General features: G+C 43.3%; 1 protein-coding gene and 1 long non-coding RNA gene across 2 annotated transcripts; both read right to left on the bottom strand.

Annotated features, from left to right (window-relative positions):
* Positions 1-26,553: 26,553 nt before the first annotated feature.
* LOC132892504 (uncharacterized) lies at positions 26,554-39,501 on the bottom strand. The gene is made up of 2 exons (XR_009655442.1): positions 38,981-39,501; positions 26,554-27,371 (listed from the first exon to the last, which is right to left on the bottom strand). It is a non-coding gene; the product is annotated as an uncharacterized LOC132892504 (long non-coding RNA).
* LOC132892503 (uncharacterized) lies at positions 29,931-32,797 on the bottom strand. Its single transcript, XM_060930789.1, has 3 exons — positions 32,611-32,797; positions 32,166-32,356; positions 29,931-31,638 (listed from the first exon to the last, which is right to left on the bottom strand). Exons 1-3 carry the CDS (start codon positions 32,703-32,705, stop codon positions 29,969-29,971), a joined length of 1,956 nt encoding a protein of 651 aa, XP_060786772.1. The 5' UTR covers positions 32,706-32,797; the 3' UTR covers positions 29,931-29,968.
* Positions 39,502-72,089: the final 32,588 nt, after the last annotated feature.

Consider the following 72,089-nt stretch of genomic DNA (forward strand, 5'->3'; position numbering starts at 1 on the left):
ACACATGTGCTTTCTTCGTTTGTTGACACAGGGGCAGAGGGGAACTTCAGTGACAGCTCAGTCGTCCAGAAATTCAGTCTGCTCACTATCTCCCTGCAGAGACCATTCAACATCAGAACCATTGATGGAGGTCCAATAGGGAACTGACTTGTCACCACTCGCACTTCTCTATTGCACATTCAGGTGGGAGCTCTCCATTTCGAGCACATCATGACATCATTCTGGGCTATCCATGGCTGAAACTACATGACCCATTGATCTCCTGGCAAAGTAAGGACATTTTCCAGTGGTCACCCACGTGTTTTCAGAACTGCCTCTTTCTTCCCCAACTGACTCTCTCCTCCACATCTGTGGAGAGTCCCCTGCCTGACCCATTAAATAATGTTCCTGAATGCTACAGTACATGGATTTGAAGGAGGTCTTCAGTAAGGATAAGGCTTGTGACCTACCTCTAGATCACATGTATGACTGTGCTATTGATCTTCTCCCAGGCAGTTCTCTGCCATGCAACCGCATTTATCCTCTGTTCCAGAACGAACAAGCAGCTATGGAGGCATATGTTCAGGAGGCTTTGAAGTTGGGTTACATCTGCCCTTCCACCTCACCAGCCTCAGCTGGCTTCCTCTTCGTAGAGAAGAAAGGGGGTGGTCTCCAACCTTGCATTGATTACAAGGGCCTCAACCAAATCTCAGTGAAATATCCCTATCCTCTTCCACTGGTGCCCTCAGCCCTCAAACAACTATGTACGGCCAAGATATTCTCCAAGCTGGACCTATGTAGTGCCTACAACCTGATCTGAATTCGAGAAGGGAACAATGCTGGCCATTTTGAGTACCAGCTAATGTCATATGGCCTCTTTTCGGCATCAAGTGTGTTTCAATGCCTGATTAATGACGTGTTCCGAGACCTTTTGGGAATATATGTCATGGCTTACATAGATGACATCTTGATATATTCTCCAGATGAAGAAAGCCATCTCAGACACGTCAGATCGGTGCTCACCCGTCTCCTTAAGAATAACCTGTATGTCAAGGCTGAGAAATGCAAATTCCATACACATCGGATCTCCTTTTTGGGGTATATCATCAGTGCAGAGGGAGTCAACATGGATCATTCCAAAGTATCTGCCATCACATCCAAGCCAGTACCTGTCTCAGTCAAGGAACTTCAGTGTTTTCTGGGCTTCACCAACTTCTATCATCGCTTTATTAGGAACTTTAGCATGATTGCTGCACCACTGACTTCCCTCTTAAAGAAAGCACCCCGATGCCTCCAGTGGACTCCCACAGCTGAAGAGGCCTTTGAGAAGCTCAAGACAGCATTTACCATGGCCCCCGTATGTCAATATGATCCAGCCAGATCATTCATTGTCGACGTAGACACCTCCAAGACCAGTGTGGGAGGTGTCCTCTCTCAGCATTTCAGGGAGAAGCCCAAGCTCCACCCAGCGGCATTCTTTTCTAAGAAGCTCACACCTGCAGAGATGAACTACAATATTGGCAACAGAGAATGACTAGCCACTAAGTTAGCCCTGGAGGAGTGAAGACACTGGCTGGAGGGGGCCACACACCCTTTTGTCATCCTCACGGATCATAAAAACCTCAAATATCTCAAGAAAGCGAAATGCCTTAACCCACGCCAAGCCAGATGGGTATTATTCTTCACGCATTCCTGCTTCACGATATCCTATTGTCCTGGCACTAAAAACACCAAGGCTGACACCTTGTCCAGGATTCACAGCTCCTCTCCTCACAACCCCAAACCACATCCTATCCTAGCGCCCAAATGCTTTGTTCAGGCCATCACTTGGGCCAAGTATGCACAGAATTCTCTCAAGCACTCAGAAAACAGAGATTCTCAAGCTCAGACACTTCTGGAGAACTGCCCCTCCAGTCTCTTGTAAGTCCCTTAACCACCTCAGAGGCAGACTCATCACATGGGCATATGCATCTCCCACCATTGGTCACCTGAGCAGCCATCACACACACCAGCTGCTCAAGAGCAAGTACTGGTAGAATAACATGGTGACAGAGATCAACCACTTCATTTCCTCATGTGCTGAGTGTGCCCAGGCCAAGGTACTATGAACCCCACCCACTGGAAAATTGTGGCCCCTCCTGGTACCCCAAAGACCCTGGTCCCACCTGCCCATTAACTTCATCACCGACCTGCCATTGTTCCAAGGTAACACAACCATCCTGGTCATTATAGACAGATTTTCCAAAGCTCTTAGGCTTATCCCACTACCTGGTATCCCCACAGCTTTCCAAACCACAGAGCTAATCTTTCAGCATGCATTCAGATACTTTGGCATCCTGGAGAACATTGTCAGTGATTGTGGTCCTCAGTTCATTTCTTGACTCTGGTCCTGTTTCATGGAACAATTAGGAATCTTGGTAAGCCTCATGTCTGGGTACCACCCACAGTCTAACAGCCAGGTAGAATGAGCCAATCAGGAAGTGGGGTGGTTTCTGCAGATTTTCTGCATGAGGAACCAGGGGGACTGGGCATGATTCCTCCCGTGGTCTCCATAGTGCCCCCATATGTCATTGAGACTGCTGCCGTGCATATAGTTTCACTTATCCATGTCAAATTTGGTAGCTGTGTGGAGTGGCCCTAGATGTACAAAACTGCATTATAGATTTCAAAAGCACTTCTTTGTGCATTAAGCACACAATTGTTCTTTTTTTTAAGTCTTTCTTTCTTTCTTTCTTTTATTTATTTATTTATTTATTTATTTATTTATTTATTTTTATTAGTGTGCTTGCTGCACAACAGCGCTTCACCCTGCTTTGTGCAGCAAGCACACTATTGTTCTTCTTAAGTTTGTTTTCTTTTTTCTTTTTATTTCTTCCTGTCCACCCATTTTTTTGGAGCCGCTACCCCTCCTACAGCTTTTGAGATAGTGGCACCGTTCCAACTCAGTAACATCCGTCCTGAACTGCTGTACTGTGTTTGTATACAGCTTTTGGATCAATGCACCTGTTCTCTTGTTCTTGTCATTTTTCTGTTGGTTTCTTCCCTTAGAGAATGAATAGGGCTCACAAATCGAATCATCCTGCTCGGACATGCTGCATCGGAGATGCACCAAACCTCATGTGATACTTCAGGCCAACTCCTCCAACACATACATGCAATTGGGTCTGACCTGCACTCGTCTTTTCCTTTCTTTTTGCACATCCCTTTTTCCTCCAAAGGCTTCCAATGATTTTTGCCCCCATTCAAATTAATGGAGTTTTGCTCAGTAACACTTCACTACACATCGACTAAACTTCATATGGCACCTCAGGCCAACTCACCCATCACACAAATGATGTCAGTTCTGACCCAGATTTGTCTTTGTCTTGCCTTTCATCTGTCCCTTTTCCCTCCAAATTGCTGCTAATTATTGGAAGCTTGACGGTCATCCCTTCATTCCACCAAAGGTGATAATGGCAAGGATCTGCTCAACTGAGACTTTGACAAATCAGCTTCAACTCAGTGGCCACTTAATTAGGAATACTTGCCTGCATGCACACAGACATATATGCTAGTAGTTAGAATATAAGCATTAGTGTGTTAGCATGCTAGCTATTAGCATGTTACCATCTCATCTCATCTCATTATCTCTAGCCGCTTTATCCTGTTCTACAGGGTTGCAGGCAAGCTGGAGCCTATCCCAGCTGACTACGGGCGAAAGGCGGGGTACACCCTGGACAAGTCACCAGGTCATCACAGGGCTGACACATATACACAGATAACCATTCACACTCACACCTACGGTCAATTTAGAGTCACCAGCTAACCTAACCTGCATGTCTTTGGACTGTGGGGGAAACCGGAGCACCCGGAGGAAACCCATGCGGACACGGGGAGAACATGCAAACTCCGCACAGAAAGGCCCTCGCCAGCCACGGGGCTCGAACCCGGACCTTCTTGCTGTGAGGCGACAGCGCTAACCACTACACCACCGTGCTGCCCAGCATGTTACCAATTAGCATATTATCATACTAGCTGTTATCTAGCAAGTTGTTAGTATGTTAGCCTTTGCCTGTTACCATTCTAACTTTTAGTACGTTCACCAAAGTATGTTAGCATGTTAGCCTTAGGATGTTAGCATGTTAAAAGTTAGCACATTAGCAATGGTATGTTAGTGTGTTCACCTGAGCATGTTAGCATGCTAACTGTTAGCATGTTATCTGTTAGCGTGTTTGCCTCAGTGTATAGAGATCTTGCAGTCACATGACCAGAAAGTACACAGCCGCCATCTTGTTGGTAAAAAACACCACTGAATACTGCTGCACTCGTGCACAAAATGGATACATTTCAACTGATGGACTACACGGCTCATTTTTCTAATGAACAGATAACTAGATATATGTCTAAAATAAATAACCTACAGATTAGTGACCCTTATGGCTTACCAGACGTAGTTTTCACAACTGTGTCAGTGGATATTGAACTGCCAGAGGTGGAATACCCAGATGTGTATAATTACCTCATTAACTTTCCCTCGCTGTTCAGTGGTGAAGCACTGCGTGCTTATAAATCTCTGGACAGTTATCTTGACAGAAATTCAGAATTTGTCAGCCGCCCTCAGATGTGGCATCTTGTAAACAAGAAAATAACAATCCTCACTGGACGGGTAAGTCACTTAAGTATTACTAGTACTGATACTAGATATATCAGTAGTATCTAGTATAGCACTGACCAGCCGATTATAGAATAAGGTAATTCTAGCTGTAAGATAACAATCCACGGAGACCCTGCTGGTCTCGCTATCTCGTCCGGAATGTTGTGCATGCGATGGAAATCGCTACAAACCGTCATTTTCTGCTGGAAACCAATGTCCAGTAAGTCCATATGGTTGTAGTGGATATTGAAGTCCGGTACAGATGAACAACACGCAAAAATACACACAAAAAACATAAATGTGCACAGGTAGGGAGAGCTTGTAGTCGCAGCCTTTGTAGTAGAATTGTATATAGCAGGGTTTTCCAGAAGAAAAGGTAGAAGCAGAAGTAGAACCAGTAGTAGAAGGCGGAAATGGCGTTTGACCGACAAGATGGAGTCTGTTACAATCTGGATTGGCTGTGACGTCACATGCAAGATCTCTATTAGTATGCTAACAGTTAACATGTTAGCATTAGCATTTTAACATGTTAGCTGTTAACATGCTAGCTGTTACCATATTAGCATTAGTGTTAGTATGCTAGCAATTAGCATGTTATCCATTAGTATGTTAGCATGCTAGGCATAACATGTATGGATGCTAACTGTTAGTATCTCAGTTGTTAGCTGTCAGCATGTTAGCATGTAAGCATAAGCATGTTAGCATTAGCATGTGAGCAGGCCAGCTATTAGCATGTTAGCATTGACATGTTAGCATTGGAACTGTGAACATGTTAGCATTACCATATTAGCATGTTAACAGTTAGCATTTTAGCATTAGCATGTTAACAATTAGCATGCTAGCATTAGCATGCTAACATGCTAGTTGTTTGCCTGTTAGCGTTAGCCTTTTAGCATGCTAACATTTGCCTGTTAGCATGCTAACTGTTAGCTTTGAGCATTTTAGCATGTTATCCAGAGAGTGTTAGCATGTTAAACTTGGTATGTTTGTATGTTACTTGCTAGCATATTAGGCTCAACATGTTAGAATACTCACAATTAACATGTCAGCTATTAGCATGATAGTATGTTCACTGTTGGCATGTTAACAGTTAGCATGCTAACATGGTTGCTATTAAATTATTGACATGATTAGCCTCAGCATTTTTACTTGTTAACAGTTAGCATGTTAGCATTAGGTTGTTAGCATGCTCCCTATTTCCATGTTTTCCATTAGCATATAAGCATGCTCGCTCTTAGCATTTTAGCCTTAACATGTTAGCATGTTTGCATGCTAACTGTTTTGCTACAGCTCAGGAGGAACACTTTGAATTTTGTCTGCGGAAATGCAGTCTAGTTTTAATTTATTATTTTTATTATTATAGCACAATTTTTGGAGCTGCTACTCCTCCTACATTTTTTGAGATAGCCAACATCATTGCAACTCAAACATCTTTCCTGAACCAGTGTAGTGTGCTTGTTTACAGCTTTTGAATCGACACACCCATTCTCTCATTCTTGTTGTTTTTCTGTCATTTTTCCCCATAGAGAATGAATAGGGCTCATGAATCGACATCCTGCTTGGACACGTTTCATCACAACTGCACTAAACCTCATGGGATACTTAAGGCCAACTCTCTGACACAGACATGCAGTCAGTTCTGACCCACACTCATTTTTTCGTTTCTTTATGCTCACCCCTTTTTTCTTCCATTCACTTCCATTCATTTTGGCCCCACCAAAAATCAGTTGAGTTTCAGGAGAAAAGCTTTCATTGTCCATCATTTTTTTGAACTGAGTGACCAAACTTCATGAAACTTCATAGGATGCCTCAGGCCAAGTCCCTGCACATATCCATCCCCTCATCTGAGACCTGCACTCATATTTTCCTTGATTTTTACATATCCCTTTTTCCCTCCCAAGGCTTCCACTGACTTTTGGCCCCATTCAAATGAATGGAGTTTTGCTCAGTAACACTTCACCACACATCCACCAAACTTCATATGGCACCTCAGGCCAACCCATCCATCACACAAATGATATCAGGTCTGACCCACACTCATCTTTCATCCATCCCTTTTTCCTCCACATTGCAGCTAATTATTGGAAGCTTGACTGAGTCATGCTTCCATTACCCATAGGTGATGAAGCATTTGGCCAGGATCTGCTCATGTGAGACCTTGACAAAAAATCAACTTCAACTCAATGGCCACTTAATTAGGAATACTTGCTTGCATGCACACACAATCACATATTAGTCATTAGCATATAAACATGGTGGCTGTTAGCATATAAGCCTTACCATGTTAGCAGGGCTGCCAACTTTTCAAAATTCCTTGGAGTGAGAATTTTTTTTTGGGGGGGGGGGGGGTCGACGGCAAAATTTTTCCGCACGCCACGCAGTAAGTGGGGAATTTTGTATTCAGTTTGATATTCACTTGTCCCCCTGCATTCTGGTGTTTTGTTTGTGGGTCGTCCAGCTGGAGATGGACAATGAGGGAGGGGGGGTGAGATTTTGGATTTAGTAGATGTTCCTGCATTCTGGTGGATTTTTGGAGTGGCCTGCTGTGCCATACCTACATTCTTACACACCCTGACTTGCCAGGCCTTCAGCTTGTGACCAATAAAAGCACCAAGTTTTGGCTTAAAAGCCCCCACACTAGAAAAATACAGATGACTGCCAATGTTCCTGTAGCCCTATAGACCTGTGTTTCAGATTTAAAGGCAAGTTCATGTTTGAAATATTACATCAGCTAAGCCTAAACACCTTCTGAATTGAAACTAAATGTTAAGTTTTTAATAACTGTTGCAAAAATAAGATTGTCCCTCACTGACTATTCATTATGCATTTAAGGGCTTTCCCCACCACTGAGTTCAGCAGAAGATTGGCATGGGGAAAAATATCAACAGCAAAAGAACAAATAAAATGCTTAAACAGTAAACAAAATGTGCATGTGCTACAAGAAACATTAAAATGATTAAGTTTGAACAGTATTGAAACACAAAAAGCTGAACCTTGGCCATAGGTGGGAATGTGCACACAAAGTTGGGCTTAAAAATTTTGGTCATACTTAAATAAGCTCATCTCATCTCATTATCTCTAGCCGCTTTATCCTTCTACAGGGTCGCAGGCAAGCTGGAGCCTATCCCAGCTGACTACGGGCGAAAGGCAGGGTACACCCTGGACAAGTCACTTAAATAAGCTATATTAATATATTTCTTATTAATTTATTTCTTATCTATGTTTCTTATTAGTAATAGAGCATTCATCAGGGCCTGTTATCTGACAAATATTCTCTACCTGTCTTGCCCTCTTTGAAACCCTGTCTCCTCAGTATATTGTTCTCTGTCTTTTTTTTTTTTAATTATTCACAAGTTCAAGTTCTTTGATATTACAGGTGACCATGCTTTATTTACTTTAACTGAACAGTTACATACATCATAAATAATTAAAAATAAATACCCTGTAAATAAACAATAGGTATGGTGGCTAATGGCTCTTCTTGCATTTGTAATATTATCTCTTACTTGCTTTATTTTACAACATTTCCAGTATGGGTTCAAATAAAGTCATAAAGTATAACATACAGTAAACAAACTAAAAATGGGCCTTAATAAACGTGTGCTAAGGAGGTGCTTTCCCGTGCTGCTTGTTGGGGAAGATAGAGGCTGCGGCACGGCAGTAGGCCTATAATGATTTAGCATGCCTAGTACACAGCTCTCGAAATGGCATTAAATATTCTCACAACACTTATAGGCTAAAACGATTAAGAAACTTTATATAAGTTCATAATTATGCCAGTAATGCCACACATCGGCGTACATATGTACAAACCTGTCTGAGACACCCGTCTTCAACTCGGATACCTTCTTCTCCCTCCTCTTCCTCTAAATTGATGGTAGGCAATTATCCAACTTCCGGCGAGTGCTGCATCATTAGATGCGCCACCTACGTACCATAGGGGAGTGTGTACAGAAGGGAACACCTCTCTGTCTGTTTAGCCGTGCGTAAGGCGTAATTGATCGATCGCAAGTGGTTGGTGCGACGCAATAGGTAGCCTAGATCAGATAGATAAACTAGGTTTTTTTTTCTAGCGTGAGAAATCGGAGGTATGGTGTGTGAGCATGTGAAGACAGTCAAATGCGTGTGTCTCACGCTCATTGCGTGAGAGTTGGCAGCCCAGTGTTAGCATGCTAGCTGATAGCATGTTAGCTGTTGCATGTTAGCCTGCACATTAGCATTTTCATTACTAGCATGTTAGCATGTGAGCTGTTAGCATATTGACCATAGTATGTTAGCATGTTAACCTTAGCATGTCAGCATGCTGGCTGTTTGCATGTTAGCATTAGTGTTAGCATGCTGTCAACATGCTAGCAGATACATGTTAACCTTAGCATGTCAGCATGCTGGCTGTTTGCATGTTAGCATTAGTGTTGGCATGCTGTCAACATGCTAGCAGATGCATGTTAGTTGTTAGCATTAACATGTTAGCATACTAATAGTTAGCATGTTAGCATTATCATGTGAACATACTAATTGATAGCATGTTAGCATAAGCATGTTAGCATTAGCATATTAGCTGTTAGCATAACATGTTAACTTGTTAGCATGCTAGCTGTTAGCATGTTACCATTAGCATTTTAGCATTAGCATGTTAACTTGTTGGCATGCTAGCTGTTAGCATTAACATATTACCAGGCTAGCTTTTAACATGTTAGCATTAACATGATCCCATGCTGGCTGTTAGCATCTTAGCACTAGCATGTTAGCATGCTAATAGTTAACATGTTATCCATAATACATGAGCATTTTAGCTTGAGCATATTAGTGTGTTATCTGGTAGTATATTGACTTTAGCATGTTAGAATGCTAACAGTTAACTTGTGTTTGTTTGTTAGCTGTTAGCAAGTTAGCATTAGCTTGTTAACATGCTAACAGCTAGCATGTTAGCCATTGTATGTTAGCATATTAGCCATTAGCATTTTAACATGCTAGCTGTTAGCATGTGAACTGTTAACATGCTTGCCTTTCCCTGTAGCCATTGCTTTTCCCCCATTCACAGCCATTCATTTTTGCCACATTCAAATGAAGGGAGTTTCAGGAGGAAACCTTTCACTTTCCGTCAAATTTCTGAACCAAAGGACCAAATTTCATCAAACTTCACATGATTCATCATGCCAAGTCCCCCCACATATCCATCCCCTGATTTGAGACCTGCACTCATCTTTTCCTTGTGTAACAGTTCTCTCACTTGTGGGAAACAGAGGAATGGGAAGCAGCCTTTAGAACAGCTGAGATTTTTTTTTCACTTTTCAGTGACAACTCAAAATGCATAAACAGAGGGTGATGCTATTCTCTCTCTCTCTCTCCCTCATTCCTGGCTATCTGAAAGACACACAGAGGCACAGGTTAATAGACAGCCAGTAATTTGACAGAGGTGCACCTCATTACATGTTCCCTACTGGTTCAACTTGCCTCCTTGCCTTTCACAGTCAATGCTTGATCATGCCCCCATGGCCACATACCCCCACGACCAGGCTCAGGCTGGAGAGCCATCTGGTCTGCAGCCAACTTGCCCCTCTGATGGGAGAGGTAATCTGCCACCACCGATTGTGCCCCTGGACTGTGGATCACCTCGAATCTAAAGGGCTGACAGGCCAGATACCACCGAGTGATCTGAGCATTAGCATCCTTCACATAGTGGAGCCACTGGAGTGGGGCATATTTAGAACAGAGGGTGAATGGGTGACCTAGCAGATAGTACCGGTGAGTGAGGACCACCCACTTGACAGCCAGACACTCTTTCTCCATTGTGCTGTACTTTGACCCTTGCATGGAGAGATTGCAGCTGATGTACAGCACTGGACGCTCCTCCCCCTCCACCACCTGGGACAAAACGGCCTCTGTCTGACACATCAGTCTGTAAAACAAAAGGGAGAGAAAAGTCAGGAGAATGCAACAGCGGACCCCCAAATAAAACTGCCTTCATTTGAGCAAAAGCCCATTTGTATGGCTCTGTCCACTGGACTGGATCTGGCACCCCCTTTTTAGTGAGGTCAGTCAGTGATGTCTGAAAAGTTAGGCACAACCTGCATCTCATAGGAATGAGGATGAGGTGGTTCTCCAGGAACCACCTCACCCCCTTTTTGGACTTAGGTTGCAGGCAGGCTGCAATCGCTGCCATCTTATCAATTTGGGGACACACCTGTCATGACGGCCAGTCAGACTGCCTCCTCCAGCGATGTTGATCGGTGACACTGGATCCAAGTTGATGTCCCACTTGGCAGCTGGGCAACAAACTGCTCCAGTGTCACTCACTTGATTTGACGTCGCCCTCACTGGCCAACAATTACTGCCAGCAGGCATCCTGAAGCTGTTGTGTGAATGCGAATGGCCAGCCCACTTCACCGTAAGCTAGTGAGCGGAAGCACTGGTGCTGGTCTTCTGGGCTGCAGCTGATCCACTGTAAGATGGCTTGCTTCAGGTGGTGGTACTCCAGCATGTTGGTGGCTGGGATCTGTCGAGCTGTGAGCTGGGCTTCCCCCAACAGGAGTGGCGGTAGGCAAGCTGCCCACTGAGAGGTTGGCCATGAGCTCACCTCCGCAACATGCTTGAACAAGGTGTCAGGGTCATCCTTTGGCCCCCTCTTCACCAGCTGGATGGGCACGCTGGCCACAGGAATGATGGCTGGAGCCCACACAGACTGGATCCAGCTCCATACCACCTGCTGGTCCTTTGCCTGGGCAAAGAGTAATATTGAGAGTAACCACAGGTGCCCCTAAAATCACTGAATCATTGAAATTGAAAAGGATACCTCCACCCCTGCACAGGCACTCTCAGGTGATCATGTCAGGGCAAAATTGGCCTTTGGTTATTTAGTCTTTACATTAATGCTATAGAAAACATATTGCTCTCAATGGTGCATTTTGCCCATGTTCAGGGTGGAAAATAAAGAGAGAGATTCGAGTAAGACAAGCCAAATTGGTGTTTTTAAAAAGAAGGGATCATGGAGAATAAAGAGAATTTTTTTTTAATCTGTGCACATTCCCACAAGGTGTTACGGTGCTCTGAAAATGACATCCAAAATGATTTGTCAGACTTGTGAGGTCTTCTGTTCAAACACTGATAGAGTTTGCTTTCTGTTTATTGCTTTTTTTGAGTGTTTCTACTTATCTCAATAAAGGAAAAAAATCAAGAGCCTATGTTGGGTAAAAATATGTCTTCTGAAGGCCTAAACAGAGCACAGCCAAAAACTCCAATAAAATTTTGATCATCTTTGAGGGAGTGCTATGACCATGCAGGATCATCCAGACCCAAAATGACAGTTTTGCTACATACTATTCCTATTTATGTACTAGCATGCAAAATTTGAGCCTCCTACATGGTTTAGTTCTTGAGCTATGGGCTTGTGAACTTTGACAAAAAAAGAGTCTGAACAAAATTGACACCCCCCTCCCCCAGTAAAACTGGCTGTAACATTGAAAGTATACATCTTACATTCAAATAAATTTACAGTGTTTCTCCTAGGTAACATGGGTACATCTGGTGATTTTTTTTTTTCAGAATTTTTTGAGACCTAAGTGCATGGGCCCCGGTTGAATTGATGTGGAATGACCCTTTTGTTAATAGCTTTTTATTCAGTAAAGGAGTAGATCTGGAGGGTCCTAAGGCATAGAGTGTTTTGGTGAACTGCAATGTATGGCTGCTGTCACACACACACCCTCCCCTCCTTCTCACACATTTGCTGGGGTTTGTTGATGGTGGAGTGGCTGGCTGCTTTATGTCCCAGGGCTCCCTCATGTCTGTGTTATGTTCTGGCTGTCCTTTTTAGTTTTGCTGTCATAGTTAGTCTTGCTGGACTCCCTGCTTGCACTCAGTGCAAAATGTATAACTACTGTTCTTAAGCATTAGGTGATACTGGGGATACCAGCAACCTGTGTTCTCTCTCTCGCCCCCCCCCCCCCCCCCCCCCCCCCCCTTCTCGCCATCTCTCTGTCTTGCTCTGTCTGTCTCTGTCAAGTTAAGCTCCCACCAGACTACAGCTTGTGAAGCTTTGCCATAGGCTATTGATGAAAATGAGGCATTTTGGTGATGATGCATGGTGACCTATTGGTGAGCTATACCGGTAAGTTGTGTTCATGCAACAGGAGAACACTTGACGGTCCTGCCTTCGCACGCTCAAGCGGCCATGCTTAGACACAGGACCCAGTTGTTATGGAAAACACCTGATGCTGATTTGAGTGCAATCAGTACACACACAGGCTCACACAGGATTTGCAATGTATTATCATAATCACTGTCACATTTGTTTCTAGCCATGTTTATGACTCTGGTCAAATACTCTGACACTGCTTTCAGTTTGTTTTTGGTTTCATTTGTGTTTTGTTACTCTGACCTTCCTTCCTGTTTTGTTTTTGTAAATCTCACACCTGCTTTTATACTGTTCCTGCACTTAGATCTGTCTACTGCCACATACCTGACAGAATACTTGCAAAGTCTTTCTGAAAACAATGTCTTTATATACATGTGCTGATTGCACTCAAATCAGCATCAGGTGTTTTCCATAACGACCGGGTCCCAAGAGTGCACACAATGCACTCCGAAGGATCCCCAAATGTAAATGCACATTTTAAACCTTGGTGAAGGTTGGGCTATGCCAAGCCGCTGTGTTGATGAGGCTCCCCCGCACATCGTAATACAAATACATCTCAAGAGACTTGATGAAGGTTCCAAGAGCTTTGGGAAATATTCCCAAAACCATTGCTGCTTATTTTGCAGATAAAAACATTGCCACCAAATTTCAATGCATGCACCACAATGTTTCCCGAAGTTTTGGGACAGTTACAAGGTGGAGACACACACACACAAAAAAAAAAAAAAACACTCGCGAGACTTGAACATTCACTATGGATCGATCGCATGATTGGTGATACTGCTACCAGTTTGTGGCAGTGGGGGCGTGGTCAAGCACCGGTCTGTGACAGGAGGGCGGAATCAGGGAAGGTAAGTAGCAGAATCATGACACCTGAGGTCAATTAACCTGTGTTTGTGTGTGACCGCGCCCAGTGACCGCGCCCTATTTAAGGAGGGAGAGCGTAGAGCAGAGGAGCTCATCCCCGAACCAGACGCCAGTCATGTGTGTGTCTGTTTAAGTTAAGAGTTGTTCACTGAAAAGTGTGGCAATAAAACCCCTATTCCAGAACCTGATCTCTGTGCGCCACCCACGCATACGAACCGTTACACAGATTTTTTCACCAGTATTCACAAACCCATCACGAGCTGTATTGCCAAGGTCTTACATGTCAATACCAAGACACCAGTGATGCTGAACTCTTCTGCTCTTCAGACCTGCCTGACCCATCCTGACACCTTTCATCTGGCTGGAGTTTCATCACATTGCTCCTGTGGAGGACTGCCCCATATGGGCAGTCGAAAGACACACTTGGGAGATGGCTCTGGACACTTACAGTTTTGTTATGACGGCTGAGGACTACAATTGCCATGATAACTTTAGGATTGCAGTTCTCATGAACAGTCTTGCAGTCAAGTCTCCATCAATGAAGAGTTGATAACTTCAACAAACTCAACTTCATTTAAAAACTATACTGAATTTCCTGGTTGCACTATCATACTTTGTGACTATATAGGACACAGTTAAAGATGCAAATTATTTATAATCACGCTCATAAGGGAACCCATCCTCATTTGGGTGATAACCAATCACCCAAATGAGGATGGGTTCCCTTATGAGTCTGGTTCTGCTCTTCCTCATGTCATCTGAGAGAGAGTTTCCTTGCCACTATCACCTTGCTCAAAAGGGATAAATAGTTATTTGGGATAAAATTAACTCATATATTTTAAAGTATTTATTTTTCTTTAAAGCTCATTTGCGACAGTGTCTGTTGATGAAAGCACTCGACATATAAACTGACTTGACATCAATAGAATTAGTTTAAAAAAGGAAATTACCCTATTTTGCCCTCTAATTGGTTAACCAAGCTAACCTCTACCACTATGCTATTTGAATAAGATTCATATGTAATCAATAATTTTATCTTTTTTCAACATATTGAGTGTATTCCTGCATCTCTATAAATTAGAATATTGTGAAAAAGTTCATTTTTTTCATTTTAATTCAAAAAGATCAACTTTTAGATATTCAATATTCATTACATGCCAGGTGAAATAGTTCAAATATCTTTTTGTTTTAGTTTTGATGATTATGGCTTATAGCTCATGAAAATCAGAAATCCAGTATCCCAAATTATTAGAATATTTCCTAAGATCAATTAAAAAAGGATTTACAATCCAGAAATGTCCAACTTCTGAAAAGTATGGTCATTTATACACTCAGTATTTGGTTGGGGCTCATTTAATATAAATTACTGCATCAGTGTGGTGTGGCAGGGAGGTGATCAGCCTATGGCACTGCTGAGGTGTTATTGAAGCCCAGGTTACTTTGAAAGCAGCCTTCAGCTCATATGTATATTTGGTTTGAGTGTTTCTCATCTTCCTCTTGACAATACCCAATAGATTCTCTATGGTGTTCAGGTCAGGTGAGTTGGCTGGCCAATCAAGCATTTAATATACACAACATGCCTACCACTTTAAAGGTGCAAATTGTTGTTTTATTATGACACAAACAATAATTAAGATGGAAAAAAAACCAGAACTCTGGAGTGTGCATACCGGTAGGTATTCACCCCCTTTTGTATGAAACCTGTAAATAAGAGGTGGTCCAACCAGTTCACTTCATAAGTCACATAATTAGTTGATTAAGATCCACCTGTGTACAATCAAAGTGTCACATGATCTATCACATGATGTCTGTATAAAGCAACCTGTTCTGGAAGGACCCTGACTCTACTACACTACTAAGAAAGCAACATGAAAACCAAGGAGCACTCCAAACAGGTCAGAGAAAAATTTGTGGGGAAGTATAGATCAGAATTGGGTTATAAAATATATCCCAAACTTTGAATATCCCATAGAGCTCCATTAAATCCATTATAGCAAAATGGAAAGAATATGGCACCACTACAAACCTGACAAGAAAAGGCCGCCCACCAAAAGTAATAGACCAGACAAGAAGGGCATTAATCAGAGATGCAACAAAGATAGCACTGAAGGAGCTGCGAAGATCCACTGCTGAAATGGGAGTATCTGTCCATAGGACCACTTTAAGCTGTACACTCCACAGAGTGGGGCTTTATGGAAGAGTGGCCAGAAAAAGCCATTGCTTAAGAACACACATTTGGAGTTTGCCCAACAACATGTGGCAGACTTCCCAAACACATGGAAGAGATTCTTTGGTCAAATGAGACTAAAATTGATCTTTTTGGCCATAATGGGAAATGCCATGTGTGGCACAAACCCAAACACCCTGAGAACACCATTCCTACAGTGGAGCATGTTGGTAGCAGCATCATGCTGTGAGGATATTTTTCATCTGCAGGGACAGGAAAGCTGGTCAGGATTGAAGGAAAGATGGATGGCACTAAATACAGAGCAATTCTAGAGGAACACCTTTTTGAGTCAACCAGAGGTTTTAGATTGGGATGAAGGTTCACATTCCAGCAGGACAATGACCCAAAACAAACTGCTAAAACTACACTGGAGTGGTTTAAAGGGAAACATTTAACTGTCTTGGGATGGCTTAGTCAAAGCTCAGACCTCAATCCAATTGAGAATCTGTGGCATAAATTGAAGATTGCAGTACACCAATGAACCCCATATAACTTGAAGGAGTTGGAGCAGTTGTGCCTTGAAGAATGGGCAAAAATCCCAGTGGCTAGATGTGCTAAGCTAATCGAGACATACCCCAAGAGGCTTGCAGCTATAATTACAGCAAAAGGTGGCTCTACAAAGTATTGACTTTTGGTGGGGGGTACCTATGCACTCTCCAGATTTTCTGTTTTTTTTTCTCATCTTAATTATTGTTTGTGTCACAATAAAAAAACAAAAACATTTTGCAAATTTAAAGTGGTAGGCATGTTGTGTAAATCAAATGGCGCTAACCCTCCCAAAAATCCATTTTAATTCCAGTTTGTAATGTGACAAAACAGGACAAACACAAAGGGGGATTAATACTTTTGCAAGACACTGTATGACCATGCTAATGAGAGAAACATCTCCAAAGATATTCTTTGTTTATAAAAGTGACATGCTGTTGGCCTAGGCCTTTTATAAAATGTAACAGTGGTGTATTGTAATTGTTCTAGAAAATTCATGAAGAATGTTTGTTAAAGTGTGTTTTTTACAATAAAACTGAATTGTTTATCAAGTGAAGTCATAGTAATCAGCAAACATGTAAAATTTGTGAGTATGAGAATATCTTGCAGTACTCTTTATCTCTTGGAGCGTGCATGTTGTCAGTAACAGCACAGAGAACACAATGTCAGAGTGGCATCCAAATATGGCCACTCTGAACTACAACACCCAACAACCACAGTGCCCTCTGTCACCTGACTATTAATTACACCACCTGCAGGTCATGTCACAATCAGCCACTCTACCTATATAAGCCCCACTCTCCAACCAGCCCATTGCAAAGTATCATTTGTTTTCTCCCACTCATACAGAGTTTTCAGATAGCCTTTCCAGTTTATTGAACTCATTTCCATTTTGTCTCGATGTCGTCTTTTCGCTAGTTCTAAGCTTCCTGTTTGTTGATTGCCCAACCCACACTAGTTTAGTGACATCACTTCCTGAACACCGATTTGGATACCTGACAGTTTGCATGACCTCAGTTTCCCCTGTGCCTGCATCTGTAAATGCCTGCATTCTGACAGGATACTTCACTGCAGCATGGATGGAGGAGTATGTCCAGGAGGCCCTGAGACAGGATTATAATTAGACCTTCCACATCCCCTACATCTGCCAGACTCCTCTTTGTTGAGAAGAAAGGAGGGGGCCTCAGGCCATGTATTGATTACAGAGGACTCAACCAGATCACTGTAAAATATCCTGACCCATTGCTACTCGTACTATCTGCCCTAGAACAGCTAAGATCCGCAAATGTCTCTTCTAAATTAGACCACCACAGTGCATACAACCTGGTCCACATCAGGGAGGTGGATAAGTAGAAAATGGTGTTCAGCACCACAATGGGTCACTTTGAGTATCTGGTAATGCCTTCTGGACTTTCTTCAGCACCAAGTGTTTTTCAGTGTCTGATTAATGATGTATTGAGAGACATGCTGGGGAGATTCGTCATAGCCTACATAGACGATATCCTGATCTACTCCCCAGATATGGACAGTCAAACCCATGTTAGGTCCGTGCTTACCCACCTGCTTGAGAATCACCTCTTTGTCAAAACTAAAAAAATGTGAATTCCAAGTTAATCAAATCTCATTCTTGGGCTATGTAATCAACTCTAAAGGAGTAAGCATGGACCAATCCAAAGTCATTGCAGTCATGTCATGGCCAAACCCCACTTCAGTCAAAGAACTACAATGCTTCCTCGGCTTTGCCAATTTCTATAGATGCTTCATCAGAGGTTTCAGCACCATTGCCAGCCCACTGACCTCCCTGCTAAAAAATAGACCATGTTGGCTCAGTTGGAGTCCAGCAGCAGATGAGGCTTTCAATAAGCTCAAGTCAGCTTTTACCTCCGCCCTCATTCTACAACATCCAGACCCCACCAAACCATTCATAGTGGAGGTTGATGCTTCTGTTGATGCTTCTGAGACTAGCATGGGAGGGGTTTTGTCACAGTGTCATGGGGAAAAGAACAAGCTACACCAAGTGGCCTTCTTTTCTAAAAAGTTCACACCAGCTGAAAGAAATTACGACATTGGGAACCATGAGCTCTTAGCTATCAAACTGGCACTGGAGTAGTGGAGACACTGGCTGGAGGGTGCCACACAGCCTTTTACAATTCTCACAGACCACAAGAACTTAGAATATCTGAAGACTGCCAAATGACTGAACTCACACCAAGCCAGGTGGGCCCTATTCTTTACATGATTCCAGTTTACTATATCTTACCACCCCCGGCTCCAAGAATACCAATGCAGACACCCTCTCTCATATCCACAGTGCCTCACTCCACAGCTCAGAACCCACGTCCATCCTCACTGCTGAGTGCTTTGTACAGGCTATCTCCTGGGACATCAATAAGGCCATTCAACAATCTCAGACACAGATTCCACCCAAAAACTGCCCCACTGGACTCCTCTATGTCCCCACCAGAGATTGGGGTAGACTCATCACCTGGGCCCATTCCTCACCCACCACAGGTCACCCTGGCAGTCACCACACTTATCAGTTAATAAAGAACAGGTACTGGTGGGAAAACATGTCTGACACAAATCATTTCATGTCCTTGAGTTCAGAGTGTGTTCAAACCAAGGTACCATGTGCTCCACCTGCAGGATAACTATGGCCCTCTCCCAGTGCCTCAGAGAGCCTGGTCACACATAGCAATAGACTTCATCGCAGATTTACCACCTCTCAAAGCAACACTGTCATCATGGTAGTCATAGACCATTTTTCCAAAGCACTCTGACTCACCCCTTTACCAGGTCTACTGACAGCCTTCCAAACATCCGAACTGTTGTTCAACCATGTATTCCACTATTTTGGTATTCATGAAAATGTTGTAAGTGGGTCCCCAATTCATCTCCCGATTATGGGCCAATTTTATGGACAGACTCAGCATATCTGAAAGTCTTACAACTGGATACCATCCACAATCTAATAGGCAAGTGGAGCATGCAAACCAAGAAAAAGGATGTTTCCTACATATCTTCTGCATGAGAAATCAAACGAATTGGACACACTTTCTCCCATGGGCCAAATATGCATGGAACTCTCTCAAGCACTCTGCCACACAATTAACACCATTCCAGTGCATGCTTGGCTACCAACTCCCCCTGGTCCTTTGGGACGACACCACCTTCTCAATTACCAGCAGTTGATACATGGTTAAAGAGAAGTCAACAAGTGTGGAGGAAGTACATCAGAGATTGGAACAAATAAGTACCAAGTACAAACTATGCAGACAAACATAAAGGCAAGAACCCAGAATACTCCCCAGGAGATAGGGTATGGGTCTCCACAAAGGACATCAGAGAACTGAGCACTCACAAGAAATTACAAGCACGATACATCGGCCCTTACAAGGTGAAATGCAGAATCAATGAAGTCTCATATAAACTGGAACTCCCACCACACAACAGAATGGCACCAACATTTCATGTATCCTGCCTGAAGCCTGTCCTACAGGGTCCCCTAACCATAGAAACATCCCCCCCAAGACCCCACCACAGACTCTGAAAAAGAACCCTTCTACCAGGTAAAGAAGATTCTAAACTCTGGCCACAGGCAAAGTCAGCTGGAATACCTGGTGGATTGGGAGGGCTATGGCCCAGAAAAGCATAGCTTGTGTGACCCACTACTCACACAAGCATTCCACAGCCTACACCCAGGCAAGCCAGCACCCAGAGGAAGAAGATGGCCCAGAAAATCAATAGCTCCCAGAGGGAGCTCCTTGGGGGGTTCTGTCAGTAACAGCACAGAGAACACAAAGTTAAATAAGCATCCAACCATGGCTGCTCTGAACTACAACACCCAAGAACCACAGTGCCTTCTGTCACCTGACTATTAATCACACTACTTGCAGGTCATGTCACAATCAACCACTCTACCTATATAAGCCCCACTCTCCAACCAGCCCATTGTGAAGTATTGTTTGGTGTTATCTCCCCACTCATACTGAGCCATTTGTTTTCCGATAGCCGTTCCAGTTTATTGACCTAATTTCCATTTCATCTTGGCCTTGTCTTTCACTAGTTCTACCCTGCCCTGTTTGCTGATCGCCCAACCCACCGTAGTTTAGTGACATCACTTCCTGAACACCGATTTGGATGCCTCTGACAGTTTGCATGACCCAGTCTCCCCTGTGCCTGCATCTGTAAGTGCCTGCACTTTGACACATGTCTAATTGGTGATCCTTTTAATTTTTGCAGTAAAGTGGAACATTGTACTTGGAGGGTTGTTTTTTTTTAATGTGTGTAACACTCAAAAAGAGAGATTTTTCACAGATAATAATAATAATAATAATAATAATAATTAATATTATTATTATCCATCCATTATCTGTAGCCTCTTATCCTGTGTAGGGTCTCAGGCAAGCTGGAGCCTATCCCAGCTGACTATGAGTGAGAGGCAGGGTAAACCCTGAATGAGTCACCAGGTCATCGCAGGGCTGACACATAGAGACAAACAACCATCCACACCTATGGTCAATTTAGAGCCACCAATTAGCCTAATCAGCATGTCTTTGGACTGTGGGGGAAACCGGAGCACCTGGACAAAACCCACGCAGACACAGGGAGAACATGCAAACTCCACACAGAAAGGCCCTCATTGGCTGCTGGGCTCGAACCCAGGGCCTTCTTGCTGTGAGGCGACAGTGTTAACCACTACACCACCATGCTACCTATTATTATTATTATTATTATTATTATTATTCTCATCTCATTATCTCTCGCCGCTTTATCCTGTTCTACAGGGTCGCAGGCAAGCTGGAGCCTATTCAAGCTGACTACGGGCGAAAGGCGGAGTACACCCTGGACAAGTTGCCAGGTCATCACAGGGCTGACACATAGACACAGACAACCATTCACACTCACATCTATGATCAATGTAGAGTCACCAGTTAACCTAACCTGCATGTCTTTGGACTGTGGGGGAAACCGGAGCACCTGGAGGAAACCCACGTGGACACGGGGAGAACACGCAAACTCCACTCAGAAAGGCCCTCGCCGGCCATGGGGCTCAAACCCGGACCTTCTTGCTGTGAGGCGACAGCGCTAACCACTACACCACTGTGCCACCCTATTATTATTATTATTATATAATCCTCATAAGCCAACTAATAATAGTTGTAAATAAGAAAAAAAAATGGAAGAATTTCTCTTTTAAAATTGTTTTTGTTCTGTGTTGGTTTATAGTGTGTCGTCCCCCCATTATTCATGACTTGGGAGAACAATTTTCAGAAGCCCCAAACCTTGTTCATTATTGTACTTTGTGTAATTTGTGTAAAGTTCTGTGAGATTCAATTTCAATTTTTATTTTTTCTTTTGTGTTTTTTGTTATATGCCTATGTATACAATCATGTGACATCACTGCAGAATACATATTCTGATCGCCCATGTTGTCCTGGAAAAAAAATGTATATAACTTGATTAGACATTACAGGGTTGAGGTTATACAAGCATTATTACACAAGGAGACCAAGTGAAGAAGAAAAAAAATAGGAAAAGATGGCTTAGACCCCAGAGAGTTAATTTGTCATGAAATAACAAGGTAACAGGCCACATCTGGCCATGACACTGCTTATCAGTCAACTGTCCAATAACTTCTGAGTCTGTGAAAATGGAGGGACTCTGTAAAAATGGCTGCAATTCCTAAACAGCTCATGCAGTATTTTTTAATAAGCCCCTTGAATTAAAGCTACACTTTATCTACACTTCTATCACTGCCCAAATTCTTATAATAGACCCAATTGGAAATACATTTTTATTTTATAAGGGTACACTTACTATACTAATGTTAAATGGTCATATTCTTAAATAAGATGCCTTATCACATTAATACACTGATTCCTTCAGAGGGATAGAGCAACTATAGATATAGTGAATGTGTTAGCTTAATGAAAACATTTGTATTTAAGACTAGTCTTGCAATAAGAATAGCATGTGGGGATTCAAACCCTTTAGGGGAAGTTCATTTAAATCATTCAAATCATTGGGGACAAAGAAAAACATTAACTAAATGCTATTTTCCCCATATTTACCAGTACAAAAGTTTAGCACTTATAGAGATCTGAAGTCATTTGACACTTTCCTGTCAGTGAGGATTCAGGGGCAATATCAGATAAAGCAATTAGCCTACTCCCAATGTGTTTATGTTCCACAATGACTGCCAAAAACTGCTCCCCCTTCAGCAGTTATTTCAAGTTCTGTTAGCTATTAGAGATTTCAGTGGACTAATTTAGAGCAACAAATAAGCAAATAGGAATATGTGCCTTCACCTTTCTATCCAATTAGGATACTGTGTGTGTATTTGTTACATTTTTAAAGTGTTACATATGCTTACATGTTCCATAACTGCTCGTTAGAGAGGGGCACAGACCCATTTTGGATGATTTGTAGCACAGATTGTCCAAGTCTTTGTGTGGGAGAGAAGCACTGATTCAGTGAATCAGAGGTGAGAATGGGGCACCCCACAGTTTTAGCAAGTCTGCTGAATCTCTAATGAAAAGAGAAGGGGAGGATGATACTAATGAGGGGAGTGAGAAGAATGAAAATGAAAGTCAGGGGGGCAAGGCAGACAGAACAATACACATCATGTCATCTGAATCATTTAAACCAGATCTAATTATAAATGAGAACTGTGAGGGAAGTAAGTCATTTTTAAAGGTAATGCTAATCAATGAGTGAGCTGACTGTAATCTGTCAGACAGACATGCCTTGGTTTGAGGGTCATTACATCTCTGCTCCCCAGTGTATTACCACAAAAAGGCACAGAGAAAACAAAGGCATCTGGGCCATCTGTACAAGTCTACAGCCACTCATTTGTTAGCTCTATTGCAACATAGTGTATCAATTTTCAAGCTAATAAACATTACCTCTCATCTCAAATTCTTATGTTGGCTCTCTAACAACATACCTTGACTTGTGTCAGACACTGATATTAATGGAATCTTCATAATTCCTTTATTTTCCTGCAATAGAAAATGTGTGCACCTAAATTTACTCCGGAATCATTTTTGAAATTGTACATGTTTTGTACATGATCTTTTATGCAGAGAAACTGAATATTACAGAATGTTCACTTATTTGTAGTGTGTGAACGCTGTATGTCTTTTTTATTGTTTGTGTTTTATTGTTATTTGTTTGCTGCGCTCCTAGAAAGGTCACTCTTGAAAAAGATTTTTAATCTCAGTGAGACTTAATTTGGTTAAATAAAGGATAGGATGATAATCACTTGCAGGAGTCTTTGAGCACTGTCCAAGCCCATACACCATGTCAACAACTGCTTTGAGATAGAACTGGGCAGTAGGCTATCCATTCCCAATGATTTACACATGTAAAAGAGATAATTTGTAATGTAGCCTACTACAACACTCAAAGCTGCCAAAAACAGTAATCATTGTCAAAATTATTAACCTAGAGTTAGCAGTAGTTCTAAACCTTGCTCAATTGGAAACTAATGGCTGCATATAAAAGCCATTCTGTACTGGTCTCGTCCTGAAATTAGGACAGTTTAGGGACCTTTCCATGCCACATCCAGGGAGATTGTGATGTGTGTGGCAGGGGTCAGTGTGGCAGCAGTGGCTTGGCTGACCATGGCTGGTTGCATAAAACCCAAGTGTTCTCCCTCCATTCCTGCTTGCCATCTGTCATGATGTTGGTGTGAGCCAGAGTTTGAAGAGCAATGCTGGCTCTTCTGGCTGCATGTATGGCAGCTGGAGTCATCACACAGCATGTGTCAATAGGGGAATACATTGATTTCCTGTCAGCACATTTTTACATCTTATAACATGGGCCATATTTACACCTGGCTATTTGAGCCATTCTGTATTGTGATAATCTATCCATGTATGTTACTTGAGAAGGATCATTGGAAGAGATTGGTTGTAATTATACAATCAAGGATGGCATTGCATGGGGAGGAGAGTTCAAAGCCATTTTCAATGAGATTTCAGCAAGATTTCAAAGCCATATGGGCCATTCTGTATTGTAATCATCTATCCATGTATCTTAGCTGAGAAGGATCCATGGAAGAGATTGGTTGTGATTATACAATCAGTTTTAAGGATGGCATTGCATGGAGAGGAGATTTCAAAACCCTTGGGGCCTAATTAAAAAGAATTTTAAAAAGGCAGCCATAACACTGTTTATATTCACAGCCTCTGACTGCTTTTAGTAATATGTAAGAACATGTCCAACTATGACCTGCTATAATCCTCATTAGAAAAACATAATGCATGTAACATAAAGGTAATGATAATTCTATCTAGATATACATGTAATTATACATAGAGTGGATATAAAAAGTCCACACACCCTTGTGAAAATGGCAGGGTTTTTTTGTAATTTAAAAAACAAAACAAAATAAATCTTATCATAATGTATTCCACCTTTATTGCAAAACTGCAATCTATACAAAGAAGGTGAAAACAAATCAGAAACTGTTTAGCAAAAAAAGAAAATAATCAAAAACCTGGTTGCATTTGTGTGCACACCCTTTAATTGTATAATCCATTAGCGTAGGAAAAAGAGAAACAAACACTATGTGTACACTATTTGGGCACTTGAATATTTTAGAAATAATATCAAAAGATTTGTCATCTCACACAGCAGATTTTATCCATCATTAATACATTTCCAAACCTACACTGAATTTCCACGACATCAAGGTCCATTTTTTCTTGGCATGTAGGACAGCGCATTTATGATGTATGATACATTATTAGAAACAGGTGAAATAGATGGAGGTACAAATTTAACTGAGAGACTATATTGAAATGCATTTAAAAATACCTATATTTTCCATAGTCTTTCCAAAATTACATGTAGTCTTCAACTAATACTGGTGGGTGAGAATGTACTCATGAAAGCATAAAAAAGAGACCATATTCTTCTTCTTAGGGCCTGAGCACCATAGGTGCAAAGCCCTATTGTTTTTGGCATGTTTTTTTTCTACTTCTTCTTCTTCTTCTTATTATTATTATTATTAGGGCCTGAGCACCGAGGTGCACCGTATGTGCACAGCCCTATTGTTTTTGCCATGTTTTTTTCTTATGCATGTAACAAAAAGGTAATGATAAAAACCCTGCATTATTATTAATTATTATTATTAATATATAAATTTAGGTACTGCCTAAAAGCGGAGCTCCCATCTGTTTCTGGGTTGTAGAATTTTCTTATATCATAGCCAGTCTCTTTTTTGTTTTATTTCTTTACTGGCTAGCACTGGCCACTAGGCAGTGTGTATCACTGGTAATTACTAACACTGGCCACAAGGCGGTGTGTATGACTGGTAATTACTAACACTGGCCACTAGGCGGTGTGTATGACTGGTAAGTACTAATACTGGCCACTAGGCAGTGTGTATGACTGGTAATTACTAACACTGGCCACTAGGCGGTGTGTATGACTGGTAATTACTAACACTGACCACTAGGTTGTGTGTATGACTGGTGGTACACGTACACGGACAAACCACAAAAAAATCAACTCGATGGGTTTACCATTTTTTCTTAGGTATGGTGCTCCGCTGGAGCTCCGCTATTATTATTATTATTATTAAGGCCCGAGCACTGAAGTGCAGGCCTATGGCCTGCACCATAGGTGCAAAAGCCCTATCGTTTCTGAAATTATTATTATTATTAATTATTATTATGGCCTAAGTACCGAGATAGGTGCAAAGCCCTATTGTTTTCAGCATGTTTTTCTTCCTCTTCTTTTTTTTCTCTGTGGAAAAACCCATTTTTGAGGCACTTGCGATGCTCAAAAACTCATGAATTTTGGCACACTGATCAAATGTGCGTAAAATCATAAAATTACACTGAGCATAGGACTGGGCATGGTCCTGGAGCTCTGTAGCACCCCTGAGAACAAGCTATGGTTGAGATCAAGTTGCTCGGATTGGCATGAAATTTGGTATGATCAATACACTTGTGATACAGGACAAAGTTCACTTAGTTGGATTTTTCTCTGCCCAACAGGAAATCAGCCATGTTGGATGGAATGGAGGATTTTGAAGTTTTCCCACGCTGTTTTGAGGGGCTTACGATGGCTAGAAACTCATTAAATTTTGCACATACATTTATCCTATCATAGAATTTGAGGTGGTATGGGTCAAGATGGGTCATTAACTCCATAGCACCAACTAGTTCAAAAATACAGATTCGACACCTTGTATATATTCAAAAACTCATTAAATCAAATCAAATCAAGTTTATTTGTATAGCGCTTTTAACAATAAACATTGTCGCAAAGCAGCTTTACAGAATTTGAATGACTTAAAACATGAGCTAATTTTATCCCTAATCTATCCCCAATGAGCAAGCCTGTGGCGACGGTGGCAAGGAAAAACTCTCTCAGACGACATGAGGAAGAAACCTCGAGAGGAACCAGACTCAAAAGGGAACCCATCCTCATTTGGGCAACAACAGACAGCCTGACTATAATATTAACAGTTTTAACAGGTATAACCCTCAACTGTCCTCATGGGGCCGTCCTTCACAGGAGCGGTGCGATAAAACTCCGACCAGACACAGGGCACCAGGATGGATCAAGCAGGTCCGAGGGGCAGAAGAGGCCAGCATCTCAATCCCAGGATCAACATGTAACTCAGAGGGACAGATTGGGGGGGGGGAGAGGGAGAAAGAAAACATGTTGTTAGGTATGCCCTAAAAATGACAAGTATTAAATCTGTGTGGTAGGCTCACAGAGACGAGAGTCTTTACATCAGGCATAACACACAACAATGGCATGTTAATATGGTAAAATATATCATGACCTGCTCTGGCTGGATGCTTGATTGGGTGATGGGAGCACACTCCTCAGCAATGATGAGATGCAGATGGGACCCTTAGGGCTGGCCAAGACAATTCAGTTACATTTCACCGGGTCTGGGACATGCGACAGAATGTCTGACGGCCGATTCCCTGCAGGCTACGATAGCCAGTCGAGGTCTCCACCCTCTCCACCAAAAGATTTCCTGTTGACTCCATGTAACTCAGAGGGACAGATTTGGGCTGGGGGGAGGGAAAGAAAACACAGGTGGTTAGGTATGCCCAATGTCACCTGAATAAGTAGGAACAGTATACATATTGCACCGAGTACAAGCAGGGACTCCGGCAACTAACTATGACAGCATAACTAAAAGGAGAGAGCCAGAAGGTAACACAGGCATGAGGGAGCCCCGGGACATAAAGCAGCCAGCCACTACACCGTCAACAAACTCGAGTGAGCAAGCGAGTGGGGACTGACAGCATCCATACATCCCAGTTTACCAAAACACACAATGTCTGAGGACCCTCCAGATCTACTCCTTTACCTCATAAACACCATTAACAAAAGGCTTGACTAAACAGATATGTTTTCAGCCTAGACTTAAATGCTGAGACTGTGTCTGATTCCCGAACATTACTTGGAAGGCTGTTCCATAACTGTGGGGCTTTGTAAGAAAAGGCTCTGCCCCCTGATGTAGCCTTCACTATACGAGGTACCAGCAGATAGCCTGCACCTTTTGATCTAAGTAGGCGTGGCGGGTCATAGAGGAGCAGAAGTTCACTCAGGTACTGTGGTGCGAGACCATTTAGTGCTTTAAAAGGTCAATAGTAGTATTTTATAATCAATACGAAATTTGATTGGGAGCCAATGCAGTGTGGATAAGACAGGCGTGATGTGGTCATATTTTCTAGTTCTAGTAAGGACTCTTGCTGCTGCATTTTGAACTAACTGGAGCTTGTTTATGCACTTATTGGAACATCCAGACAGTAAGGCATTACAATAATCCAACATGGAGGTAACGAAAGCATGGACTAGTTTTTCTGCATCATGCAATGACATTACATTTCTTATCTTTGCAATATTTCTGAGATGAAAGAAAGCTATCTGGGTGATGTTATCAATATGAGTTTCGAATGAAAGACTGGGGTCAATAATCACTCCGAGGTCTTTTACTGCTGCACGTGAAGAAACAGAAAGGCCATCCAGAGTTACTGTGTAATCAGAAAACTTACTTCTAGCTGTATGTGGTCCTAGTACAAGTACTTCAGTCTTGTCAGTGTTAAGCAGAAGGAAATTAATAAGCATCCAGTGTCTAATGTCCTTAACACATTCCTCAATTCTATTAAGCTGGTGTCTCTCATCAGGTTTTGCAGAGACATACAACTGTGCGTCATCAGCATAACAGTGGAAACTAATACAATGTTTACGAATAATATCGCCCAGAGGTAACATGTATAGAGAAAAAAAAAGCAGTGGACCCAAGACAGAACCTTGTGGAACACCAAACTTTACCTCGGTACATCTAGAAATATCACCATTTATATCAACATACTGATAACGATCAGTTAGATAAGACCTGAGCCATGAGAGGGCTATTCCCTTAACTCCCACAACATTTTCTAGTCTATCCAGAAGAATGGAATGATCAATGGTATCAAATGCTGCACTAAGGTCAAGCAACACAAGTAGCGAGACACAGCCCTGATCAGACGCCAACAGTAGGTCGTTTACTCAGGGTTGATAGTGGAAAAAATTCCTGAGCCTGAACTTTTTTCCTTGCCCCAGAGGTGAATAGGGGTGGGGGTCCTATATGCGCGACACACTTTGAACACTTAACTTGTTGGCCCAGGTATATAAACAGCCTGTGTATAATCCTTATCCATCATTATTGCCAAGTGGCTCTTTTTAGATATTTTCATATGGTATGCATTATGACCCCAGTACTATTCAAGAAAACACGTACCATTTTCGTTTCAATGTGTTCAGCGTTTAGATTGACATTAGTCCATCTTAGCACAATCTCTGGAGGTAAATGCTATACAGATTCTACAGCAATACCAAGATAGGTCAGTAAGTGGCTATAATACTACATCAAAGGGAATTATACACTAGGAATTGATTGGTAGCCATTAACTAAAGGACATGAAAAGGACAGATGTTCATTTTTCTTTAACAAATTTAATTGCAAAATATGCACCACTGAACTGAAAAGTCACAATAATAAATATGATGTACAACACAGTATGGGATGAACAAAAACATTTCACCCACCCTTTACTGCTTCTTTTCTGAACATAGTTTTTTGTCCAAAATATGCAGCATTGAACTGAGAACCATAATAAATAAATATACTGTAAAAGACAGTATGGGATTAACAAAAACATTTCACCCACCCTTTACTGCTTCTTTTCTGAACATATTTTTGTCCAAAATAAGAACATGGTGCAAAATATGCAGCATTGAATTGAAAACCATAATAAATAAATATACTGTAAAAGAAAGTATAGGACTTACAAAAAACATTTCACCCACCCTTTACTGCTTCCTTTTCTGAACATATTTTTGTCCAAAATAGGCAAATGGTGCAAAATATGCAAAATATGCAGCATTGAACTGAAAACCATAATAAATAAATATACTGTAAAAGACAGTATGGGATTAACAAAAACATTTCACCCACCCTTTACTGCTTCTTTTCTGAACATATTTTTGTCAAAAATAAGAACATGGTGCAAAATATGCAGCATTGAACTGAAAAACCACAATAAATAAATATACTGTAAACCAAAAAATTCTCCCACCCTTTACTTCTTTTTTTGTTGAACATTGTTTTTGGTCCTCAGAAGCTTTCCTTTTGCTTGATGAAGCCTTGGATTGATAAAAAAGAGGAAAAAAATATGTTGGTGCAGATGATGGGGAGACTGGCATAGAGGAAGGTTGGGGGGGTCTGTTTTCCAGGGCCTGTTGACCAGAGGAGGAGGAGGCTTGAGTAGAGGAGGTGGTGGTTTGTGCAGAGGAGGCTTGTGCAGAAGAGGCTTGAGCAGAGGAGGTGGAGCCTTGAGCAGAGGACACAGAGGAGGGCTGGGGTGGCCTGTTTTTCAGGAGGACCTGTTGAGCAGAGGAGGTGGAGGCTTGTGCAGGCTGGGGTGGTGGTCTCTTTTTTAGGAGGGCCTGTTGAGGAGAGGAGGTGGTTGCTTGAGCAGAGGAGGTGACTGCCACAGAGGAGGGCTGGGGTGGCCTGTTTTTCAGGAGGGCCTGTAGAGCACAGGAGGTGGTGGCTTGTGCAGGCTGGGGTGGTCTTTTCTTTTTCAGGAGGGCCTTGTGAGCAGAGGAGGTGGAGGCTTGTGCAGGCTGGGGTGGTGTTCTCTTTTTTAGGAGGGCCTTGTGAGCAGAGGAGGTGGTTGCTTGAGTAGAGGAGGTGACTGCCACAGAGGAGGGCTGGGGTGGTCTTTTTCAGGAGGGCCTTGTGAGCAGAGGAGGTGGAGGCTTGAGCACTTGAGATGGAGGCTTGAGCAGAGGAGGATTTTGCTGGCCTTTTGATTTTTCGGGCCTGTTGAGCCAGTTTGTTTGCCTCCTTTGAGGACAGCATCCTTGCTGCCTCATTAAGCCTTTTCTGCTTTAGTGCCTGTGTAGTTTCTTTCTTTTTCTTTAAATGTAATTGGTAGTTTAGGAATGATGAAAGGCAGGATCGCCTCAAAGGCTGGTCAATGTTCATAGTTGAGGCTGTCCAGTCCCTGGCCTTAAGTGTGGACTTGATCACTGTGAGGCTCTCATATGTTTCCACATTCATGGAACACCTGTCAGACTCTAGGAGATCATCCATTAAATTGAATGATCCCTCTACCAAGGGGCCAGTAAAAATGGACAGAACTGCTTTCACAAGTTTGCCCAAGGTGGGATACCTCACATCTCTCTCCGCATTTCTCAAGGACACAACATGGCTCCACCAGTCCACATCAACTCGACAGTCCCCTTCGATGTAGCTTGGTAAATGAAGAAGCATATCTGCATCCATTTGGTAGGCCCTGCATTCCTCCACCAGTTGACCGATCTCCTCAGGCGGGACAACATTTGGCAGGGCTTCTCCTATTGTAGTGAATGCTCCAACAACAGCATCGGACTGAATTAGAGCCGGAGTTAGAGCCGAGAGTGATGTTAGTATGCTATTATCCAAGGGAAGGTTTTTCTGCAGAAACTCTGCTGACTTCATATACCCTTCTCTGAGAGAGTCATAAATATGTTTCACCCATACCTTCCTCTCCACACGGGCTTTGTTCAATGCACTGTAGCAGAACTGTCCAACAGAGAGCCTCTTGTTTGACAGTTGCAAATCCCTGTTCCGAACATCGACCTTCAGAAGCTCCTTGTGGCTCAATGGAATGGTCTTTGGTGTCATAAATTTGCTCAGGAGCTCTCTTACAAGGGCCACCATTTCCACATGCAGCAAATGCACCATTGGTTTTTCATGTTGAAGCTCTTTGACAAATCTCTGAAATGTCAGAAGGACCCCTACAAATATAAAAAAAACAATATAATTTAATTTGAGCAATTAAAACTCATGATCAGTGTGGTAAAAAAATGAACACAAGTATGATCATACATTTAAAATGCAATACTGTAGCTAAATAATACAACTGAATTTTGTTCCAGCTAAACAATGGAAAACTCTATCATCTGTACCCTATGAGGGGACATCATGTGTTTGTAGGTATCAAGTCTGCTGTAGGTTTTGCATCCTCTGATAAATAACAACTATACTCTGTAATAAGACTACAGAGATGGCTTTTGGATATGTTACTCACTTGCATGAACGGGAGTAAATTATAGGAAACTGTTACGCTATTTCTTCACAATATCACGTGGTACTTAAAAGTTGATAATAATCTCATTAATTTGATTAGCCTATTATTGCTGTAGAAAAGACCTGACTGCCATTTGCATCATGACTTAGGTCATTTGTTCATGTGCCAGTGGACTACAAACACAATTTATAACAGTTTAAGTTGCAGTGAGTTTGCCTATCATACAAAAGATACCTCTGTACAAGTCGATCATGACCTTTACTCGTTCGAACTCTGTAATGACCACAGAGATCCGCCCTTTTCGGTCTTGGTTTACTTGTGTTCCCGTTCGGGAAGCTGCTGCCTGTTCTCTCTGGAGAACAACTATTCTGGCCCTTTCCTCATCTGTGAGGTCATGTCGATCAAACACCTGATTAAGAAGTCTTCTGTAGTATACACACACACACACACACACACACACACACACACACACACACACACACACGTCTATATAGCCTATTACCTTAATATGCTGCTAATTTGTTACTTCCTACTAAAACCTAACCATTTAAAAAACATCTTAAAAGATGCTGCATCATTAGGCCTGTACATCCCCTATGAGCTAAAACAAACTAAACTAAACAAAATAACAGACAGTAATTATATACACATGTTATAATTAAAAAGGTTGCAGGCCTACCTGTATTCATGTTCCTCATTTGAGTCCAGAGCATGATAGTAGTGTACCACTACTACATCCAAGAGCTCATTCATTCTTGTGCACACTTCCAGCATCTGAATGAAGCGGTTGCTGATAGGTCTTATCAAGCTCTTGGGGGGGGGGGGGGGGGGAGATGGAGTAAACTCTGGAACTGTGAGAAAATCTCCCTCTGTTTCGGAGACTTCTCGATGTCATAATAAACATCAGAGCACAAATTTTCGACTTCTAAATGAAATGGGCTCATGAGGGCCTTTGCTGCATTAGACACCATATGGACCGCATCACCCGAGATGTCTAGCAGATTGGGGTTCTCCTTTCTAGCCAGTGTCTCGAGCCCAGACTTCTTCCCCCTCATCACAGCGCAATTGTCGAGTAGAACACTGGTGACATTTCTCCACTCCTCATCACAGCGCAATTGTCGAGTAGAACACTGGTGACATTTCTCCACTCCAGCCCATATGAGTGCAGGATGTCATTTAGTTCCATCATCAAAGCTGATGCATTGGCAATGTTGACTTTTTTGCTGGCAAGATGCTGTGTTTTCACACTGCCTGCATCCTCATCATAAAATCGGACCAGTACATTAAGAATTTTGTCCATACTTTTGTCCGTGGCCTCATCAATGTTGACTGAAAACATGCCATTCTTTAACTTCTCAGACAGACGTTTTTTAAACTCTGGTGAGATGCCGTGGGCAGCGCTCGAAACTAACGGTGTCCCGATGTCCCGGGGACCATAAAAAATGTCATCGGGACACAAAATTATCATATCTGGGACAATCCCGGGACAATGGAAAAAAATAGATCTAGAAAAAAAGTTCTACATTAATATTATTTACAAAGCCGTAACACATACGTAGACATTCACCTAATTTGTCAATTTTAATTTTAAAACGTTAACAGCGAAAAATACATAGTAGCTACACTTTCGATGCACCTGCATCCGTAGGCTACAGAGCAGCGCATTCTGTTCTAGAATCTTCGGCCGGAGTCCGCATTATATGGACTTGGAATGGAATTGCTAGCGCACACGCTGCGCCGACTCTTGCCAGAACAAAAATGCTGAAGTGGTTGAAGCGGACCGACCGCGGGGAAGAAACTGAAAGCCCAGACATAACGTCTCCGGGACCTTCAGGATCCAAAGTGTCATCGCCTGGTCTGCAGGCAACGCTAGCAACTGAATGAACTTAATGAACACTGTTAGACACGTTATAAAATACAACAGGAATGATGTGGATGATATTGACGGAAGATACCGTTCAACAGAATAAGTGAGTTTTCTTGGTGTCTTTCTAGTTCAGAAAGTTTAGTCAGTCAGCAGCACAACTAGGCTCGGACCTGCTGGCACTATGCTGATGTTGCTAACATTTGCACCCGGCAGCGAAAGTTCATAAAATGGATAACGGAAAGTTCATAAAAATGGATAACGGTAATGGTGAAAATTATAAGTTGGCCTTATAAGTGCCAACAGATATTCAAGGTATAAGTAGATGAAATGAACATAAAAGGGGTCTTATTTTCAACTAAAGTGTACTGCAGATGTAGGGAGTTGAAACATTTTCTGAATGAGCTAGTTGGCCCCTTTAAATAAACGGGTATCTATTCATACAGTGAGATCGCCAAAGTTTAATAAACTGAAAATGCAATAACTGTAATTTTGAAGTAGATGATGTATAGGACATGTGTCGCTTGTGTCTTGTGACTTATTGTAAAAATGATATAAAGGGTTCAAAATCGCATAGTTACAAATATAATAGTAACTTCATATGATGGGCGGCACAGTGGTGTAGTGGTTAGCGCTGTCGCCTCACAGCAAGAAGGTCCTGGGTTCAAGCCCCGTGGCCAGCAAGGGCCCTTCTGTGTGGAGTTTGCATGTTCTCCCCGTGTCCGCGTGGGTTTCCTCCGGGTGCTCCGGTTTCCCCCACAGTCCAAAGACATGCAGGTTAGGTTAACTGGTGACTCTAAATTGAGCGTAGGTGTGAATGTGAGTGTGAATGGTTGTCTGTGTTTATGTGTCAGCCCTGTGATAACCTGGCGACTTGTCCAGGGTGTACCCCGCCTTTCACCCGTAGTCAGCTGGGATAGGCTCCAGCTTGCCTGCGACCCTGTAGGGCAGGATAAAGCGGCTAGAGATGATGAGATGAGATGAGATGAGACTTCATATGATAATATTAACCACTGGTTATTTCAGAGAGGAAAAAATGGGGACACTATTGCTTCCATTCGGGACAATACAACACAGAATTCGGGACCACTGGGGGACACAAAGAAAAAAAGTTAATTTCGAGCCCTGGCCGTGGGTAAGAAGGTAGCTTGCATGCTGCCTCGAGACGGACAGATGCGCTAGTGCGGGTCTGTCCTCCGCTAATTTCTTACATAAAGTGACGAGTGGTTGAGCGATAGTAAATGACAGGTCAAGCTCGGCAATGAATGAGCACAAGCGAATTTTTAAATCAGTTACTTGATCGGTCATTGAGGGTGGAACATCTGCCGTGGCCGTTGCCCCTGGCAAACGTGAGGTGTGTTGCAGTGCTCTGACTGTTGCTTTATGAACAGGGTCTGCTTCGTGCCGTGGCAGCACTTTTTTTCCTCTACTTCCATACATCAGTTTCCTTGCACACACAGTGCAGTAGCATGCTCCTGGTTGCCGGAGCTTTTGACACCAGCTTCCATAGGGCTTTCCGTCAATACCCACATCCTCAATCCAAGCCCAGCGCCATTTATTCTTTATGCCTTTATCGATATCTTTAATATCTTCCCCTGGCTTCATAAACATAGCCATTACTTACGGTTTGCATTTGCTAGCATGGGAAACAAATTAGCACAGCATGGGAACTCAAAACACATTCGCACGCAGACCGATAACTTGACTTGTATCCACTGTCTATGCTTGTATCACTCTATTTGGCAAAGACACAAGGCCCGCCCCTACCCTACTTCTGATTGGCTTATCGGCTAGGAGTCGTTGGGCGTTAAAGCTGCTCTCTGGCCTGCAAATTCCCTTTACTGTCTATCTGCGCATCTCAGAACGACACAGGACAATGGGCGAACTAGATTTTTTTTTTTCCCCAGCCACGGTACGCCGGAACACTATCACCCCTGTTTACTACTTGAACCAGTGCTGTCTCTGTGCTATGATGAGGTCTAAATCCTGACTGATACATTTCATGGATGTTATTCCTATGTAAATATGAGCATAACTGCTGTGCCACAGCTTTTTCAAGGATCTTGGAGATAAAGGGGAGGTTTGATATTGGCCGATAATTGGACAGCTGACAGGGATCAAGGTCAGGTTTTTTAATCAGGGGTTTGATAACTGCTAGTTTAAAGGATTTGGGTACATAGCCAATCATAAGAGAAGAATTTATTATTTTTAGAAGCGGTTCAATTACTCCAGGCATTATCTGTTTGAATAGATGTGTTGGTAAGGGATCTAGTACACAAGTTGAGGCTTTTGATGTAGAGATTAATGAAAGTAATTCAGTTTCTTTTAGGGGAGTAAAACATTCTAACTGATGATCTGATACAGTTATATTGTTAACTACAAGGTCACTTTCATTGTCTAACCTTAAATTAGTAGTTTGAATTTTTTGTCGGATATTCTCAATTTTGGGGCGGCACGGTGGTGTAGTGGTTAGCGCTGTCGCCTCACAGCAAGAAGGTCCTGGGTTCGAGCCCCGGGGCCGGCGAGGGCCTTTCTGTGTGGAGTTTGCATGTTCTCCCCGTGTCTGCGTGGGTTTCCTCCAGGTGCTCCGGTTTCCCCCACAGTCCAAAGACATGCAGGTTAGGTTAACTGGTGACTCTAAATTGACCGTAGGTGTGAATGTGAGTGTGAATGGTTGTCTGTGTCTATGTGTCAGCCCTGTGATGACCTGGCGACTTGTCCAGGGTGTACCCTGCCTTTCGCCCGTAGTCAGCTGGGATAGGCTCCAGCTTGCCTGCGACCCTGTAGAAGGATAAAGCGGCTAGAGATAATGAGATGAGATTCTCAATTTTGTCATTAAAAAAAATTCATGAAGTCGTTGCTACTACATACTGCAGGTGTGCATGTGTTGATAGTGGACTTATTCCTGGTTAATTTTGCTACAGTATTAAATAGGAATCTAGGATTATTTTTGTTATCTTCTATTAGGGAGGAGAAATATGCTGATCTAGCAGCACTAAGAGCTTTTCTATACTTCAGGAAGCTCTCCTTCCAAGCTAATTTGAACACTACCAATTTTGTTTGACGCCATTTACGTTCCAATTTTCGAGTGATCTGTTTTAATGTGCGAGTGTCATCATTATACCAGGGTGCTAATTTTTTGTCTCTGACCATTTTCCTTTTTAGAGGTTATTATAACATTATCTAACCATTATAACATTATCTAAAGTATGGCGGAATGTTGACTCTAAGCATTCAGTTGCCTGATCAAGTTCTGCAGGGGCTGACAGTGACCCAATCAAAGTTGACAGCTCTGGGAGATCATTTATAAAGCTCTGTGCAGTAGTTGACGTGAAAGTACGTTTAATACAGTAGCGTGGTGAGGTGCATATATTATTACTCAGACATATTTTGAATGAGATGAGACAATGATCTGAGATAACTTCAGACTGTGGAAGTATGACTATATTGTCTACGTTTAATCTGAATGTTAGTATCAAGGGTGTGACCACCATTATGGGTCGGTCCTATGACATTCTGCTTAATCCCGACTGAATCTAAGATGGTCACAAACGCTGTTTTTAAAGGGTCTTCTGGGTTATCGAAGTGAATATTAAAATCTCCAACAACTAAAGCTTTGTCTAAGGAAATAACCAGATCTGAGATAAAATCTGCAAATTCAGAAAGAAACTCAGAATATGGCCCCGGGGGCCTGTATATAATAAGCAATGGAATTAACTGGGTAGACTTATTTTTCGAGGCTACATACATTATATGAGTATGAAGAACTTCAAATGTATTAAATTTATAACCAGTTTTGTGTGTTACACCTAGATAATCATTATAAATAACCGCGACGCCTCCTCCTCTGCCAGTTAGACGAGGCTGGTGTATATAACTGTATCCAGGAGGACTCGCTTCATTTAATGCTATATATTCATTTGGCTTAATCCATGTTTCTGTTAAACACAGTACATTAAACTCCTGATCAGTAATGAGTTCATTAACCATTAGCGCTTTAGATGTAAGAGATCTAATATTTAATAGCCCCACCTTTAGATCAAAGGTGCTGGTAACAGCTGTACAGTCAGTATGATCTAATTTTATATTGATTAGGTTACTGGAACAAACTCTCTGAAAATTTCTACCTTTTTGTTGAGCTTGGGGAACAGACACAGTCTCGATGTAGTGGGCCCTGAGTGACGACTTTCTGCAGCTAGCAGACAGTCAGTTTAGCCTGTTCGTCTGCTCCCTGGCCTTGGCTCTGGATTGTCAGAAATTAACTAGGCCTGTTCTGAGACTATGACCTATGCTGCAGGAAATGAGAGCAGCACCTTCCCGAGTGGGATGGATACCGTCCCGCCCTAACAGGCCAGCAGTGCCCTCAAAATTAGCCCGATTATCTATAAAGCCCACACTGTTTTCAGAGCACCACCTGGACAGCCAGCAGTTCAGCGACCATAACCTGCTGTAAGCTACATCGCCACGCCACATTGGGATGGGGCCAGAGCATACTACAGCATCGGACATCGCCTTCGCTAATTTAAACACCTCTACAAAGTTACTCTTAGTAACCTCAGACTAACGAAGGCGTATATCATTAGCTCCTGCATGGATAACTATCTTTGAGTACCTGTGCTTGCCTAGGACCCTAAGATTACCTGCTATGTCTGGCGCCCTGGCTCCCGGTATACACCTGACTAAAGCTGCTGGTGCCCCTAAAGGCTGAGCTAATTTCACGTGCCATATGATAGAGTCCCCTATAACCAGAGCTCTTTCAGGTTTCTCAGTGGGTGCATCACTAAGGAGAGCAAACCTGTTCGACACGTGACGCGGAAAGGAGTGGTGCTCCCGTGGGCGAGCCTCAGCGGTAGCTTTGGCTCTACGCTTATGCCGCCAAGCCGTCACCCATTCGCCCCGCTGTAAGGGCTCTAATGCCGGAGTTGGGGGATTGCTAACTCCACCTAGGGCGTCCAGACTTTCCCTAACAGAAACTACACTGTTCTCACGCTCACTAACCTGCTCTAAAGCCTGGACACGCGCTTCTAGCACTGTAATCTTCTCCGTCAGAGAGCTAACTAATCTGCACTTATCACAAGTAAAGCTAATAGAGCTATCGCTAGTGACGGAGGAAGAATGACTAAACATCCTGCACTCAGCACACTGAACAGCCTGAAGGTGTGCCATGATGAAAAGATTCATGTACCTTAAATGAAGATCTGTTGATATTAAAGCAGATCAGATGTGGATGGCCTCCGCTTGTGGACTTTACACAGGAGGAGAGAAAAAGAAAGCTTCCGGTCTCGGCGTTCTTCCGAAAAAAGAAAGAGAAAAAAACCGGAAAAAGGAAAGCGAAAGTGAAATGTACAAAAATTAAAGCGACAGTACAATAAAAATGAAGAGGATACTGGAAATTTATTTGTAAAAAAAAAAGTTAAAAAAAGATTAGTAATTAACGCCGGCACTCGCGGGAAAAAGGACTCGGCGCGAACGAAGCAGGAAGTGCGTAAACCAGGAAGTCAGAGTCAGGCTCTGAAAGTCAGGCTCAAAAAGTTATTGATTGACCTGAGAGTTACATTCACTATAGATCATCCCTCTATGTGGGATTAAATTTGGTACACATGCCAGTTATGTGCACTGAAACTGAGCCACAGGGGCTGGACCCCAGGGGTGTCCAGGGGACTCCATAGCGCCCCCATATGTCATGGAGACTCCTGCCTGGTATATAGTTTCACCGATCCATGTCAAATTTGGTAGGTGTATGGAGTGCCCCTTGATGAACAAAATTGCCTATACATTGCATCAGCCATACTTAACAGGAAGTGAGATATTTTTGGTTTTGTGTGTTTTGACACGTGTTATGTTTTAATGAACTCCTCCTAGGCGGTTTGTTGGATCCATGCCATATTTGGTATATGTCATATCAAGATGTTGCTGATGTTAAATTGTGAAGGGATTTGCAATAGGTCACAAGATGTTGAAATGGCGAACCAATAAATTTATACATTACGCCACACAAACAGGAAGTGTGTCATAAATTCACCCTGCATTGCCTGACAGGGTTCAAACTTCAGAGGTAATAGGATATCCTGGTTTGGAAGAGATGCTCATGCCCAAAGACACCCTCTGGTATAGCGCCACCATTTGGACATGGACAGTAATGGCTCCATTGCTAAAACATTTTACATTTTGATGTACTCTTCCTGCATGATCGATACTCTTGCAATACAGGACAAAGTTCACTTGGTTCTATTTGACTCCACCCAACAGGAAGTCAGCCATGCTGGATAGAATGTGGGATTTTTAAAATTTCCCATATTATTTTGAGGGGCTTACCATGACTAAAACCTCATGGAACTTTGTACATACATTTGTCCTATGATATTATTTGAGTTGATTTGCTAAATGGGTCTAGTTGGGCTCCATTAACTCCACCATGCCTCCTAGTACAAATTTGTACAAATTAGTACAAACATGGGCGTAAAAATGCGTATGGACGGTATGGACGCGTCCATACCAATATTCAGCTGAGTTTAAAATGTCCATACCATTTTTGAATGGAGAAGCCACGATGCGGGAAATGCTGAATAAAAACACCAAACGCGGTATCGCTTCCAGCTGATTTTCAGTTGTGAACAGACCTCTCAAAGACGGCTGATTATTGGTGGGGACAGGTAAAAAAGCTTTATGAAGCTTTGATTGGCCCACCTCCCGTTGCCTTGACGTTGCTATGGTTTTTTGTTGTCATTGCCTGTAAGCAGTAGCAAGCAGTAAAATCAGCATCCAGCTCGCTGCTACAGCAAAACAGCACACAGGCAGTGATGTTGGGCAATAAAAGAAAATGTAAGGAAGACATAAGACATTATTTTACCCAGTCAACAGTAAGCTATTCAAAACAAAATAGCCTTGTTAGAGAACCTCTTCAGACAGTGACGTTTTCTTCTGCCAAGCGCTCGACTCCAATTGTTTAGCTTCTGCCTCAGAAGGCAAAAACACCTTAACATCTAGCAGTTGTATACACCGTAGGTAGGCATTTGGCTCTTTTGTCCAAGAGTTGGGTAGTAAATAGGCCACATTTTTGTCATATGATCCTGTAACAGCAAGGAGTTTTTGTTTGCAATCTCTCTCTCTATGTCTGTCTGTCTGTCTGTCTGTCTCTCTCTCTCTCTCTCTCTCTCTCTCTCACTCACACACACACACACACTAATAAATGCTTGTAGGTAATGCTAAATGTTTACTTATATTTACTGTAACAGCAAGGAGTTTGTTTGCAATCTATCTCTCTCTCTCTCTCTCTCTCTCTATCTCTCTCACACACACACACACACACAAATAAATGCTTGTAGGTAATGCTAAATGTTTACTTATATTTACTTTTTTCTTGCTCATTGTTTGCATGTATATATGCATGTGTATATGCGTATGTATGTAACCTCTGCAATAAAATGTGAAAATGTAAAAATGTGAAACAATTGTCACTTAACCCTTTCAACTTAATGAATAAACATTTTTGCAACATGCACTACAACTACCAAAACTCTTGACACTTCTACCACCCATACCTACATTACTTCCAGATTCTGAAATTGCAGTAACTCAAAAGGAAGCACATGATGTTTCCAATGTGTGAAAATAGTAAAAGTTGTGTGAAAATGAAGCAGCAGCACATAATTTTGATTGATTGTGTTGTTGTATTTTGGGTAGGTCATCCACTACAGCGAAATTCACAGCAACTTCAATGTCCACTTTCTCTGTATGATAATGTATTGCCCGTATACATGCAGATGTTAGCCTAAGTCTAAGACTAAGTGTACCTGGTGCTAAAAATCAAAATAACACAAAGGAATGGACAACCAATCATTTGTACAGTGTAGGCCACATTTCGTGCAACAACCATGGCGCACTGGGGTGCTTGGCCAAATTATGTCCCCACCAATATCAACACCATTTTTACGCCCTTGGCACAAATACAGTTTTGACACCTTGAAAATATTCAAAAACTCAGAGATATGGTCCACACATCAGTCATGTGCACTGCTACTCAGCGATAGGGGCTTAACCCCAGATGTGTCCTTGAGACTCCATAGCACCCCCATATGTCATTGAGACTCCTGCCTGGTATATATTTTCACATATTCATGTCAAATTTAGTAGGTGTGTGGAGAGCCCCTGTATGAACAAAATTGGAATATACATTGCAATTAATTATGATAAATTGCAAAGGAATAGTGGGTCCCTCAAACAAGAATATTATTGTGCCCAGTGATAAATGAAATGTGGGACTTTCAAATTTTCCCGCATTTTTTTGAGGGGCTTCCAGTGGCTGAAAACAAATAGAACTTTTCTTCAGCATTTGTCCTAGAATACCTTTTGAGTTTAAATTGTAAATCAGGATAGGGTGGCCTCGAGTGTGAGGTCCCTTTATTGCTGCTAGCGGCTATGGCCAAGTTTACATTAGACCGTATCTGTCTCGTTTTCTTTGCGGATGCACTGTCCGTTTACATTAAAACGCCTGGAAATGCCGGGAAATGGGAATCTGCCAGGGTCCATGTATTCAATCCAGATCATGTCTGGTCCGGTGCTGTGTAAACATTGAGAATACGCGGATACGCTGTGCTGAGCTCTAGCTGGCGTCATCATTGGACAACGTCACTGTGACATCCACCTTCCTGATTCGCTGGCATTGGTCATGTGACGCGACTGCTGAAAAACGGCGCGGACTTCCGCCTTGTATCACCTTTCATTAAAGAGTATAAAAGTATGAAAATACTGCAAATACTGATGCAAATACTGCCCATTGTGTAGTTATGATTGTCTTTAGGCTTGCCATCCTTCCACTTGCAAGTGGTAAGTGACGCGCATGCCCGACATGCACTGGGATCACACACACAGCGGCTCAGTCCCGAATCACTGCTCGTGCGCTTCACTCGCGCTCTGTGAGCTGCGCAGGGCCGGAGTGTGCACCCTCCAGAGGGCACTCGCTGTTCAGGGCGGAGTGATTTGGAGCGCAGGATGCCTGCGGAGCCGAGTGTATCCGTGTATTGGCGTTGCTGTGTGCACGCGAATCGTGTATTGGCGTTGCTGTGTGCACGTGAATCGTTTTAAAAACGTTAATCTGATGATCCGTTGATACGGTCTAATGTAAACCCCACCTATGTTACCTTGTGTTTACATCTGGTTTGCTACTAGATGAGATTCACCCATCAGCTTCAATTGTGTGAGCAATCAGCTGTCTTTCACTTGCTAATTAGCTGGGCTTTTAGCATGGTTTCAAGTGACTATAGACCCTTTTCAGTCACGTGACCTTCGTAAACGCGACTGCCATTTTGGACATGTAGTGGACTTCGGCTCGAATCGGTTTGAATGCGAGGAAGGTGACAAACAAAAAACAAAAGAAAAAGGAGCGAGATGCAGAAAACACCTTCACTATCCAGCGACGTAGGGCATTTACAGGGCGAGCAGAGGGAGAGGTATTTGCAAAAATTGAGGTTAGCAGGCTTAGAGAACGACGTTTACCTGCTTCCACCAGGATTGTTCACTGACGTACGGAAGTACACTAAGCCCTCGTCTTTACCTGACTTCGCCCACATGATCTGTATACCTATGTCATTAAAAACCCATCGCCATACACAGGTATTGATCTGAAAGTGTATAAGAGTTTGGATGCCTACAAATATTTTGTGTCAGGCTGGGTAACATGCCTACATCAGTGGGTCGTCCCTGGAGCCGGTGGTCGCCATTTTATTACAGCTAAGGTTTGTTCACATTTTCATTTACTTTCAGTCCTCAAGATAAACAAAATGTTATTAAATGTCATTGAAATAACTTCTTAGTCTGTTGAGACATGGCCCATTATAAATTTGCTGTTACCAGGCAATGACCAAGAACTGTATTATTAGGGTCGGTGTCTGTGTTGTAGCAGTGTACTAGCAGCTAGCTGTTAGCACTAGCTAATGTCAAGAACATAGTAGCTAGTATGTTACTGTAGCAATGTTTATGTTCAGTCATTTGGATGACTGTTAAAACCTTTCAGTCTCAAGTTTTTCCTTTACTGTATTTACTAGTTTACTGTAATTATGATCCGGCAGCTATTTACACCGGATCCAGTGTAAATAGCTGCCGGAGCCAACGTCCGAGGTTCCGGAGCACGCTCCGGCTTGCTCCCCCTCAAATTAAGCCCTGTACAGGTAAATAGCTGCCGAAGCCAACGTCCGAGGTTCCGGAGTGTGCTCCGGCTTGCTCCCCCTCAAATTAAACCCTGTACAGGTAAATAGCTATTTACCTGTACAGAAGCAGCTATTTACACTGGATCCAGTGTAAATAGCTGCTGGATCATAATTACAGTAAACTAGTAAATACAGTAAAGGAAAAACTTGAGACTGAAAGGTTTTAACAGTCATCCAAATGACTGAACGTAAACATTGCTACAGTAACATACTAGCTACTATGTTGTTGACATTAGCTAGTCAACAATAGCTACTACAGAAGAACAAAGAGGTTACAATGGGTTATTTTAACCTACCGGTATTTGGTTACACACTCGCCGCCACAGAATGTTAACAGCAATGTAATGCCTTTTCTGGCTAATTTTATTCGTCTTACCTCCAACAAAGTGGTCACTACACAAGCATTGGTATGCCGAGGGCTGCCAATCTTTCCTGTTAATGGCCACTATCCATCTTCTCTGTCGGGATCCGATAAAATGATAAACTTTGCCTTGTTTGTTGATGGTTACTACATCCAGGTGCACAACAATATAGTGGCATGATGGAAGTCTTGCTGAAAGTAAAAACTTTCTTTGCTGCCGTTCCTCAATGTTGGCTGTGGTAAACTACTGGTAGTACATGTCCAAAATGGTGGCCACGTTTGTCGTGACGTCACGTGAAAAGGGTCTATATTAGATTGAGGTTACTACTGGAGATCAGTTGAGTGCATTCATTGTTGGCTACTGTAGCTTCAGATAACTTCTAGAGCAAGCTAACTTTTCTGTGTTTTGCCAGTTGTTTATTGTGATTTGAAATACTGTATTTTTTCTGCTGCCTCTACCTGTCAAATACTTTGCTTATCTGCTGCTTCTTAGGTGTGTGCCACTCCTTGTTTACAGTGTCTTACAAAAGTATTTTACCCCCTGGGTGTTTGCCATGTTTTGTTGTATTACAAGCTGGAATTAAAATTGATTTTTTTTTTTTTTTTTGGGGGGGGGGGGGGGGGGGTTAGCACCATTTGATTTACACACCATGCCTACCACTTTTAAGGTGAAAATTATTGTTTTATTGTGACAGAAACAATAATTAAGATGAACCCCCCCCCCCGAAATCTGGAGTATGCATAGGTATTCATCCCTTTCATATGAAACCCCTTAATTAGAGCTGGTCCAACCAATTTACTTCATAAGTCACATAATTAGTTGATTAAGATCCACCTGTGTGCAATCAAAGTGTCACATGATCTGCCACATGATGGCTGTATAAATCAACCTGTTCTGGAAGGACCCTGACTCTGCAACACTATTAAGCAAGCTATATGAATACCAAGGAGCACTCCAAACAGGTCAGAGACAAAGTTGTGGAGAAGTATGGATCAGGGTTGGGTTATGAAAAAAATATCCCAAACTTTGAATATCCCAGGGAGCACCATTATAGCAAAATGGAAAGAATATGGCACCACTACAAACCTGACAAGAGAAGGCCAACCACCAAAACTCACAGACCAGGCATGGAGGGCATTAATCAGAGATGCAACAAAGATAACACTAAAGGAGCTGCAAAGATCCACAGCGGACATGGGAGTATCTGTCCATAGGACCACTTTAAGCCATACACTCCACAGAGCAGGGTTTTATGGAAGAGTGGCCAAAAAAAAAGTAATTGCTTAAGAAAATACGCTTTGAGTTTGCCCAACAACATGTGGCAGACTCCCCAAACACATGGAAGAAGATTCTTTGGTCAACAGACTAAAATCGATCTTTTTGGCGATCATGGGAAATTACATGTGTGGCGCAACCCCAACACCCTGAGAACACCATTTCTACAGTGAAGCGTGGGGGTGGCAGCATCATGCTGTGGGGATATTTTTCATCTGCAGGGACAGGAAAGCTGGTCAAGTTTGTAGGAAAGATGGATGACACTAAATACAGGGCAGTTCTGGAGAAACACCTTTTTGAGTCGGCCAGAGGTTTTAGTCTGGGATGAAGGACAAATATCTTGGATTAAGGACAAAAAATAAGGAATCCTATGTCATACGGCACCACCCTCATTTTCATCTCCTAATACATCCATGTATCTGGCTAATCCAGTGTGGCCAAACCCACGGAAATGGCCCACTGGACTGATGTTACAACTTTAACATGTTTTTAAGCTGATGTCTGCTTAACTTTTTCATTTAGAACATCTTTTATTAATGTATAATGATAACATTTCATAACCCAATAATTTCAAAATTTCCTGGTTAATCACTTTAAGAATATGGCTGAGCTGAAGTAGTTCTGTAATGAAGAATGGTCCAAAAGTCCTCCTGAACATTGTGCATGTCTGATCCACAGGTTCCTGGAAGCACTTGTTTGAGGTTACTGTTGCCAAAAAAAGGCAGGACCAGTTATTAAATCTGTGTTCAATATTTTAATTGTTTTATCCATTAAAACAGATTGTGTTTGTTCATTATTGTAACTTAGATGAAGATTATACCATATTTTAGGATACATTTTGTGACTTTGGCTGGGCTATGGTCCACAAGCACAAGCAGGCAAGTGCTCCTCACCATGCTGCTACAGCGGTGCTGAAAGAACAGTGCCACCACCCTTTCCCCTGCTAAGGTGTTGAAAGGACAGCTCTGCTCAAGCACCACTGTTTGTAAACAACAGCAATCACATGGCCAAGAAGCAGGGTGGCCTAACTCTAATCCCTGGAGCTCAGCCAGGGCTGCTTCCACTCACCCTCCATGAGTCTTCCCCAGCATATAAAAGGATGCCACTGCCTCAGGTGGGTGAGTAATAGGGAACAAGAACCTGTTGCTGATCTGCTCTTTCTTTCATCTTCCAAATTCCAGCATGGACAATTCTCTCACTCCTACTTGAGGAAGCAGCTCCCCTCCAGAACTCCTCAAATTGGCAGCACCTCTGGTTATGTGTGACTGTATGACTGCAGCTCCCACAGGCATCCTGTACAGATATCTGCATTCACTCCCACTTTCCCCTTCTCACACTCATTTTTATACTGTAAATAAAAGAGCACTATTTTCTACACTGTATCTGGGTCTCCTGAGTCTGTATCCTGCTCCAGATAGTCAAACCAGTCAGTCTGGTGGAGAATGCAGGGCAAGATGGATACAGATCCCACCCCTCCTCCCTGGAACCAGTCATGCAGCACCTCCTCAAGACCAGCATGCAGCAGGCCCAACTCAACCAAGACATGGCTTGGGACCTCCATGTAGCAATGCAGGTGCTATTTACCTTTTGACACATGTTAGCCTCCACTGCAGTTCCTCTCCCCGACTCCTCCCAAGACATCCAGTGTCTGCTATCCAAATTCACAGCTTACAGTGATGTTGAAGTGTTTCTGAGCAGTTTTGAAAGGGTGGCTATCCAAAAGGGGTGGTACTCACCCAGTGACTCAGCCCCACTCCTCCACAGGGAAGCTCAGCAGGCCTGTTATGCACTGACTGATAAAGAAGCTTTTGACTGCCTTATTCTCAAGGACGAGATCCTTGCACACTGCGGGCTATCCCCCACTAGAGCTGCCACTGAATTTCAACACTGGGCCTATCATCAAGGGCATAAACCACAGGGCTAGATCCTTTGGATTGCTCAATGTTGATGCCAAACTAAATAGTTGATGCTGGCAGAGACTGTGGAATGTGTCACCAGTTCCTGTGGGCACTGCCCAAGGAAGAATGAAAATCTGTGGGGATAAAAGTGACAGCAACAACATGGGACATGGTCTCAGCTCTAGATTGTGCCTTAGTCACCCTTAAAGTGGGGAGAGAGGAAAGAAGAAACCTGCCACAGAGCTTTCACCAAGAGGCCTGGAGCCATCCCAACCCAGCTTCCAGGACCAGAGAGGGGCACAGGCCAGAAGTCACCTCCAGATGAGCCAATGCCTATTAAACCAAAGCAGTCTGCACTTCAGCAACAAGCCTAGCCTGGCTGGCTGTGCACAGCATTCCACACCTCAGCCCAAGACACCCACTGTCATCCTGTGGCTAAACGGACACCTGATTCTGGTATTACTAGACCTGGGGAGTGCTATCATCCTTCAGTCCTTCCCAAAGCTGTCCAACCCTGTGGAAGCCTGGCTATCACCTGCACACATAGGAAAATGAGAGAAGTTCCAGTTGCTGAGGTCCAGATGGGGGACAGACAGTGGCCACTAACAATCAGTTTAATCCATGATCTGCCTGTGCTTCTGTTAATAGGAAGAAACTGGCCTGGGTTCTTGGAGCATCTTGCTGCAACTGGGAGGAAGAAGCAGAGCACACAGCAAAGAAGACAACCTCAATGACCTCCAGCCCCCTCCCCCTGCTGACCAAGGAGGAAGCAGATGCTGATGCTGGAGCTGAAGGTGAGTCCAACCTTCTCATTAATCCTCTCTCTGTTCTGTGTAATCAGATACCCAGAGAAGAAAACATTGGAAGGGAGCAAAAAGTGGACACTTCCCACAGTCTACTGTACTTCATAGTCAAGAATGGGTTACTTTTGTTATCACTGCACCCAGCATGGTGAACCCTGTGATCTCATCATTCCAAGAGCCAGAACTGACCTGGCCTCTAAGAAAATGGGCAACACCCAAGATCCTGGACCAGTTCTACTAATGTAGAGTCACAGAAGTCAAAAACTTCTGCCAGAAAACATCATTGCTGAAGCTGGTTCTAGCAACCTTAATACCTCTGCCCATCAATGAGGTCCCATTCCAGCGGGTGGGCATGGACCTAGTAGGGCTGCTCCCAAAGTCTGCCTGTGGTCACAAATACATCTTGGTGATTTGGACTATGCCACCCGCTACCCTGAGGCTGTACCCTTCCAAAAAACTACATTAAAATATAAGAAGAAGAAACCTTTATTTGTCACATGCACACTTTTTTTTTGCTCTGCCTACTCAAGTGAGTAGGATGCTTCTTTGCTTTGCTCCTGCTTGATCTTTATTTTACTTTACTTTCTCACTTAATTTCCACTATTTCTTCATTTTATTTTTCAGCTTTACAAGATAAGTTAGCTTTTAAAACAAAATGCCAGGGGGCAAAAAATCCAGGAGATCCTGCAGAAAATGCACAGAACTAGAACAGAGGATTTCTATCCTGGAATCAAAGATTGATGCCCTGCCAAAGACGGATGAACTAAGAGCGATATCTCACGACAGGAGTACAGAAACAGTGGCTGAGAATGCAGAGATTGCACCCTGACAGGCTGATGGCATTGCAGATCGAGTGGATGAATACATCGATCTAACAGGGCAAAATGTGAGTACAGAAAACTGGCACACGATGGGTGGCAGGCCCAAAAATAAAAACAGAAGAGTAATTACCTCAACACCAGTTCGTTCTGATACTATGCAACCCATGCTCCACAGCCATGCTATTAGAAATAGAGCCAGGTCTACAAACTACAATAGGATTTACAATCCTATGGAAAATCCACAGCCCATAAGGCTTCAGAACAAATTTGAATGCCTCAGGGATGTGGAAGCGGAATTTTCAGGTGGACAAGCACATCATAGAAAGAGATCGCACCACAACCGAAGAGCTGTGGGAAGAGGCAAAAAGCAGCTTGTAACAACACCTGATCCCACAACCCTTGTTCTTGGTTATTCCACTGTAAGACATTTAAAAGGACATGGGATGATTATTTGCTGCCTTCCAAATGCATCCATCTCTGACACCAAAGACAGCATTTTGAAACTCATGTCTGAGCATAAAACTATCAAACGTATTGTTGTGCATGTGGGAGCAAATGATGTTTTCAGAGAACAGCTGTTTGTCCAAGATGATTTCAGAAAACTTTTTTCTGATCTCTATAAGACTAGAATACAATCTTTTATCAGTGGCCCACTCCCTGCAAGGGGAAGCTTTGCATTTACTAGACTCTTCAGTCTTAACACCTGGCTTGGAAAAACTTGTTTTTTATTTGGTATGAACTTCATAGACAATTTTAACCTTTTCTGGAATCGCAGAGAATTCTTCAAGCCAAATAGCACTGAACTCAGCCGGATTGGGACCAGAGTTTTAGCTGATCACTACAGCCTCTCTCTCCAGCATGCATTCTTTTCTCAGCCAACATTGAGCAGAACTGCTGATAAGTGCTCACAGACTGACCCAGTTACAAATATCAACAATACCTCTGCAAAGTCAAAACAACTACCCATGCAAGCACAGCATAGATGCTTCAACAAGGACACACAGCCATCTGGGGCAGACTGCCAAGAACCATCTGGGTCAGACTGCCAAGGACATCAACAATCACATGGAGAATGTGAGCATGTTATTAACAATGGGCAGCCACAGATATCTGCATCGCCCATCCAGATTGAGGACCTGACCAAAGACAATCATGCCAAGGCTGCATCATCCACATCTTGACCCCATGCAAGTATCACAGAGACTGTCAGGGAGACAGTCACCACAGAGACAGTCATGGAGACACTCACAAAGACCTCACCAAAGTCCCAATCTCAGTCTCGCTCTTCTGACATTGTTGTACCATCTCCGTCTCCCCCCTGCATGGATTTCCCTAAAAGTATGCAGAGACTACTGCCAATGGCTGCACTCTCTTTTTCCAGCCCAAATCATTCGCAACAAGCAGTGTACCCAGTTCATCAAAAATCAACCAACAGACTGAATTGTATTCGCCCAGGACTTTCAGCTGGCTACCAATCCTTTTCACCATCTAAAAAATACATGACATCTCCAATCCTTCCCCCTCCCAACCTCATGGAACATACAGAGAGTCTTGTATGATGTGCTGTGGGTCCCTGCATTGGGTGTAGTTTTGAAAACAAGCTGGGACCCAGTATGCCTATGCCATTCTCTATTCCTGTGTTGATAAGAAATAGAAAACATAGAGCATATTTAACCCAGGGGGTAAACCAGTCTAGTCTCCTTCCTGTTTCAAAACAACATCAGAGTGCCCAAGCGGATATTACTTCTAGACTTTCTGTAAAGCTAGCTCTTCTGAGCGTTACAGTAGATCACTTTCAAACAAGTCATTTTTAATTAATGATCTTATTTGCAAACACAATCTTGATTTTTTGCTTCTAACTGAAACATGGCTGGATCAAGCAAAGAGTGCTACCACCCTTATTGAAGCAGCTCCCCCAAATTTTAATTTCATGAGTGCTACCCAACAGGGGAAAGGTGGAGGGATCGCAAATATATTCAAAGCCTCTTTTCAATGTAAACAGTCCTCACTTGGTGATTTTACATCCTTTGAACACTTATGTGCACTTGTTACATGCTCTCCTAACATATTGTTATTAACTATTTACAGGCCTCCGAGACATTCAGCCAAAGTTTTTCTGGAAGAGTTTGGTGAACTGTTGTCAGTCATTTGCTTAGAGTTTGACTGTCTTATTATATCTGGGGATTTTAACTTGCATGCAGATAATCCTGAAAACACTTATGCCAAAGAACTACTTAAACTTATTGACAACTTCAACCAAGTACAACATGTACAGGAGCCGACCCACTCTCGTGGTCATACCCTTGACCTCGTTATCACAAAGGGTCTTACTGTTTCTACTACTGTTGTTGACCTGGCCTTATCTGATCATTTCTGTTTTCTCTGATGTTTCTATGTCCCCTCACATTCAGAACTGCTCAATGACTATGGGTAGGAGAGTCATAAACGACAACACGTGTTCTCTTTGAGCAAGCTCTCTCTCGGATTTCAACCAAAATGTTAGACTCTGTAGATGACTTACTGGAAATTTTTAAATTAAATATGACCCAAATTATGGATGATATTGCTCCATTCAAAATCAAAATAGTCAATGACAAGCAGAAAGCACCATGGAAGCAATACCCAGCTGTTAAATTGCTAAAGAGAGAATGTAGGAAGACTGAAAGAAAATGGCGCAAATCTAAACTTCACATCCATTATCAAATCCATAAAGAGATGCTTTGTAAATATAATTATGAAATTGGTAAAGCAAGACAGTTTTTCTTCTCCAACATCATCAACAGGAATATGAACAATGCCCGTGTGCTATTTTCAACAGTAGAGAAGCTAACTAATCCCCCACCACAATTAGCACCTGAACTTCTCTCAGTTAATAAATGCAATGAGTTTGCATCCTTCTTCAAAGGTAAAATTGATAAAATACGGCAGAATATTGCTCCTAATATATCTCAGTTGCAAATAACTGAAAAGCTGCAATCACCAGTGACACAGACAGACAATTTCAACACAATGTCAGAATTTTGTTTGATTGATTACGAGACTCTTGAAAAAACTGTACAAAATCTCAGTTCCTCAACATCTGAATTGGACATTCTGCCCACCAACTTTAAGTCTGTTCTTCACCTCATAATTACAGATGTGCTTCAGATCATAAATACATCCCTAGAGACTGGCATTTTTCCTGTGTCCCTGAAAAAAGCAGTTGTAAAGCCCCTACTTAAAAAGAATAATCTGGATGCTTCAGTATTAAACAACTACAGGCCAATATCAAATCTACCATTCATTGGGAAAATCCTTGAAAAAATTGTCTTCAATCAATTAACTGCCTTCTTGATATCAAACAGCTGTTTTGATAACTTTCAGTCAGGATTTCGTGCCAATCATAGCACTGAAACAGCGCTGATTAAAGTTATAAATGACATACGTCTTAATACTGATGCAGGCAAAACATCAGTCCTGGTGTTACTGGACCTCAGTGCAGCTTTTGATACTGTTGATCACAACATACTGCTATATCGACTTGAACACTGGGTTGGATTGACTGGTAAAGTTATCAATTGGTTAAAATCATACTTAAAAGATAGAAGCTTCTTTGTTACCATGGGAAATTGTACCTCAACATCAATGTCCTTAACCTGTGGTGTCCCCCATGGGTCGATCCTTGGACCATTACTATTCAACCTTTATATGCTCCCACTTGGACAAATTATCAAGAACAACTCAATTTTGTATCACTGCTATGCAGATGACACACAAATTTATTTTGCTCTATCACCTAATGATTATGCCCCCCTTGAATGTCAATAATAATAATGAATATCGATCAAATCAACAACTGGATGTCACAAAATTTTCTTCAGCTGAACACAGATAAAACAGAAGTAATTCTATTTGGGAAAAAAGATGAAAGACTCAGGATTACCACTATTCTTGACACAAAGGGGATTAAAACAAAAGATATGGTTAAAAATCTTGGTGTTTTCATTGACAGCGAGCTAAACTTTGACAGTAACATGAAAGCAATCACTAAATCGGCATTTTATCACCTAAAAAACATTTCCAAACTAAGAGGACTTATGTCAAAAAATGATCTGGAAAAACTTATACATGCCTTCATCTCTAGTAGGGTTGATTATTGCAATGGCCTTTTCACAGGCCTGCCAAAAAAGACCATAAAACGACTTCAGGTGATTCAAAATGCAGCAGCTAGGGTTCTCACACGAACAAAAAGAACAGAGCACATTACTCCAATTCTAATGTCCCTTCACTGGCTTCCAGTAAGCTACAGAATTGACTTTAAAGTATTGCTGCTGGTGTACAAATCTCTAAATGGTACAGGGCCCAATTACCTCTCTGATATGTTGCAGCGGCCTAACCCAATCAGATCTACCAGATCGCAGCAGCAAAATTTACTATTAAAACCTGTTTGTGGCAGCGGGGGCGTGGTCAAGCGCCGATCTGTGACAGGAGGGCGGAGTCAGGGAAGGTAAGTGGCAGAATCACTACACCTGACGGCAATTAACCTGTGTTTGTCTGTATCTTCCCAGTGACCGCGCCCTATTTAAGGAGGGAGAGCGAGAGCAGAGGAGATGATCCCCGAACCAGACGCCGCTCGCGTGTGTCTCTATTGTTTGAGAATACAATATTGTTAGACTGAAAAGTGTGGGAATAAAACCCCCTGTGTAAGAACCTGATTTCTGTCCTGCCGTCTTCTGTGCTCCGCCCTATGTCAGAACTATAACAGTGGTGCCGAAACCCGGGAAAGTGGAGCACCAGCCGAGCAGCCCCATGGAGTCCTCCCCGTTCACCGACCTGGTCCACGCCCTGGCCACGGCCCAGCAAAGCCAGCACCAGGTGCTCGTCACCCTCTGGAAGGAGCAAGAGCGATGCTTCGAGGCCCTGGTGCTGGCCCAACAGGAAGATCGAGAGGCGTTCCGGCACCTCCTCACGTCGGCCGGGTCCACCAGCGCACCTACCGCGGGCCCGTCTTCCCTCACTGTCACCAAGATGGGCCCGCAGGACGACCCCGAGGCATTCATCACGCTCTTTGAGCACGTTGCCGAAGCCTCGGGGTGGCCGATGGAGCAGCACGCGGCGCGCCTCCTCCCCCTGCTAACGGGAGAGGCACAGCTGGCCGCTCTACAGCTCCCCGCCGACCGCCGGCTGGCCTACGCAGACCTCCGCCGGGCCGTCCTCCAGTGCGTGGGGCGCACCCCAGAACAGCAGCGCCAGTGCTTCCGCGCGTTGCGCTTGGAGGAAGTCAGCCAGCCGTTCGCGTTTGGCCAGCAGCTCCGGGATGCCTGCTGGCGGTGGTTGAGGGCCGACAACCGCGATGCCAAGGGAATCATCGACCAGGTGGTGCTGGAACAGTTCATCGCTCGCGTGCCAGCGGGAACCGCGGAGTGGGTCCAGTGCCACCGCCGGGCGTCGCTGGATCGGGCAGTCGAGCTGGCGGAGGACCATTTGGCGGCTGTCCTGGCGGCAGGACAGCAGACAGCCTCTCCTCTTCTCTCTCTCTCTCTCCCCCTCCTCCTGTGTCCCGTCCTCGCCCCATTCCCCCACCGCGGAGGCGGGGGCCGGCACCTCCCCAGCCGGCCTGCCACACCCGTGGTGCCCTCCCGTTTCTCCCTTCTGTGTCTGTCTCTTCCCCACCTCAGGTAAGTGAGCCCCAGAACACCGGTGCAGAGGGAAAGCCCGGGCCGGTCTGCTGGCGCTGCGGGGAGCTGGGCCACCTTCAACAGCAGTGCATGGCGATGGAAGTGGGCGTGGTGGTTCGGATCCCCGACACGCCAGAGGCCACCCTCGATCGGGCCGGAGCGTATTGCATACCGGTGAGTATCCAAGGGGATACATATCAGGCGTTGGTGGATTCTGGTTGTAACCAGACCTCAATTCACCAAAGCCTGGTTCAAAATGAGGCATTGGGGGGAGCACAGGGGGTGAAGGTGTTGTGTGTGCATGGGGACGTTCACAGCTACCCTTTAGTGTCAGTCCACATGTTTTTCCGAGGGGAAAAATTTATAGTGAAGGCGGCGGTTAATCCTCGCCTTACCCACTCTGTGATTTTGGGGACTGATTGGCCGAGATTTCGGGATTTAATGGGATGCTTAGTAAAGAGTGGGTCCTGCCATTTAACAGGGGTAGGTCCCGGTGGCGCTTTGGCGGGAGCAGCTGTCACAGAGCCGTCCACGTCATCCCTGCGTCAGAGTGAGGAGCCGCTGGCTCCTCCTCTCTCTATTGGGGAATCCCTAGTGGATTTCCCATTAGAACAATCGTGAGACGAGACTCTGCGACATGCGTTTGATGCAGTGAGAGTAATCGATGGTCAAACGCTCCAGCCGAACGCCACCCCGTCCTTCCCCTACTTCACGATTATGAAGGATAGATTATACTGAGTGATGCAGGACACTCAAACTAAAGAGCGAGTCACGCAACTTTTAATTCCAAAGAGCCGCCGGGAATTGGTATTCCAGGCAGTTCACTTTAATCCCATGGCTGGACACTTAGGGCAGGATAAGACACTAGCCCGAATAATGGCCCGATTCTATTGGCCGGGGATTCACGGCAATGTTCGTAGGTGGTGTACGGCATGCCGCGAATGCCAGTTAGTAAATCCAGCGGCCGTTCCAAAAGCGCCTTTGCGCCCTGTACCATTAATCGAGACCCCGTTCAAAAGGATTGGGATGGATCTCGTCGGGCCATTAGATCGGTCAGCACGAGGGTACCGCTTTATATTAGTTCTGGTGGACTATGCAACGCGATACCCAGAAGCCGTGCCTCTGCGCAATATCTCAGCACGCAGTATTGCGGAGGCGCTCTTCCGCGTTATCTCCTGAGTTGGAATCCCGAAAGAGATTCTAACTGATCAAGGCACCACATTTATGTCACGGACACTGGGCGAACTGTATGGGTTATTGGGGATTAAGCCGATCCGCACCAGCGTGTATCACCCACAAACGGACGGTTTAGTGGAATGGTTCAACCACACCCTCAAAAATATCATTAAAAAATTCGTAAGGTAGGACGCACGTAATTGGGATAAGTGGCTCGAACCTTTGTTGTTTTCAGTGCGAGAGGTTCCCCAAGCCTCCACGGGGTTCTCCCCTTTCGAATTATTATATGGGCGTAAGCCGCGCGGCATTCTAGACGTGCTGCAGGAAAATTGGGAGGCGGGACCTTCACAAAGTAAGAACGAAATTCAATATGTTATGGACCTGCGCGCAAAACTCCACACGCTCACCCACCTAACCCAGGAGAATTTGCAGCAGGCCCAAGAACGGCAAGCCCGCCTGTACAACAAGGGTACGCGCCTTAGAGAGTTCACACCGGGAGATAAAGTACTCGTACTGTTGCCCACGTCGAGCTCCAAATTGATCGCCAAGTGGCAAGGGCCCTTTGAGGTCACACGGCTAGTCGGGGACGTCGACTATGAGGTAAGGCGAACGGACAGGGGTGGGGCGCTACAGATCTACCACCTCAATCTGCTTAAACTCTGGAATGAGGAGGTCCCCGTGGCATTGGTGTCGGTGGTTCCGGAGAAGGCGGAGCTGGGGCCGGAGGTTCAAAAAGGGGCATTGACATCATGTACATCTCCGGTCCCCTGTGGAGACCACCTCTCCCCGACCCAACTCACGGAGGTCACCCAGTTGCAGACCGAGTTTTCGGATGTGTTCTCGCCCCTGCCCGGTCACACTAACCTCATAGAGCACCACATAGAGACACCCCCGGGGGTAGTAGTGCGTAGCCGCCCTTACAGACTACCTGAACACAAAAAAAAGGTGGTTTGGGAAGAACTTGAGACCATGCTCGAAATGGGCATCATCGAAGAGTCCCACAGCGACTGGAGCAGCCCGGTGGTCTTGGTACCCAAGGCCGATGGGTTGGTCCGGTTCTGTGTGGACTACAGAAAAGTCAACGCGGTGTCTAAATTCAATGCGTACCCAATGCCTCGTATTGATGAGTTGCTCGATCGACTTGGTACTGCTCGCTTTTATTCGACACTGGATTTGACAAAGGGATATTGGCAGATCCCCTTGACTCCCCTATCCCGAGAAAAAACGGCCTTTTCCACACCATTTGGTTTACACCAATTCGTCACACTTCCGTTTGGGCTGTTTGGGGCACCCGCTACATTTCAGCGGCTGATGGATAGAGTCCTCCGTCCCCACACCACGTATGTGGCCGCGTGTCTAGATGATATCATCATCTATAGTAATGACTGGCCGCGGCACCTTGAACATCTGAGGGCCATCCTTAGGTCGCTGAGGCGAGCGGGGCTCACAGCCAACCCAAAGAAGTGTGTGATTGGGTGGGTGGAAGTACGGTATCTGGGCTTCCACTTGGGCAACGGGCAGGTGCGTCCCCAAATTAATAAGACAGCAGCGATTGCGGCCTGCCCGAGGCCCAAGACCAAAAAGGGGGTGAGACAGTTCCTGGGGCTGGCTGGCTATTACTGTAGGTTTATACCTAATTATTCAGACATCACCAGCCCGCTGACTGATCTGACTAAAAAGGGGGCTCCAGATCCGGTCCAGTGGACGGAGCAATGCCAGCGGGCTTTTTCAGAGGTAAAGGCTGCACTGTGTGGGGAGCCACTTCTACACTCCCCTGACTTTTCTCTCCCCTTTGTGTTGCAGACCGATGCGTCGGACAGAGGGCTGGGGGCAGTTTTGTCCCAGGAGGTGGAGGGGGAGGACCGCCCCATCCTCTACATCAGTAGGAAGCTGTCAGTGCGTGAGGGGCACTACAGCACCATTGAAAAGGAGTGTCTGGCGATCAAGTGGGTGGTCCTCGCCCTCCGTTACTACCTGCTGGGGCGCCCGTTCACTCTCTGTTCAGACCACGTGCCCCTCCAGTGGCTCCACCACATGAAAGATGCCAACGCGTGGATCACCCGTTGGTATCTGGCACTCCAACCCTTCAACTTTAAGGTGGTCCACAGGCCGGGGGCGCAGATGGTCGTGGCGGACTTCCTCTCCCGTCGGGGGGGGGGAGTCGGCTGCGGGCCGGATGGCCACCCGGCCTGAGTTGGGCGGTGGGGGTATGTGGCAGCGGGGGCGTGGTCAAGAGCCGGTCTGTGACAGGAGGGCAGAGTCAGGGAAGGTAAGTGGCAGAATCACTACACCTGACGGCAATTAACCTGTGTTTGTCTGTATCTTCCCAGTGACTGTGCCCTATTTAAGGAGGGAGAGCGAGAGCAGAGGAGATGATCCCCGAACCAGACGCCGCTCGTGTGTGTCTCTATTGTTTGAGAATGAAATATTCTTAGACTGAAAAGTGTGGCAATAAAACCCCCTGTGTATGAACCTGATCTCTGTCCTGCCATCCTCTGTGCTTCGCCCTAAGTCAGAACTATTACACTGTTGTTAAAACAAAGTGTGCTGAAGCAGCTTTTAGCTACTATGCAGTACAGCTATGGAACCAACTCCCAGAGGACATCAAAAATGCTCCTGCTGTTAGCAGCTTCAAGTCTAGACTAAAGACCAAGCTGTTCTCAGATGCTTTCTGCTAACTGATAAATATTGTCATCTTTACATGTTTTAAACTTTACTTAACTTTTACAGTCTCTGCATGTTTTAAACTTTTATTCTATTTTATTCTGCTGTTTTTTACTGAACTTTTACTTCATCTTATTATTTTATTTCTACTATTGTTTAATTCTTATTATTTTTTCTCTCTTCTTCCCCATTAATTTTACGTAATTTTATTTTCTATTGTTTACTGTTTTGCTTTTACCTCTGTAAAGCACATTGAACTGCCACTGTGTATGAAATGCGCTATATAAATAAACTTGCCTTGCCTTCAAGCACAGTGAAATTCAGCCTCTGCATTTAACCCATCTGAAGCAGTGAACACACGTGCACACACACCCAGAGCAGTGGGCAGTCACACTAGAGCGCCCAGGGAACAGTCAGGGGTTAGGTACCTTGCTCAAGGGCACTTCAGCCCAAGGCCCCCCCCACGTTAACCTAAATGCATGTCTTTGAACTGTGGGGGAAACCGGAGCACCCAGAGGAAACCTACGCAGACAACATGCAAACTCCACACAGAAAGACCCTCACCGGCTGCTGGGTTCGAACCCAGAACCTTCTTGCTGTGAGGCAACAGTGCTAACCACTACACCACCTTCCAGCCAAGCAACTGATGCTCCTCTTCAGCTAGGATGGCATCTCCAAAGACTAATAAACCTCAGACAGATGGACTCATCATGTGATTCAATCAAACACTCAGTCAGATGCTTTGACGAGTTATGGATGAAGGGGGCTGGAACTTGGATCTTGCCCTATGTGCTGTTTGCCATTCGAAAAACTCCTCAAAATTCCACCAGGTTCATACCCTTCAAGGAGCAGCCATTCCCCTCCAAGATGGGCCTGGGTGCAGTTCTGTCACAGGAATTCAATGGAGAGGAACATCCCATTGTTTATGTAAGTAGAAAACTGACCCCCTTGGAGCGACACTACAGTACTGTGGAATGAGAAGCCCTGGCCATCAAATGGGCCATCAAAGGGCAAAGGTCACTGGATGTCATTTCACTCTTGTCACAGACCATGCTACATTAAAATGGATAGCCAATGCAAAAGATTCTAACAGCCACATAACTCATGCATATGGCTTTTTGAAGAGACGTGCTCTGGGCCTGAGATTGTTTGGCAGCTGGGAGAGGTACTGTGACATCAGTGGGCCTATTACCCACACAAGCAGGCAAGCACTCCTTGCCATCCTGCCACAGTGGTGCTGAAAGAATAGCACCACCACCCTTTCCCCTTCTACAGTGCTGAAGTCCCCTCTGCTCTGGCACCATTGTTTGTAAACAACACTGTGTACATGGTGGAGGGGCAGAGCAGCCTAACATGAAACTGCTGGAGCTCATTAAAGGCCACTTCCACTCATGGTCCATGAGATTCCTGAAGCATGTTAAAGGACTCACCTTAGAACTCGTATTAGGAACCATGGGTGTTAAAGAAGGCAACTGGACTTGCTTGAAATTCTTGAAGACATTTCTCCTTTCATCCAAAAGGCTTCTTCAGTTCTGTCTGACTAGTGGGGATCTCCAGGTATTTATCCTCTAATGGATCAAAAGCAACCCAAGGGAGAGCTGTTGAGGTCACCTGGGTCATTGAGTCATCCTGTAGGTGTAGGTCACTGGGGTCCAGGTGTAAACTGTATTAGGCCAAGTTTACATTAGACCGTATCTGTCTCGTTTTCTTCGCGGATGCACTGTCCGTTTACATTAAAACACCTGGAAACGCCGGGAAACGGGAATCCACCAGGGTCCACGTATTCAATCCAGATCGTGTCTGGTCCGGTGCTGTGTAAACATTGAGAATACGCGGATATGCTGTGCTGAGCTCTAGCTGGCGTCGTCATTGGACAACGTCACTGTGACATCCACCTTCCTGATTCGCTGGCATTGGTCATGTGACGCGACTGCTGAAAAACGGCGCGGACTTCCGCCTTGTATCACCTTTCATTAAAGAGTATAAAAGTATGAAAATACTGCAAATACTGATGCAAATACTGCCCATTGTGTAGTTATGATTGTCTTTAGGCTTGCCATCCTTCCACTTGCAAGTGGTAAGTGACGCGCATGCCCGATATGCACTAGGATCACACACACAGCGGCTCAGTCTCAAATCACTGCTTGTGCGCTTCACTCGCGCGCTCTGTGAGCTGCGCAGGGCCGGAGTGCGCACCCTCCAGAGGGCACTCGTTGTTCAGGGCGGAGTGATTTGGAGCGCAGGATGCCTGCGGAGCCGAGCATATCCGTGTATTGGCGTTGCTGTGTGCACGCGAATCGTGTATTGGCATTGCTGTGTGCACGCTAATCGTTTTAAAAACGTTAATCTGATGATCCGCTGATACGGTCTAATGTAAACCCCACCTTAGCAGCCTAGAGAGTTGTTAGGGTGATCTGTGGGTCATTGACTCTCTCTGCCATCATGTGAGTCATTGAAGTCAGCTGAGTTTTGGTGTAGATGTGTATTCAGCATTCTGGGAAGTGTGCCAAAAACTGCATTGTAGGTGGCTGATAAATGGTGTCTCAGACCACCTCCTCTGTTCAGTGATGGTCATTCCAGGTTGATGAAGATGGCTTCTTTTACTCCTCTTTCAAACTACCAGTCTTCTCTGGCTTAAATGCATACATTACAGTCCTGAAACAAGTGTCCTTTGTTATTGAAATGAAGATAGACTGCAGAGTCCTGGCCAGAGGAACTAGCTCTCCTGTGTTGAGCCATGTGCCTGTGAAGTGGTTGTTTCTTCTCCCCAATGCACAGGTCCATGGACTGTTTCAGGACTGCAATGTATGCATTTTAGCCAGATAAGACCAGTTATTATATTATATTATATTATATTATATTATATTATATTATATTATATTATATTATATTATATTATATTATTTAAACAACAGGGATCTGTTCTGAGCTTCCCAACACATGTAGATCACTTCACAAACAAAGGAAATTTCTGAGGACCTCAGAAAAGGAGTTGTTGATGCTCATCAGGCTGGAAAAGGTGACAAAACAATCTCTATAGTGTTTTGTCTCCACCAGTCCACAGTCAGATAGATGGAGGAAATTCAAGATCACTGTCACCTTTCCCAGAAGTGGTCAACCAACAAAGGTCACTCTCAGAGCAAGGCATATAATTGTATGTGAGGTCTCAAAGGAACCCAAGGTAACTTCTCTGCAATGAAAGGCTTCTCACACTGGCTAATAGTAATGTTCATGAGTCCACCATCAGGAGAAAATTGAACAACAATGATGTGAGGTAAAAAATTGCTGCCTGACTACAGTTTGCTAAGTATCATGTGCACATGCAAGAAGGCTATTTGAAAAATTTTGTGGAAGGATGATACATTTGATTTAACTTAGAAGCATTATGTTTGGAGAAAGGAAAACACTGAATTCCAGTATAAGATCCTTATCCCATCTGTGAAACATGGTGGTAGTATCATGGTTTGGGCCTGTTTTGCACTGAGGCCAAGATGGCTTACCTTCTTTGATGGAACAATAGATTCCAGCAATAAATACCAGCAAATTATAAAATAAATTTTCAGGACACCTGTCCTTGAAATGAATTTCATGAGAAAGTGGATCATGTAGCAAGACCAAAGCAAGTTGTTTGACCAAAGAATGGTTACAGAAGAACAAAGTTCAGGTTTTGGGATGGCCAAGTCAAAGTCCAATAGAAATATCCTTTATCCAATAGAAATATTGTGTGAGCAGTTCATGTGAGGAAACCAAACAACATCCAAGACAAGCAGTTCTGTCCAGAGGAATGGACTAAAATTCCTCCAAGCTGATGTGCATGACTGATCAACATTTAGCGATCCAGTTGTTCCAGTTTGTGATGCAGTTTCCTGTGACATAATTCCTGTTTTCAAATTGTTTGGCACATGTCTTTTTTGTGTCAGCATTTAATCAACAATCTTTTTCATCTTTTTTACAAATAATTTTCCACTATCATTTTATTTTTGGGGTGACACGGTGATGTAGTGGTCAGTGCTGTCTCCTCACAGCAAGAAGGTTCTGGGTTCAAGCCCAGTGGCTTAAGGCGGCCTTTCTGTGAGGAGTTTGCATGTTTTCTCTGTGTCTGTGTGGATTTCATCTGGGTGCTGCGGTTTCCTCCACAGTCCAAAGACATGCAGGTTAGGCTAACTGGTGGCTCTAAATTGATCTGAGGTGTGAATGTGGAGTGTGAATGGTTGTTTGTTTCTATGTGTCAGCCCTGCAATGATCTGGTGACTTGTCCAGGGTGTACCCTGTCTCTCACCCATAGTCAGCTGGGATAGGCTCAAGGTTGCCTGTAATCCTGCACAGAATAAACAGTTATGGATGGATGAATTTTATTTTTTTGTTGTTGTATTTTCACTGTTCCTTCTTCCGCATTTTCATTTCTCTCAAAGAACACCGAATACTGCAAGTTTTTTTTTTCCTGTGCAAAGACAGAAAGTTGAGGCATCAGAACTGCCTTAATATCAACAAATCTTCAAGTAAGGTACAGAAACCATTTATCATGGCAAGCATTCAGCTTAATCAGTTTGTTGAGTGCAGGATGTTTAGTCATTCTTCCTCCATCATTAGTAATATCTTTGTGTTAAGAGTATTTTAGTTAGTTCTATGACAAAGGAGATTGTAGCCTTAGAGGTGCGAATCCAGACTCGAGAGAAGGTTAGAGAGAGCGAGAGCAGTGTACCTTCTGGAGGGGAAAGTCCAGATGCCCTAGGTGGAGCCCTCACAGCAGGAAGAATGGGCGATGACTGAGCAGCATAATGGTAGAGGCAAAGTTAACTCTGAACACCACTCCTCTCTTCTTCATGTGTCTAATAGGTTTGCTCTCCTCGGTGAAGCACCCATTGAGAAATCTGAAAGAGTTCTGCTTATAGTAGACTATCTCAAGGCATGTGAAATTAGCTAGGTCATTAGGGGCAAAAGCAGCTTTAATTACCAGGAGTGCTGGACATAGCAGGTAGGGTGCGGACCCAGGGTGCCGGACATAGCAGGCAATCTTAGGCAAGCATAACTCATCTCCTGGTAGACAATTGCATTAACTTTGGACTTGTTAAAACACCGTGGACCAAACTTCACACTGGACTTCAAGCACCTTGGATTCTGTGCCTCTCCACTCTCCCTTCAAACTCTAAGACATTGATTTCCAAATTAAATGCAAAATTATTGAGTTTAATTATTATTGTGAGTGACATTATGGCAGCACGTATAGATGCAGCAGCTCAGCACTCTCCATTTCGGTGCTTTGTTTGGTTTGTTTGTTTGTTTGTTTATGTGTGAGTTGTTACTCATCCTGACAACATTTTGTAGGACAAATAAAATTTATAGCCGGCATGATCTTATTGAAATGGGATTACACAGTGAGCAGACTGTTACAGCTGAGTTTCTCCACTCCCACGACATCCCATTGGATATCGCTAGGCCCCCTGGCACTCCATGGATTGCCATGCCCGCAGAAAGGCGACAAAGGCAGCGCAGGGAGAGGAGGCAAAAGTGAGGCTGCAGAGCCAGCATGCTGGTGGGGCTATGAAGGCAGCCACATAAACCACTGCTTCCTAGTGTTTTTCTCACCAATGCCAGATCTCTCATTAACAAGATGGATGAACTGGAATTACTGGTTGCTATGAACAACATCATGAAGAATAGCTGTATCCTGCTCGTCACAGAGACCTGGCTTCACTCATCCATTTCAGACACAGCTGTTGAGCTAGCAGGCTGTACATTACATCAGCATGACAGGACCAGGGACTCTGGTAAGAGCAGAGGAGGGGGGTTATGTATTTATGTGAACAACAGCTGGTGTTCCAATACTAAGACTGTTAGTAGTCACTGCTCTCCAGACCTGGAGTATGTGACTGTTAAATGCAGGCCCATATATCTTCCTCGGGAGTTTACTGTTGTCATGGTAACTGCTATGTATATTCCACCAGGTGCTAATGCTAGCTCGGCCCTTGGATGTTTACATGAGATCATTAGCAGTCAACAGAGTATGTATCCTGAGGCTGTTCGCATCATGGCAGGGGACTTCAATCATGCTGATTTAAAGACAGTGCTCCCTAAATTCCATCAGCACATCAAGTGTGCTACGAGGGGAGCAAATACACTGGAAAGGGTCTATTCTACAACCCCGATTCCAAAAAAGTTGGGACAAAGTACAAATTGTAAATAAAAATGGAATGCAATAATTTACAAATCTCAAAAACTGATATTGTATTCACAGTAAAACATAGACAACGTATCAAATGTTGAAAGTGAGACATTTTGAAATTTCATGCCAAATATTGTCTCATTTGAAATTTCATGACAGCAACACATCTCAAAAAAGTTGGGACAGGGGCAATAAGAGGCTGGAAAAGTTAAAGGTACAAAAAAGAAACAGCTGGAGGACCAAATTGCAACTCATTAGGTCAATTGGCAATAGGTCATTAACATGACTGGGTATAAAAAGAGCATCTTGGAGTGGCAGCGGCTCTCAGAAGTAAAGATGGGAAGAGGATCACCAATCCCCCTAATTCTGTGCCAACAAATAGTGGAGCAATATCAGAAAGGAGTTTGCAAAGAATTTGAACATATCATCATCTACAATGCATAATATCATCAAAAGATTCAAAGAATCTGGAAGAATCTCTGTGCGTAAGGGTCAAGGTCAGAAAACCATACTGGGTGCCCATGATCTTCGGGCCCTTAGACGGCACTGCATCACATACAGGCATGCTTCTGTATTGGACATCACAAAATGGGCTCAGGAGTATTTCCAGAGAACATTATGTGTGAACACAATTCACCGTGCCATCCACCGTTGCCAGCTAAAACTCTATAGTTCAAAGAAGAAGCTGTATCTAAACATAATCCAGAAGCGCAGATGTCTTCTCTGGGCCAAGGCTCATTTAAAATGGACTGTGGTAAAGTGGAAAACTGTTCTGTGGTCAGACAAATCAAAATTTGAAGTTCTTTATGGAAATCAGGGACGCTGTGTCATTCAGACTAAAGAGGAGAAGGACGACCCAAGTTGTTATCAGCACTCAGTTCAGAAGCCTGCATCTCTTATGGTATGGGGTTGCATTAGTGCGTGTGGCATGGGCAGCTTACACATCTGGGAAGACACCATCAATGCTGAAAGGTATATCCGGGTTCTAGAGCAACATATGCTCCCATCCAGATGACGTCTCTTTCAGGGAAGACCTTGCATTTTCCAACATGTCAATGCCAAACCACATACTGCATCAATTACAGCATCATGGCTGTGTAGAAGAAGGGTCTGGGTACTGAACTGGCCAGCCTGCAGTCCAGATCTTTCACCCATAGAAAACATTTGGTGCATCATAAAACGGAAGATACAACAAAAAAGACCTAAAACAGTTGAGCAACTAGAATCCTACATTAGACATGAAAGGGTTAATATTCCTATCCCTAAACTTGAGCAACTTGTCTCCTCAGTCCCCAGATGTTTACAGACTGTTGTAAAGAGAAAAGGGGATGTCTCACAGTGGTAAACATGGCCTTGTACCAACTTTTTTGAGATGTGTTGTTGTCATGACATTTAAAATCACCTAATTTTTCTCTTTAAATGATACATTTTCTCAGTTTAAACATTTGATATGTCATCTATTTCTATTCTGAATAAAGTATGGAATTTTGAAACTTCCACATCATTGCATTCCGTTTTTATTTACAATTTGTACTTTGTCCCAACTTTTTTGGAATTGGGGTTGTAACATCAAGATGGGCTTCACAGCAAAGCCACTACCACACCTGGGCCAGTCAGACCACATGTCTCTGTTCTTGATCCTGGCATATACCCCCTCATGAAAAGTGCTTGGACCATATCCAGAACTGTTAAAACGTGGCCTGAAGGTGCCTCTCAACAGCTGCAGGACTGCTTTGAGTCAACAAACTGGGATGTTTTCAAGCATCAGGACTTAAAGCAGTACACAACAGCTGTCCTGCCATCCCACCCTGCTTAAAGTCCTCCATAATTGTCCCCCTCCCAAAGAAGAACACCATTAGCAGCTTTAACGATTACCGGCCAGTAGCACTTACACCTATCATTATGAAGTGTTTTGAGAAACTGGTCCAAACTCAAATTACAACCCTGATTCCAAAAAAGTTGGGACAAAGTACAAATTGTAAATAAAAACGGAATGCAATGATGTGGAAGTTTCAAAATTCCATATTTTATTCAGAATAGAACATAGATGACATATCAAATGTTTAAATTGAGAAAACATATCATTTAAAGAGAAAAATTTGGTGATTTTAAATTTCATGACAACGACACATCTCAAAAAAGTTGGGACAAGGCTATGTTTACCACTGTGAGACACCCCCTTTTCTCTTTACAACAGTCTGTAAACGTCTGGGGACTGAGGAGACAAGTTGCTCAAGTTTAGGGATAGGAATGTTAACCCATTCTTGTCTAATGTAGGATTCTAGTTGCTCAACTGTCTTAGGTCTTTTTTGTCGTATCTTCTGTTTTATGATGCGCCAAATGTTTTCTATGGGTGAAAGATCTGGACTGCAGGCTGGCCAGTTCAGTACCCGGACCCTTCTTCTATGCAGCCATGATGCTGTAATTGATGCAGTATGTGGTTTGGCATTGTCATGTTGGAAAATGCAAGGTCTTCCCTGAAAGAGACATCGTCTGGATGGGAGCATATGTTGCTCTAGAACCTGGATATACCTTTCAGCATTGATGCTGTCTTTCCAGATGTGTAAGCTGCCCATGCCACACGCACTAATGCAACCCCATACCATCAGAGATGCAGGCTTCTGAACTGAGCGCTGATAACAACTTGGGTCGTCCGACCACAGAACAGTTTTCCACTTTGCCACAGTCCATTTTAAATGAGCCTTGGCCCAGAGAAGATGTCTGTGCTTCTGGATCACGTTTAGATACGGCTTCTTCTTTGAACTATAGAGTTTTAGCTGGCAACGGCGGATGGCACGGTGAATTGTGTTCACAGATAATGTTCTCTGGAAATATTCCTGAGCCCATTTTGTGATTTCCAATACAGAAGCATGCCTGTATGTGATGTAGTGCCGTCTAAGGGCCCGAAGATCACGGGCGCTCAGTATGGTTTTCCGGCCTTGACCCTTACGCACAGAGATTCTTCCAGATTCTCTGAATTTTTTGATATTATGCACTGTAGATGATGATATGTTCAAACTCTTTGCAATTTTACACTGTCGAACTCCTTTCTGATATTGCTCCACTATTTGTCGGTGCAGAATTAGGGGGATTGGTGACCCTCTTCCCATCTTTACTTCTGAGAGCCGCTGCCACTCCAAGATGCTCTTTTTATACCCAGTCATGTTAATGACCTATTGCCAATTGACCTAATGAGTTGCAATTTGGTCCTCCAGCTGTTTCTTTTTTGTACCTTTAACTTTTCCAGCCTCTTATTGCCCTTGTCCCAACTTTTTTGAGATGTGTTGCTGTCATGAAATTTCAAATGAGACAATATTTGGCATGAAATTTCAAAATGTCTCACTTTCGACATTTGATATGTTGTCTATGTTCTATTGTGAATACAATATCAGTTTTTGAGAGTTGTAAATTATTGCATTCCATTTTTATTTACAATTTGTACTTTGTCCCAACTTTTTTGGAATCGGGGTTGTATTTCACACCTTTCACCCAGGTTTGACTCTCACCAGTTTGCCTACAGAGCTAATAGGGCCACAGAGGATGCAGTAGCCACAGCTCTCCACCTTGCTTTGCCCTATCTGGAGCAGCAGGGGAGCTATGTATGGCTGCTCTTTGTGGACTTCAGCTCCACCTTTAACACCATCCTCCCGAACAGACTGGTGACTAAACTTACAAATCTAGGAATATCCCACACTATCTGTCATTGGATTAAGGACTTCCTCACTGATCACTCCCAGAGAGTGAGAGTAGGCTCCTACATTTCCTCTGCCCTCAGCATCAGCACTGGCTCCCCTCAGGGCTGTGTGCTGAGCCCCCTACTCTACACCCACGACTGCATCCCTGCCCACTCCAGTAACAGTATCATCAAGTTTGCTGATGATACCACTGTGGTGCGGCTCATCTCTGGGGGTGATGAGTCCACATACTGAGATGAGGTGGAGCAGCTGTCAGATTGGTGTACAAATAACAACCTGGTCTTAAACACCACCAAGACTAAGGAGCTGATCATAGACTTTAGAAGGAAGAAAATGGACATTCTGCCCCTGTTTATTAGTGGGGACTGTGTGGAGAGGGTCTCAGAATTTCAGTTTCTGGGGGTCCACATTCAGGATGACCTGACCTGGAGCGTCAACACTACAACTGTTATCAAGAAGGCACAGCAAAGACTGTATTTCCTGAGAGTGCTCAGAAGCTACCATCTTTCACAAAAACTACTGGTGTCCTTCTACTGTTGCTCCATTGAGAGCATATTGACTTACTGTTTCTGTGTGTGGTTTTCTAGTTGCACAGTAGGAGACAGGAACGCACTCCAGAGGGACGTCCCTACAACCCAGAAGATCACCGGCTGCTCTTTTCCCTCTCTGGAGGATCTGTACAGTTCCCGCAGTATAAAAAAAAGCACAAAACATTCTCAGGTACCCATCTCACCCTGGACACACTGTGTTTGAATTGCTGCCTTTGGGCAGATGTTACAGGTCATTAACAGCTAGGACAAACAGGATTAGGAACAGTTTCTATGCCAGTGCCATAAGGGCATTAAATAAAGCAAACCTGTACATTCAATAATACAAATATGATACATTATGGGATTGTGCAATGCCCTCCACACCACAGGATGTGAATGTTTGCTTGCAAGTGATGAGTATTGTTTTAAATAACTTTTTAAATAATTTATTTATATGTGGGTGCATTTGGGTAATTGAGTGATCAATGTCATTAAATCAGTCTCATTAAATTTGAAGGTTAATAATTAAATTGAATCAGTCTCATTTGAATTGTTTAAATTGAATGATTTAAATTGAATCATTCAAGTGAATCTTGAATGATTCACCCTTTCAACCTTTATATGCTCCCACTTGGGCAAATTATCAATAACAATTCAATTTTGTATCACTGCTTTGCAGATGATACCCAAATTTATTTTGCTCTATCACCTAATGACTATGCCCCCCTTGAATGTCTCTACCAGTGCATCGATCAAATCAATAGCTGGATGTCACAAAATTTTCTTCAGTTGAACACAGATAAAACAGAAGTAATTTTATTTGGAAAAAAAGATGAAAGACTCAGGATTACCACTATTCTTGACACAAAAGGGATTAAAACTAAAGAAATGGTTAAAAATCTTGGTGTTTTCATTGACAGCGAGCTAAACTTTGACAGTCACATGAAAGCAATCACTAAAATGGCATTTTATCACCTAAAAAACATTTCCAAACTAAGAGGACTTATGTCAAAAAATGATCTGGAAAAACTAATACATGCCTTCATCTCTAGTAGGGTTGATTACTGCAATGGCCTTTTCACAGGCCTGCCAAAAAAGACCATCAAACGACTTCAGCTGGTTCAAAATGCAGCAGCGAGGGTTCTCACACGAACAAAAAGAACAGAGCACATTACCCCAATTCTAAGGTCCCTTCACTGGCTTCCAGTAAGCTACAGAATTGACTTTAAAGTATTGCTGCTGGTGTATAAATCTCTAAATGGCACAGGGCCCAATTACCTCTCTGATATGTTGCAGCGGCCTAACCCAATCAGATCTACCAGATCGCAACAGAAAAATTTACTATTAAAACCAGTTGTTAAAACAAAGTGTGGTGAAGCAGCTTTTAGCTACTATGCAGTACAGCTATGGAACCAACTGCCAGAGGACATTAAAAATGCTCCTGCTGTTGGCAGCTTCAACTCTAGGTTAAAGACCAAGCTGTTTTCAGATGCTTTCTGTTAAATAATTAATATTTTTACATTTTTTATAATCTTTACTTTCTCTGCATGTTTTAAATTTACTTTAATTTTATTCTATTTTATTCCGCTGGTTTCTTTTTCTTTTTCTCTTTTTTTCTTTTTGGCATTTTATTATTTTATTTCTACTATTGTTTAATTCTTATTATTTTTAATTCTTTTAATTCTTTTAATTAATTGTTTTAGATTAAAAATAAAATTATTTTATGTAATTTTATTTCTCTATTGCTTACTGTTTTTGTTTTTGCTTCTGTAAAGCACATTGAACTGCCATTGTGTATGAAATGTGCTATATAAATAAACTTGCCTTGCCTTGCCTTGAATCACTCAAGTGAATCATTCAAGTGAATCACTCAAAGTGAATCACTCAAAGTGAATCACTTAAATTATTATGATCAGTTACAGTATTACATAACTTATATGCACCTTTTTGAATTCTTTGGGAGATTGGGGACTTCAAAGATTGTTAGACACAACAAATAAAGACAGTTTTCAATAATAAATGAATTTATTATTACAAAGATAAAAATGGATAATAGCAGATGGAATATATACAAACGGTGAGGTGTGTGTGTGCATGTGTGTGTGTGAGAGAGAGACCTTGTGTGGGTGTGGCCTGTGAAAGGCCCTATGGCCTAGCTAAGGAGGGTGTGTGTGTGTGTGTGTGTGTGTGTGTGTGTGTGTCCCCACGTGGTGTAGGCCTTGTGGCTTAAGCAAAGGTTAGCCTAGCTTGCTAACAAGACAAAGGAATTAGCCATGTGGCTAGCTAAAGCCCAAGGACCCTACCTCGTGGAGTTAAACAAAGGAAAGGTGTGTGTGAGTGTGGGGGAAGGACCGCCATGTGTTGGAGACAAAAGGCTAGCTCTGTGTAGCTAACCAAAGGTGTGTTTGTGCACATGGTAAGGCCTAGATTAGCTTCGTGTGGCTAAGCTCAGACAAAAGGGAAGCTAGCTCATAACACTACTAAATCCCCTGAAATCTTGATGCGGTCAAGATGTATAATTAGAGAACTAAATATGTTAGTAGGAGTAAAGAGAAGCATGCACAGCCTATCTATTAAACAATTGAGAGATTAAAACAAAACAGAACAATCAACAATTCAACACGCTGCGTGTTTAACAGTGTAACAAATAAACCTGGGTTTAAATTCACACTATTTCAATAAAAGCTAAATTCCTGAGACTGATCTTTATGCACTAAATTGCTAAGTCTTATGCAATATCTTGCCTCTAGCAAGGTTCTGAGAAGATGTCTGCTGTTGGAGTTTCGCCATTTGTGAAGCACGTGAGTCGCTTCTGTAAAAAGTGCAGAGAATTTCTTGAGTCCAGCGTGCGGTCGCTCATGATGAAAAGAAAGTCTCTGATCAAAGTAATATGCACAGCGCTTCAATCAGGAGGAATTCTGGTTGCTCCTAATTACAAAGTAACTGCTTCGAGCTGCAGTCGTACGTACTTAATGAATGAAGCCGGTTGTAATTCACTGAGTTTAAAATCACGCTATTCTGGATTTTACCGTGGCCAGTGGTAAA

The sequence above is a fragment of the Neoarius graeffei genome, chromosome 10 (genome assembly GCF_027579695.1).
Source record: "Neoarius graeffei isolate fNeoGra1 chromosome 10, fNeoGra1.pri, whole genome shotgun sequence".
In the NCBI taxonomy this organism is placed as follows: domain Eukaryota; kingdom Metazoa; phylum Chordata; class Actinopteri; order Siluriformes; family Ariidae; genus Neoarius; species Neoarius graeffei.

Coding starts and splice junctions, on each gene's coding strand:
- LOC132892503 (XM_060930789.1), bottom strand. CDS start 32,705: ATGCTGGAAGTGTGCACAAGAATGAATGAGCTCTTGGATGTAGTAGTG. Junction 32,357..32,610: donor AATGAGGAACATGAATACAG/GTAGGCCTGCAA, acceptor TGTATACTACAG/AAGACTTCTTAATCAGGTGT. Junction 31,639..32,165: donor CATGATCGACTTGTACAGAG/GTATCTTTTGTA, acceptor TTATATTTGTAG/GGGTCCTTCTGACATTTCAG.